At 40.5% G+C, this 57,309-nt stretch overlaps 1 long non-coding RNA gene across 1 annotated transcript; it reads left to right on the top strand.

Moving 5' to 3' along the window:
* Nucleotides 1–11,965: 11,965 nt before the first annotated feature.
* On the top strand, nt 11,966–52,947 carry LOC114057645. The gene is made up of 3 exons (XR_003571262.1): nt 11,966–12,037; nt 34,345–34,443; nt 52,898–52,947. It is a non-coding gene; the product is annotated as an uncharacterized LOC114057645 (long non-coding RNA).
* Nucleotides 52,948–57,309: the final 4,362 nt, after the last annotated feature.

The following is a 57,309-nucleotide window of genomic DNA, read 5'->3' as shown; positions in this document are numbered from 1 at the left end:
CATTTTTGATGAATACAAGCTCTGTAAAAGAAGAAGAGGATTAGGAAGGCACCTGTCATTATATGTTGCGTCTTGAACAAATCATACTGTTTTTCTGGTTTCCTGCAAGAGAATCTGCTCTTATCTAAAAAGAGAGATATAAAAATATCTAAAAATATTTTTCATAAAATTAAAGTCACAGGAGTGGGAGAAACATGATTTTGTAGGCATGCTTGCACTTCTTAACCTTGTGATTTTAATGTTCCTTGCTCCCAAAGCTCTGACTTCTATCCAGAAGGTGCTCCTTTTCTTTCCCATCTCTTGTCATATTTGCCTTTAAGTTCCAATCTAGGTTCTATAAGTTAGGGATCATGCCATTCATATTCTTACTGTCACAATAATAATCTTCCTTGGGCATATTTGCCCATCTGAAGGGATTCAAGATTACTGAGGAGCAGAAAGGTAAGGCTCTGGAACAACCCTCTGACAATTATGGGAGCAAAATACCTGCATAGTTATCAGGCTTGATTAGCATGTGTGAAATTGCAAAAAAACTATTAAATGTCTGCCTGCAGGCAAAATGGACTTGATGGCACATGAGATCCCCTTGTCCTGCTTTTTTTTCACACAGAGGTGGCTATTCTCTGGTTATACCTCCCAATATGTTGGAAGGAGGATAAAACTTAATCTTTTCAGTGCTGCTGGTTAAGTCTGACTTCCTCCTCTCCCACCCTCCCCATTAAGGGTATGTCGTTAAGAGGGGGATGAACAAAAACCATTTGCCCATGTTGAGCACTCTGACTGTGGTGGGAAACAGCACTTATACAATCTTTGTACTCTCACTGATTTCAGATTGAGATGAGCTTCACATTTAAGCTCACTAAAATATGTTGATAGATTACTGTCTTACACGATCCAACCCTAGCAGCAATGAATTTAATATCAAGCTTTCCTCAATCTCACTGCTTGTAAGAAAAGTGACAGTCATGGCCTCTGTGAGTTCACAGAGAAAGTTAAATTGGTTGTCCCTGCTCTTCGTACTGCTGTTTTGGGCCATAGGAAATGGCAGTGATTTGAAAAGTAGTCACACGGTGAAGCTGAAAAAAATTGAGCAGTTCTGAAGTATGCACTTTGCATAACATTAACATCCCTCAGTCAAAAGATAATCCCAAATACCTATAAAAGACGGAGAAAACCAGTAAAATCAATGCAGTAAAAATAGAAAAAGAGCGGTCCTCTTGTGAGCAGAAAAAATCCTGAAGGACAAAAATGGGTTTTTATCTGCAGAATGTAATGTTAGTTTAATAGCACTAATTTGAGGTTCATATGGAATTAAGTATATACAGACACGGAACAGAGTTCAAAAGAGCAACAAGAAAGACTTTCTGGCTGCTGCTGTACACTCAAGACTTCTGCAAGTGATTAAAAAATGAAAAATTTCATAAATGAAATCTAAGACGAAATCCAAATATATATCACTCTTCAATGTCTAAATGGAGAAGACAGGCAGCCTTCTTTCTTTGCCCAGTGATGAAATACTTGAACTGAATGCTGATTTTGGTGTTTAAATTGATGAAATTAAGTGATGCCGTTAAAGTGTGATAAGAGAAACACTGGGCTACATTCATTCTGCTGTACAGCTCTTCTGAAGTCAGTAGGGCTTACAGTGGACAAAGGGAAATCTCTTAAATCCTTCCTTTCCTCCCCTGCCCTACAGGCTGTGTTCCTGCATGTTATGCCGTATCCAGGCCCACAAGGATGGATCAGTTTTGGCAAAGGGCTTGATGGAGGCAGGGTGTCATTGCTGCGGTGGCACTACAGTTGTGTAAGAAGACAGTGATTTAGGCCACTAAAGCAGTTTAGTTATGGAGGTTTTGTATGTTTTTGCTTGTAGTAGTAAGACACCTCATTGTAATTTAAATGGCCTAATATAACAATATCTCAGAAAAATTAGTGTAGTATATTGTAGCAAGATACCTGTCACCATTTACTGGAACAGATGTTCAATATTGTGCTGGTGAAACTAGCAGTTAGTTTTATCCTCATGGTTTACAGGGACATTTTAACAAATATATTGCACTGCTTGTCATGCATGACAGAAAATCTATAGCATAAGAAACTTTGCTGGAGAAAGCCTCTGTTTTGTAAGCAGGATTGGATCAGAATGACCATAATTAAAATTACCCATTAGAGAAGTCTTCTCCTCTTTGGCTTTCGCCAAGGCTGGACTGGTGGGGTCAGCTGTTTGTGCACCAACTGCAAAGGCTGAGAAGTGCTGGGTGGTGCCATTTGCTTTGACAGGAACTTCATCCTGACTTCTGTCTGCTGCTAATGTTGTCAGCCAGTGGAAGCTGTACAGCTGAGTCAAGATAAACACAGACTTTGTAAAATCTGCCACTTTGTAGCGTAGAGGTAGCATAGATATATTTATTCCTATAACACCTTTGGGGAATGCACTATGGAGATGAATTCATGTTTTTCCTCTGCAAACACACCTGCCATAGAAAAGTTCTGCTTCATTACTTCCCTTCCTCGTCCACCTGGCTCTGCTTCTTGTGGCATTGGTGTCAGAAACACTGCGGGGCCTGTGTGATAGGAACAGAACAGAGCATGTTACTGATGTGTTTGACTGAGCGTGGCAAAAAAGGGTGGTTGATACTGCTAGTCACTGGGTGATGGGGGAGTGTGGTTTCCAAAGCACTTCCTGTTTCAAGCTTTCTTCTGCTTCTGTAAATGCTGGCAGAATCTACGAGTTTGTGAATATAAACAAACATTGTGAAATCACCTTCTTGACTTGATAAATCACGTAGTACTTGTAGGGTTCCATCAGTTTTTCTTTACCTGGCACCTGGGGGGTGAGGGAGAGTGGTGTTAAACTGTGTTTACGTTCTATCCTATTTTTTCCTTCCTTTAACAATCATGTATTCAAAAAAAATGCCCAAAACATCTCTGTGCATTAGCACATTTTTTGGACAGTTGTACTGACAAGTGAGGACAGAGAAAGTCAGCTCTGAACACCACCTGTTAGACATATGCTGTCCTCTGCAAGTCAGTGAACTGTGAAGGACAGTTGAGGTATTGCACCAGAAAACCAATGCTGGATGTCTGGACCTAGCCTTGGCAGCATGCTGATGATGTGCCCTGAGACCTTCACAGCTAGGAGCTTGCTATCCAAAATGACCCTTCTAGCTTTGTCTGGTGTTGCTGACCAAGAGAGATCTTCACCCACAGAGCAGTAACCCCAGTGCCAAGTGTGGTGATCTCCATCAGTGACGTTCACAGAGGTTCACAGGCTCCTGCCCTTAGGGTTCCACCCGTGGTTCTGCCTCTTTAGATCTGAACTGAGACTAGCAAACTCTGGTCCAAATCTTGACCTCAGTCAGCCTTTGGTAAAAGATGGAAAATTTGTCACCTCTGCTCAGATGAAAAGCAGAGCAGTGTCCTGCCCTCGCAGGTGCCTGAACCACACCTCATGGATACAAAGAAGTCCTGTGGCAACCCAATTTCATTTTCTCTCAAACCAGAACGCAGACAGATGGTGCTGATGTTTATTGGTGACCCCTGGGTATGCCTCTTCTGTGGGTAGTCACTAAAGCCTTGCTCAAGCTTACAGGTGTTCTACCTGCCTTGCATTTGGGCAGAGACCGAAAATGGAATATATGGCTGTTGTCAAGTAAATATACTCTACTGTCTGAAGTGTGAGTGATCGCATCAGGATCTGTAGAGGAGAGAAGGCTGCATACCCGGTATAGTGGGATGACATGGTCTTAAAAAATTTCAAACTCCCCTCCTTATGCTGGACTGCCTGCCCCTCTTCAGTATTATCTTGCAAAGCTTTTTATATTATCTGTTTTCTAGCTGTGTTACATACCTAAATTTGCCTTTCTTTTCTATTTGGACTTACAAAAGAGAAAAATGGCTTTTGGTGAAAAATATTCATGCAGCTTGATGTGTTAGTTGCTTTTACATTGCTCACTAGATGGCAGTAAGATGCTTGTTATATTAATTAAAAAAATTGAAGTAATATATTCTCCAAGTGTCTGAAATTTCCTAAAATCTGAGGATATGGCATTTTCTTCTCTAAAATACAAGGTCCACAGGTGTAGGAAATGTAAGTAGAAATCTATATTCTATCCTCATAAACAACCCCTGTTCATGTGAACACATTACAACAATCAAGCTTACGTAATTTTTCAGTAAAATGTTTACTCTATTGTGCCTTTCAGAGTGAATATGCTGGGGATACTACAGTAGTCTCTTAAAAAGGAGGAAAAAAATAAGGAAAAACAACCATAAAATTCATGGTGAAAGAAGTGGAAATTTGTAGCAAAAATAAGTTTTAACCTGATCATTAAGGAGTACTGAAATCAATATTGGATTTTTGTTTTTGCTTCCTGTTATAGTGGTTACACACAGTTTTCTGGGAGTTTAAGTAGCAGTCCAGAAAGTTATCAGCTCTAATTTAACTGAGTGGAGTGCACAGGCCTTTTTTCTTCTCTGCTGCTTCAGAAATCTTCATGCTCCATTTAGAATTGCTGCAAATAAATGAAGACTTTACCTTTTTTTATAGTAACATCCTCACCCATTCCAATTCAGTCTTGCAAATATTTTAGAGATTCAATTATTTCGGCTTGTCTGATTGGTCTAATGCAAGGACATAGAGGCTTTCTTGCAAAGCAAAATTTCTTATTCATTGGAAGTGAAATAGATCCAATATATTTGTGTTCCCCAGACCGTAGGTATATGTCTTAAGTTTCCTTCAGTTAACTCCAATAGTCTAATTTAGCATATAAGTTGAGTATTAAACTGTTCATTAATTTAGGTCAATACTAAAATAACCCCTGTTTAAGTCAAAGCTCTTTCTGTGCTTTGGTCTGTAAACTTTCCAAGTGGCCTTGAGAAGCCATACCTCTGTGCAAGAGTCAATATTTGTTTTACCACAACTAAACTTGAAATGGAGTGCTGTTGTTTTCTCACAATTAAAGGAAAGAAAAAAAGCCCGTGGTATATAGCTAGGAGTTTTACTTATTACTGCATGCTAACTTTTTCCTAAGAAAGGCATAATTCTTAGAAGTTCGAAGAAGTTTGCAAGTTTACAAATTCCTAAGTGAAACCATAGGATTTCAAGATACTATGTGTGTTAAAGGTAGCACACTTGAAGTATACTGCCTATGTGCAAAGCGTGTATATATATACCCTACAATCTCATTCACCATTGCAAAAAAGGGATGCAAATATTAAGATATTGATATTTGATATAGTTTGGTGCAGCTGTTTTTCTTGTATCTACTGCTGTTGAAGCCTAAAATAGAGCACAGTGTGCAACTTACTTAAATCACAATTCAAGAGTGAAAATCAGAGTACTGGGACTGTTTTCTTCAGTATGGAGTCTAAAGTGATGAGAAAGGGAAGGGGTTGTTTCACACCATTGTGTAATCTGAAAATAAAATAGCATTTATACATGAGCACAGTTCCCATTGATGCTGAGGGCTGCTCCTCATATAAGTTTGAGTCATGACCCAACGCCTGTCCCCAGACATGGGAGTGGGTATTTCCAAAATACTCCAGAAATGTAGTTGTCTTGTCAAAATTTGTGTCAGCTCTCTTGCTCACTGTGTGGGAGATGCTGCCAAATAATTCCCCCTATCTTAAAAAAGATTTTAAAACTTTCCAAGATTTTGAAGATGGTAAGTATTGCTGAGATATATAAAATAATGTGTTGACCTTCTGCACAGCTAGCTGTTACAAGGAATTATTCCTCAGGCCTACGCTTTGAAATAGTTGCTGTGAAAAGTTGGCTGAAGTTGCCAGTTAAGAAAGCTGATAACACAGAATAGTTCATGGGGCAGAGTTCCTCTCTTAGTCCTGGGTGTTGATTTCTGAGATAAGATTTCTGCCAGATGGTATTTTTGATGGAAGTGAAACAAGCATCATTAAAAAAACCCCAAACAAACAGAAAAGTCAGATTCTGTATCTCCTGATCATCCTGTAGGAAAGCAGACTTCAAAGTTGTTTGCTGCCATTTTCCAGAGGGCTGACATGATGGTTTTTGTCCTGGTAAGTCTGCAGCCACATTACTAAAGACTGAAACCTCTTAGTATTTAACAAGAAATAATTCATTTTAAAGATACCTCATTAAAAATACTTGACATAATCTCTGTAGTCATTTCATTTTTATTACCCATATTTATTTTATTTTTATTACACTTCAGGTCAGTTTTCTCACTAGAAAACCATGGATACAGCAAGAAACTGTTGTGGCAAGTTGGCATTGATACTGAAAGGCTTAGCTGTGCTTTGTGCTCAGCTCCTCCCCAGGCAGTGGCACACCTTGAGAATCACCTGCTTGCTGTGCCTGATGCCTGAACGTAGTTGAATAGGTCACCATAGGTAACTGCTGTTTATATTGACCAAATTTTTTGTTAAGGGTCAGCAGTTAATTATGAACCGCTTCGTGCTTCAGTGCATTCACGTTCCCATCTCAGTGCTCCTGGGCACTTTTGATAACTGCAGGAGAGCTACTGCTGGCTTGTTATTGTGGGAGGGAGGGAAAAGACTGTCATCAGTATGTGCTTCCTCAGCAAGGGGTTTCTTTGAAATATTGCAAATGAAGAGCAAGCAGAAGGCTCCAGGTGATAGAACATACAGCCTGGTTAGTAAACGCACCAAATCCCTCTGCCCCCACTCAAAGCAAGCATTGAGTTTTACCTGTCTGTAGTTACAAAGGCTGGCTGTTTTTTGGAAGCTGTAAAGATTTTGCTTTTAGCCTGAACATTTCTGGTGTGAAGCCTGCTGTTGGTGACAGCAGTGCTCCCACAGTGGAGGAGCCTGAGCTTTGCTGAGCAGCAGTGATTGCTTCTCAGCAGACCAGTCAAAATATCTCCCTTTCCTCGCTCTCACTGCCAGGTAATGGTCCCAAGCCTGGAAGAAAGAAATGGTGAGCTCTATGCCTTGAGCTTTTGTGCAGTGTTGCTAAACTTGGATGCTAAAAGGTTGGAAGACGGGAAGAAGTAATGGTAAGAGACTTGGAGATCTTTGGACCTGTCAGATTCCTTTAGTGCATGTAGGGTTCCCATGTCTGGGTTTCCATGGGAAACTTTTGTTTGTTTTAAATGACAGATGAATTTCCCTGTAACTGGGAAACATTTGAAGAGGAGACTTTGGGGAAACAAGCAAATACTATGATCTTCCTGAGGAACTGTGCCCAGCCTTTGGGTGGCTGAATGCAGAAGAGCATGGAGGACCCTTTTGCCATGGGCCAGATTTGGTCTTGGTTCTCACACAAGGTGTGTGTAAGGGCAAAGTTCACAGTGTCCATGCAGCCACTCAGCCTCTGCTGTGCCTGCCATGAGCTGGCTGAGGGAGAGGCCAGCAGCTCCTTCCACCCTCCCTTCCCCAGCTGGCACCTGGGAGATGGAGCAGAGTAGTTGGAGAAAAAGCGATTACAGATGTCACGAGGAGGAGTCTGGTGTTAATCTGCTTCCACTCTGCCCAGTGGACCCTTCTGCTCTGGTTAAATACCTCAAAACAGCTGGACCAGGCTTGTGTTTGGAGGAACATCATCTCTGAAACGTTGACTCAGGCACCTGAGGAAAATAGCATGGAGTAAAGACTTGGGGAAGCTGAACTGAGTCTGGGCATCAGCAGTGCATCGAGAGACACGAATATTGCTAAAATATCATATGAAATGAATGCTAATAGAAAAAATGAAACATTTAATGAAGCATGCAGAGCTGTAAACATTGCTATGGTTATTAGGTTGGAATTAGTTGGAAACCATTCATTCAGACTGTTTCTATGCAGTGATTGTTCTAATGTGATTGGGTTTGGGATCTAACGCTTCTGGGTTTTCCTTTCTTTTTGAGTGCTAAGTACTGAAATATTCCTTATACATGTCCTTCTGGCTTCTGGAGTGCTGTGTAGGGAGATGTTTTTGTATACTAAATTTTGCAGTAAATTATAGCAGTTACTGCCTAGTGGTACTTATTGTAACCCCAGTGACATAAATGGTCCTGCTCAAAAGACATTTCATATGAAATGAAAAATTTTAGGGTATTTCACAACAGGAAAGTAGTGCCATCTTACCTGTTTCACCTTTAAAAAGACTGAGAAGGTCAAGGCAAGCATTTTCACAATGTTCTCTGAGCTCACATGGCCTCTGCATGTACACACATAGACACATAAGTATGTCAGTGAAAAAAATTAAATTAATTATTTTTCTTCCACAAAGAGGTTTTACCTCTTCAGTTGAGAATACTCCATTAATATTCACATTCTTCATAATATCTGTTTTCAGAGACAGGAACATTTTTAATCCCCTGTCTCGCTTCACATGAGTGAACACAGATCTACCTGTTACCTAGAGCCTGGTATCTGGAATTATAATGGCCTATTTTTGGGCATCACTGTGTGGTCTGTTTTCCAATTTCTTGTTTGGAAGTCTTTATCTTTGTTATGTTATCTGATGCCTTCTGGAAACAATTTTCCCTTTACACCACTTCATAAACTTCAGCACACACTAGACAGGAGGTTCTGGGCCATTTCTCACATTTTGTAATGAATTTTCTGATTGAATTCTTTTACAGATAGCACCTCATACATGCAAAGCAGTGCCCAAGATCCTGGTGGATATTTTACTGATCGTATATGTACAGCTCTAAGAACTTGTGACACATTCTGAAAAGCTAGATTGCCACTGAAATGTGCATATTCATGTTTCTTTGAGGCATTGAATGAAGAAATCTGAAAGGGAATAAGAATGAGAAACGAATAAGCCCATTAACATGAAAATAGGTAAAATTAGAAAGAACCAAGTGTGCTTGTATAGTTAAATTTTAGCTGGAATAACTACAATAATTTGAAACAACTACCAGATCTCTTGACAAATAGCTGGATGTTATCAGAAGAACTCTGTCACTGGCATTAATTTAATTGATGTCTCAGGCTTTAGATGAGTAGCCATAACACTAAGATGATTAATCTGTGATCATGACAGGAAGCACCAGCGTAGTTGTGTGGGTTACAAATTTTCCTCACTGAGCAGCCCACATGAATTTTAAATTAGAGTTTTGTTAAACCTTCTTAAAAGACAGTTCTATCATGTAAAGTTCATCAGGGACGGTTGAAGGTGGGGGAGAAAGGCAGGGGCCTCACCCCTGTGAGAGCAGATCCCTTCCTCCCCTGTGACCTCCAGAAGGGCCTGAGTTCACAAGGAAGGTGCAATGTGACTGCAGGAGGGGTCTGGCTACTGAGAGGAAGATTATTCTGTGGGGCACCAAATGAGTGGAAGCAATCCAGAGAACCAAGCAGCTTCAGGAAAAAAATAGGAGCGTTAGAGGAGAAAGCGTTATGATGGGGAGGGAGACTGCTGCTGTAAGCAGCGCGAGCGACTGCTTGTTGAAGCCTCTAAATGGGCAATCCCTGGGAGAAAAAGCAGTGCTTGGCATCATTCAGAAGGGCAAGTGGGGTCTTGTTTGTGTGGTAAGGGCTGGAGGGACTTTGGTCGTTGCAACCACAGCGTACTCAGATTCAGCCAACTTCCAGCAGCCGACCAGGAACTCCTGCACCTCTTCCCCCCCAGATCTACTGTGCCACAAAAAGGGAAAATAGCAATTTGGTGCCAGTATTTAAAAAGGACTTTGGAAACGTGTCAATGTGGCTTTTGTCAAGAGAAATCGTGTCTGAGAGAAATCCTCTGCTGTTTGTCTGAAGCGCTGACATGTGTGAGGATTAGGGTGATTTGGTTGGTATGGAGTGCTCAGATTTTCCTAAAGCTTTTGATAAGCTCCTCAGTCAGAAGATCCTAAAGAAGCAAAACAGTAGCAGGATGAAAGGAAAGATTCCTGCTGGAACTGATGTGAGGAGTAGAAATAAACAGTCAGGTATTTCAGTGGGAGATAACAATTCAAATCCCACAGGGATCTGCACTGAGTTCTGTGATGTCTGGCATATTCATAAGTGGTCTGGAAAATATCCTAAATAGTGCTGGATATTTCTTTAACTGAGTTACTTGAGGTAGGAAAAATAAAAATCTGCTTTTAAATACGTGGCGGAATCTCATGATATCGAGTGACGTGCTTGCAGCAAAATAGCAGCCTGCATTTGGTGCCAATAACCACAAGATAATGCACATGGGAAAAAACAAACCTGACTGTACGATGCAGGAGATGGGCTTTAAACTACCTATAATGACTCAGGGAAGAGAGCTCAGATTAGCTGTCAGTAATTCTAAGAAATGTTGGCTGAGGGCAGAGCAACGCTCGAAAGCAAATGGATTGTCAGAAATTGCTAGGGAATACACAGAAAACAAAATAATTATTTTGCTGGGCATTCACCTCTTGATTACTGTGTGCTGTTCTGGTCTCCATGTCTAAGAAAAGGTATAGCGGAGCTTGAAAGGGACAGAGAAACCTGACAGGTGTTTTCACAAACAGAACGGCTTCTGAATTGAGATTGATTAAATAGACTCTTTAGACGGGAAAAGAGAAGGTGGAAAAGCCTGCGATAGCAGTGTTTAAAATCATGAGTGGCATGGAGAAAATAAGTAGCAAATGATTATTTACGTTTCTCCCAGAACAAGAACAAGGGACATCAGGTGGAATTACTGGGTAGTGGCTTAAGCAAACAACAGCAAACAACTTGGTCTTTGTGGTGTGCGATTGAACTGGAACCAGTCTTGCGCTATCTGCTGGATGTCAAGAGGTTAGATGGGCTCAAAACCAGTCAGATGAATCAATGGCAAAGGAAAATCTATCAGGGACTATCAGGAAGCAAGATGACATTCCCGCCTGAGGAGCTGCCTGCGTGGCAGGCTGCTGGATGCAGGGAGGGGAGAGTGGAGAACATGACTGCATGGTTACCCCTTTTCAAAATTGTTTCCTTTGGTATCAGCTGCTGGCTTCTGTCAGTGGTGGGATACTGGACAAACTGGACCTTTGATCTGATCCAATGTAGTTCTTCTGCATCATGTTTTTATGAGGAGTCAGTCTGGGAGAAAGGCACATAAAATAGCTCAGAGACACACAGGGTCCCAAGGCTTGATCACTGCTTAAATAATTTAGCCTGGATGTCCACTCAGAGTCTGGAAAGAGAATGTATCCAGAAGGTTGCATTGATCCAGCCACCTGAGGAAGTGAGAGCCCTGAGGACTACATTAATGAATCAAAGAGACACCCATGCTTTTGGGTACTGTTTCGTTCCTTGTGAGATGAGTAAGTAAAATGAATATCAGTGCTACACTGGGCTTTCCTGTAATTCAGTCATTTGCAGTTCTCTGAAGAGTACCTTTTGCATTGTTCAGTTTATTGTTCTGCCTTCTGAGCTTGTGTACAACATGGATGCACAGGAGCGAGCCAACATATTGTCACTGGTTAGAGAATGCCACTTTAAAAAAAAGACAAAATTACTCTAAAGCTAGAAGTGCAGCCATGAGAACTGTATTTCGATACAAGGAGAATGTTGAGCTGGAGTTAATTTGAATGTCTGTTTCTTCAGGGAGGGTAAATTTAATCAGGTGCTCAAAATCAAATTAAGGGGAAATCAGTTTGGAAAAACACAAGAATTACAACACAGCTAATGACCTGAGGTAATACTGGCGCAAAATATGCTTTCACATTGTAAAATGAAAAATTGCTTCTCCAAGAGGGAGCTGCTTGTAGATCGTGATTGACCAGGGTAGTTCAGAGCCTGGTGTTTCCTTGAGAGAACAATTGCAATGTGCCGCCCTTCCACCGTTTACTTCCCCTCTATTATAGTAATACCAACAGTTATTATACTGTGATCAAGCCTGTCAGTGTTTCTATCACAGTATTATTTTCTAACTTGGATGTTAAGCTGGAAATATTTTCCCGGCCCAGCCTGAAAAAGCCTCTGCAGATGGTGGCCCATGAGTGATCCAGAAGTGTCATTTCTTCTGCAGAAACACAGGCTCTCCTGCAGCATCAGTTTCTCAGAAACATCTCTACATCTGGGACAAAAGCAAGTTAATCCTGCATTTGGCTGCAACCTTGCTGCAGAGAGGATTTGGATTTTAATGTACACATTTTTCTGATTAACATAGGTGAGTAGAGGAGCTTTTTTCAGTTTGGTTGAAAGGGGCAAGGGCTTTCCCCTGATGACTTCCTTCCTGTATAAAGGGAAGATATTGAAGGAGCTGTGGCTTAAAGGTACTGCTGCTGTTCTCATTCCTGAAGGTGATCCCTTCTGGCATAAATTTGTCTCTCTTGTTGATGGAGAATTTGGAAATGGTGGCCAGAAGCTGCAGCCATGATTCAGTGAGAAGGGGAAAAGTGCTGCTCTGATATTACCTGGAATTGCATTTAACTTAAACCAGCATGGTGCCTTGCTTGTCTGTGACCTTTACCCATCAGGAGTTATTAGCTAATTGAATTCAGAAGGTAACTCCCTAACTGTTTTCAAACTAAATTAACTTGCTTCAAGGGACCAACTTGTGTTTGTATTTCCACAGAGATAATGAATTTAGGCTTCAACTGAAACCTTGCCAGATAATGAGGAAAAAATAAATCAATGACCTCACTCTTATCTGGTCTTAACAGGCAGGCTTTCCTTTGCTAAAAGTGACCCTGAAATGGTCTGGATTGATTCAGACAAATACCAGCCCTGAGCCCTGCTAAGCAGTGCTGTCCCGAGGAACGCTTTGCTCCACGAGGAGATCTAATCTGTACATCAGCAAAGCTGCAAGTGTTTGAATCGCAGTGTTTCTTAGAGTCAAAATGAATGCTTCTGAGAAATTCAAATAAGCAGTAAGATAAAGAGTTAAGGAGGAATTTAGCTTCAATACTAATTAGAAGAAAAAACCCCCACATTCTCACGCTTGTGCCTGGGACTGAACAGTCTTCATAGGCATATACTTCTCTGATTCTCCATAGACATATGCTTCTCTGATTATTTAATTAGCTGGAATTGTTAAATAAGAAATGCTTTACAGACGTTAAAGAGAGATTGTTGCCTGCTGAGAACTGGTGTATCTGTATTGGTGGAGATTTTTCCTTTGGTGCCTTGATTAATGGAAGAAGTAGACAGCTCAGAAATGTGCCCCTCTAAAAGTACCTCCTTACTCTCTATATGGATCTTTCAAATGAAGGCTTAAATCTTCAGGCAATAAATGTGATTAATAATAGTTTTACAGAATATACGAGGCAATTTATTCACGTAGGAAGAAGTAAGAGGCAGAGGGTTTTAACTACTGGTAAAGAAACTGTAAAACCTACTCTTAGAGCCCAAATAAGAAAATTGAAATTTTATAGTAGCAATAGCAGTAGTACTAGTAATGACCATTCTGGTCTATTAAGAGATGTGATGTTTTAGAGAGGGATGGTAGCTTTTATTAAGTTTGTTGATACAGGTTGTATTACTGTTGAACTTCATAGAAAAAAGTGCCCCTAGGCAAAATTCATGTCTTTCTGCTAAAAGGTAGGTAGATACTGATATTTTACTAAAGAGCTGTTTTTCAGAGCTTTCAGGTGATTGACTGATAAAACCGGAACTGCTTCAAGAAGTGGTCACCTGTGTCCATGACTAGCCAGTTTGCTGTCAGTACAAAATTTGGAATGATAGTTGATGCACCAGATGGTTGTGCTGCCGTTCAGAGGGACCTCAGTGGGTTGGAGACATGAGCTGACAGGAACCTCATGAAATTCATCAAAGGGAAGGGCCAAGTCCTGCCCCTGGGGAAGAATAACCACAGACACCAGTACATGCTGGCTGAAAAGCAGTTTTGCAGTAAAGGACCTGGGGATCATGGTGGACACCAAGTTGAACATGATCCAGCAATGAGTCCTTGAGGCAAAGACGGTGAATGTTGCCCTAGGCATCAATAAGCAAAGTATTGCCAGCAGGTGGAGGGAGGTGATCCTTCCCCTCTACTCAGCACCGTTAGGACACACCTGGAGTGCTGTGTCCAGCTCTGGGCTCCCTAGTACAAGAGAGACATGGGCATACTGGAGAGAGTGCAGTGAAGGGCCATGAAGGTGATTAAGGGGCTGGAACGACTGAGACTGACAGGCTGAGAGAGCTGGGTATGCTCAGCCTGGAGAAGAGAAGGCTCATGGTGGACCTCATCAGTGTGTCTAAATACCTAATGCGGGGCATAAAAAAGATGGAGCCAGACTCTTTGAATTGATGCCCAGTGACAGGATGAGATGCATAAACTGAAGTACAGGAAATTCTATTAAAACAGAAGACTTATTTTTTTTCCCTGTACTGTGAGGTGATCCAGTACTAGCAAAAGTTTCTCAGTTTGGTTGTAGAGCCTCCATCCTTAGACCTATTCAAAACACAACTGGAGACAGCCCTGAGCAACTGTCTGTTGTGACCCTCTCTGAGCACAGGGCAGGACTGGATGATATGCCTTCCAATCTCAACCAATCTATGATCTTGTGAACCCAGAATACATTTTTATTCCATGGCTAGGACCTTCTCTTGGGAACTGATGCAGAGAATAGGGCCCAGGACTCCTGTAGGGATAGCTGAAAAGAGTTTCTCTCTTATGATTCAAACTGGGCTCCTTGAGATCCTTCACTTTTTGTCCTGCTGAAGAACCAACGTCCCATGCAGCTTTTAGACAACTTTCCTCCTGGGGATTGATTATGGTTTCAGATTTATCAACCTACCACCCCTGCAAACTGTGAAAAATTGGCCTTTGGCCATAAGAGAGTTCCACTCAGAGCAATCTTCATTTGTGACTGGCTTGTGCCATACAAACTGTGCTGACTCAGCAGTTTTGGTGCCGTGCTCTGGAGCACCAGCACTGTGGCCGAAAGGATAAACAAACCTATTAGGGAGGTGGTTTTATCTGAGCATAAAGGTAATTTTTTCTAACAACATAATGGAATAAAGCAAAATGGACAGAACACTCCCATAAAATAAATCGGATGTGGAATTTAAACATTGTGACTCTAAGAGAGAAGTTGAAATTGCTCTATGTAATTCAATTTATTTTTCAAGTATTTGTAGTGGAAATTTTTCTTCTGAATGGCCACATTTTAGAAAAATCTTGTGATTAAATAAATTAAAATATCCTCTGCCTTATTTAAATATTTTAATCTTTTTATATGTTGTTTCTGGGATTATTAAGATTAAAAGAATGTAAGATTAAAAAAGTAGATATTTGAAAATCTGCTTTGAATCATTGTCTTCAAGCAGTTACCATAGCTCCTTAGTGACAATCTGAAAACTATTATATAGTCAGAGTTCTATAGGAGTGAGAACTGAGGCTTGAACTTTAGGGAAATTGTAGGATATTTTCTGCCAAGAAAAGAAAAGGATTGAGTCCTTGCACCTGGTGGAGATCCTTTCAGAGATCACACAGAAGGCAACATGTTAACATATATAAAAAACTTTCCATCAATCATGTATAAAACTCCAAACCCCCATATTAACACTGAAGAAGTTGGCTGCTATTTGATTCTAAATTTGATTAAATAGATACTTTTATGAAAGAGTCAAACCAGATCTATTCAGCTGGATACATCTCCACACAGAAGCACAATATTTATCTAATATGTGAAGCACAACTCTGCTTATAAAGCTTTCATCCTAGTTTTAAATTATTTTGTGGTAAACAAACACTTCCTTCCCTTTCCTGTCAACTGTTGCCCTGCCTGTTTTATATGGTCCACTCGACAGCCAGAACTCCATCAATTTCTTCAATAGTCATCAGTTATCAACAATTACAGATGGCAATTCCCCAGTCTCAGGGCAGTTAAAAATACATGATAACTTCACGTGTTAATTGAGGAGTGTTTCCTTCCTGCATGAAGCTTCTGTGGGCTCGCAGATGTGCACACTTAGACCCCAAGCACAAACACATCTGCTCCCCTTCTCATTTCAGGTCCTGAAACTAAAATAGATTGGATTACCCCAAATGGTGAGACTGAATGTCAAAAGATATATATGAAGAAGGAAAGTTTGTGTTTCTTTGTTTTTGAGCTTTCTGTCTGGGTCCTCTGCAGACCTCTAAGGTATGAGTTCTCAGTCAAGCTTTCCCCACACTCAGGATATTCATAACCACTTGCTTTCTCTCTCTTGTGTGCAATCTGGTTTCTAAAGAGGTGGGAGTTTGTTCATCAGCCTTTCCTCACAAGCAGCACTAATGAGGTCTTTCTCTTCCACCCACATCCTATTTTCAGGAAATGTGTAGGATCTTAATGGCTTTAGGACTTCTTGCTTGTCTTATTAGATCAAAATTGTCCAATGGGCTCACAAAAGGTTCAGAAAGAGATGCAAACAAAAGATAAATAGGCATGGATGCAGACACCAAGAGCATTTTTCTTTAAGAAATGTTAGCATTCTAGTGTTCACTTGTAAAATGAGAACCAGAGCTGACTAAAGGAACATCTGGAAAGAAACAGTGCTTTTCTGCTCACGTGGTTCTTCAGACCTGGGGACCTTATAGGCTGAAGGAGTCTGGCTGTTGGTGTCAAGATCTCTCCCATGTTTGATCAGCCCAGGCAAGTCTGAATATCCCTGTCCCTGGTGACCCTCAGCAGGGCTTCATAGGTTTCCTCTCACATGTGCAACCTTTGCTGACTCTCCCTTGCTCTGCATTTCCTGGTGGTCTTGGTTTTAATGTCTGCCAGGGTATCCACTCTGAGCTAGGGGAGGACATCATAATGTGTTGGTGTGAAAAACTGTTCTACTAATTTAGTACTTTAACAAATTATTCAGTTTTGCTTTTCACAGCGTCTTGCTTGCAGTGATCCTTCTTTCTCCGCCTTCCCACTCTCAAGTGTCAAAAGCCTGGATAGATGAAACCACCTGTGAAAGATCTGGTGTCCAAATAGTTGGTGAAAAAGACTTTCAAAACTGGTGCTGGAATCAAGCCTCTTCCCTTGGAGGCTTTAAACGGTGCCATCCATTTTTCTTCTTCTTCCAGCTACTGAGTTTCCAAGTGGTCTGTGCCAGCAACCACTCCCTGCCTGCAGTCACACCCCAGCACTGGAATCACTAACTGCTTGCCTAGGTGGGTTCTGGATACTCTTTCAGTCACAGAGGTGTCATATTTCTTGTGCTTGATGAGTTCTTTCCAGGTATTCTCAACACCCTAACCTAAAATTCTTGCCAGCAAACCTCATCTCCCTCTTGTCATTACCCCAGAGCCTTGCCCAGCTGCTCTAGGAGGAAAAGGTCCAGGACACCTCCCAGCCACCAGCCAATATGTCAGCCCCAAAGTCAGAGCAGTCTTGTGTCCCAGCAAGGGTTCTCCTTTTATACAGCCACATGCATAAAATAACAATAGCTTGAATTTTCTCATAGAATATAGAGGGATGTGTGTTGTGGAAAGAGATGAGCTCATGCAGGTTACTGCGGTGTAGGAAGTCTCAGATCTTATGCTCCTAGGTTTCATTTTGCTTAAAAATAATCAAATTGAAATGAAACAGTAGTACTTGAATTATTTTCTCTCTCCTCTTGTGGGGGAAATTAAAGAAGTGTATTTTAAATTCCAATCCAGAAAGGATGCCTCTTTTCAGAATTACCTAAAGATGCAATTTTAGATCCATTTGGTCCCAAAGTCAAGACTTCTCATCTGGCAATTGCTACCTGCTCCTTACGCTATGTAAAGCAGGGTCTGCTTGAAGGCAGCAGGTGGTTACAGATGCTGTAATATTCAACTTTCATTGATACTGCTAAAGAAAAGCAGACATAATCTTACAGGTGTTTAGACTTTAAGGGGTTTAGTTTACAATCAAAAAGACATCACAGCAGCTACCTACAACTTACTGAAGATGGAAAACGCCAATTTAATGTGGAGTTGGTACTCATAATTATGAGTACCATCTTCAAATTCTGCTTTAATAACGTTGTCCATATTTGCAATACTGTAAATGTGAAAATGAATTTCTGTCTGAAAGAGTGCCAGTGTGAAGCAGCATATAATTTTGTTTTTGTTTGTGCTGTACTCTGCATAATTACTGTAATTATGCACATTAGGCTGTTCTGTGTAATGGCACCAGAAGGTAGATAATTTTGACAATAACTGGCTGTAGCAGCTTATATACATTTTGTACCATCCACAGAAGTACTTTGAAGATCACTTAATACTGCTGATTTGCCCATAATAGGTCAGAAATTATTGCTGCTGCTTCCCAAGTGTCTATTTGGAAGAGATGCCTTCCATAAAAATAAGGTGCTACTAAAAAAATCAGGACTTTGTTTCTGAGGAGACAGAGTGAAAAAAAGGACTCACATTTTCAAAGAGAGTAAAATCTTTAATTAGCTGATAGGGCCACCACAAGCATGATGCAACAAGGAGCTGCAGCAGAGTTCAGATTATACTCTGCACAAGAAACTGCAGAAGTCATAGAATCATGGAATCACTTGGGTTGGAAGGGACCTGCTCAATGCCATTTACTTCTTTTTAAGAGAATAAATTTAGGTCAAGATACTTATTAAAGAACTGACATGAAAACTTAATTTTATAATGAATCTAACCAGGAGGGAGAATGCAGGTAGAAAAAATGGAGTCAGGCAGGAGGTAGGCATGGAATGAGATGCTACCTGGGTAAACTCAGAAGTTGAAAAGAAAGGTGATATTTAGGAGATAGATCCTTCAAATGTTCAAGAAAAATGCCTTTTTCATTGTATGAGATAGTTGTTAGTAATGGTATTATGTTAACTGGAGCCCTCAGCCACTTTGTGGGAGTATTTTGTGTGCAGAAATGGGGACTGTGGTTCTGAGACCAGCTCTCCTGCAGATCTGGCTCCATCTGCCCACTCAATTGCAATGGTTGAGTTTTCTCAGCATGGAAAAACCTGACATGGAGGGTCCTGGGGAGCCAGCCCTGTCCCTCTATTTGAGGTGGGGATTTCTGGGTGGTGTGACCTGGGGGAGGCCGGTGTGTGGATCTCTACGCTGGTGCCATGCTGTCTGTGAGCGATCTGCGGGCAACAGCCTTTTTCACTGTTGTGTCGCTGTCCCTCACTGTGATGGATATTGCACAAGGCTTTTTTTTTTCTGCCAGAAGAAACATGGGTGGATAGGTAGTGACTCATTTGTCGGAAAAGTTTGGAAACTAGTCACTGAAAGCAGAAGTGGAGATGTCTGGGGAGATGAAGAGGGCACAGGGTATAAAGCTGTCGTGATTTGCTTCTCTGTGTGTTACGCTCTGCATACTCGTCAAATTAGGACTCAGCTCCGTGGGAAGGGATGCCTGAGTGACACTGCTGGTTAGATGCATTAAAAGTGTCCTCATCCCTGGTGAAGCAGGATTGCTGCTGCTAGATAAGAGCAGATTCTCTGAGAGGATCCCCTCCTGCTTTATGTTTCCTCAGGCTGAATGAATTCACTCTGAAGTACAAGCCGCATGAAAAATTTCAGTGTCATTTTTAGCTCTGCTTCAACAGGCATAGTTTGGCAGCACTGATTAAAGATACACAGCGTGTGTGGGGTACACTGTTATTTATCATGTATTGATCTGGTGATCATAACCTGTGCTTTCCTGAGATGTAACGCTCGTGACTCCCTTCTTGTTTGGTAAAACTGAGCTGCCACTTGCAATTCACTTGAAATGCAGCAGCACACCTTAGCTTGGATTTGAGCTGGCACATTCATCCTGCACTGTTTTCTTTTTTTTCCCCATGTGAACATGTCCATCTCTGAAAGGGACTGGCTTTGGCCATATGCAATATCATCTCCTTGATCTCTGTTTGATGGGACTCTGCACTCACATGCCATGTGAGAGTCTGGGTTTTGCCATCATGCTAGAAGTCAGAAAGTAATAATAATTTTGCTATGGTGGCTCTGGCAAAAAGCCATTTATTCCCCTCTGAAACTTGACTAAATTAATTTCCACTCTTAAAAGCAGTCACAGATAACTATATTTTTCCCTGAGTGGTTTGAAATGATGATTGTTGCTTTATTGACTGATATGTTTTTCAGTAAAACCACTCTTATTCTGTTGATGGCTCTGTAGAGTATTTAAGTTAGTAAAATGCTGTTTTGTCTTTGTTGGTCAACTCAAATGTATTTGTGCTCTTCAGATAAAATTGTTATTGCTTTGGTTAGTATCTGAAAGAAAAAATGGTTACAGAAGTAGCAGAGCATTGTTTATCAGCACATTATCTCAGGGAAGAGCCCTATCATAATTTAAAGCTCAAGTCCAACTCTCTCCTTAATAAGTAGAGTGAGAAAACCCAGTCAAATGACAGAACATCTGTGAGAAACATAAAATTAGTCTGAAAACTCAGAATTAAGTCAGATGGTAAGATTTAACTGTAGACTAGTCAGCTGAGACCTACAGTTTGGTACTGGGATGGAAGCTTTGGTTCTCCATGGTCTTCTGGAGGCACTGACATGGCTGGGGTCAGTTTTGTTCAGATGTGCCCAAGGTCCTTCAGCCACTGCCCACCTTATTTCCCCAGGAAGTTTGCTAGATGAAGAGCTTCTCTGCTGCTCCTTTTGATGGCACAGTTTGTAAACTTGGCTAACTGCTGCTCTGCTAGTAACACACTCGTTCTGAGAGTATCTTGGACCTGGTTTTTAATCTGTATTACTCATATAGAAGGGTATGGCAAAGAGGAGGCCCCACAGGTGAAAGTGTAGCCTCACTCTATGCTTCACTTCTCTGGGTGACATAAGTAGCTCTCCTGCAAGGTCAAGCAATCCAAGTGTAGTTGAAGAGTTTAGACAGTTTCACTCTGTTTTTCAGGAGACCGCAAGTGAAAGTCTGTCTAGTTTTGATGCATGAGACTTTAGCAGTACTGCTTGCCTAAACTAAATTCTCCAGCATAAAATCAATCAGATATTCAAACTTGTACAGTGGAAAGTCTAAATGTCATTCATTTACTTGCAGGGACATGACAGTCTTCATTGATTTCTTAAAAACAGTGAGTTATTTGCACTCCTTGGAATATCAAAAAGAGAGGGGAAAAAGGGGACCAAGGAAAACTGATGTTGCCTCATTCTCTTTCTGAATTCTGAATATCAAATTTTGGCCAGTAATGCTATTCAACATAAGCAAAGAAATACCATTAGGGTCCACTTAAGCAGTTATGCTTCCTTTTGTCCACCTGCAGATACTCAAGTGAGAGAGGAAAATCAGAGAAAGCACACAGTGATACTGCCCAGAACATTCTCACAAATGCTGGGATTTTGTGGCTTGGAGTATCTCTCACTGCAAGTCTACTGAAATCTGTGAGCAGGTTTGGTACCCTCAAGCCAAAAGTTTCTCTGGACTTGCTGCAGAAAGAGCTCTAATTGTTGAACTTGATGATCTTAGAGGGCTTTTCCAACCTAAATGATTCTATGACTCTAAGATGAGATGAAGGCTTGAGCCTCTCATGTGTTTCAGGCGATTGCAGAGACTTCTCCTACCCATGGGAGGGAAGGTCACCCCCAGCTATGTGAGAAATGCTGATCTGGGCCTGGTTGGAAGAGCAATTGTAGCTGTGAGATAGAGAGGCCAGAGGTCCAACGTCACAAGCCACAGTGCAGATGAGTGGCTGGTCTGGTCACCGTCTCTCTGAAGTGCATGGTCTGCACTGGCACTGATCTGACCCAGCTCAGTGTGGCATCACAGGTGCAAATCCTTACTGCATCTATTCCAGCATGCAGTGGGCCTCCTCTCCCTGTTTCATGCCCAGTTGATTATTATCGAAACTATAACAATTGTTGTAGAATCACCTGTAAAAATAAATGAGTGCCAGTTTTAAAAACTAATACTTCCTTCATGTTAATAAAGTTAAATGATTATAGCTAAGTTGTCCTTTCCATAAGAAGTACTGGACAGACTTGCAGAAGTTTTAAAAAAGATTTGTAACTCTCAAACCAAGTTAGGAGTTTTTGAGTATAAGCCAAATAGTGCTCAATAGGTAAGGACTTGATTACTGGCAATGCTTAAATTGATTTACTTCAAGTAAATAATAATATATGAAATCAATCATATGCTGAGTAGATCATGGATAAATATGTTTCTTAGTTAAATTTTCCAGTGTGTTCCCAAAGTTGGATATTTTAATTTTTGATAGAAAAGCAGTTTGGTTCATTTTTGAATGAGCCACTCAATTTTTTGCTTACTGCATCTTTGCTTGGAGTGGATGGTAATCAGCTGATAATTGGACAAAGCACCATGAATTGTTTTATTGTCAGTCTTATGGATTATAACTCTGGCTTAATGAAGAAAATCAATGTTCCCACATTATTAATATGTGAGAACAATTGGCCCTAAAACGCAATGCATTCTTCTAACTAATGTGATTTTTCTTGTATGTTGTGTCTATGTATAGCAGTAATGTATTGTGAGTTGCTTAATTATTCTTTACCTTACTTCTTTTGTCTTTAGCTATTACATCAGCATGTTGTGGATGACATCTAAATGACTTTAAACGTAAAATCAGTGATTGGATTCTGCTACTTGTTTGTGATCATAATGGTAGAAACTGAAAGCTAAGAAGTTACTACCTTTTTCCCTCTTTTTTCCTTTAATTAGTTATTTTCATTCTGCAATGTTTATTAAAACCCAAGTTAATATTAGGCTGACAGAAATCTCCAGATAGATGTAGTACAACTCTGCCATGTATACATGACTATATCAAGCACTTACTGTACCAGTTCCCTTACCACACAGCTATAATTAATTAAAACATTTAATATTTCCATAAAATATTTTCAGACCATATGCTTTAGTGCTGTGCGTCTTCACGTGGTTTGAAGGCTTTACCTATGTTTTTGTGTAAACAGCTGGTGCAGCTCTAGATAGAGATCTGTCATGGAAACCTACCCTGGGCTATATTGTCAATAAATCTCCACATGAAGAATGAGTGGCCCATAGCAATCGTCCACTCCACTTGTCCAATTCCAACAACTTTGGAACAATGTTGTTGCAATGACAACATCCCTCGGAAGATTTCTTAGAGTTGTTTACCACCAGAATAGGCAACAGTATTATCGCTGTGAGTCATTAATAATGTATTTTTATGCACACGCACACACACATATAAATATAATCACACACATTTGTATAAAAAATTTAAAATGTCATATGCAATTATGCACAAGGGGTATCTTTCTATGTCTATGCACACCATTATAAACAGGACTTCCTCACTTCTATTTAATGAATGTCCAAGTTACAAACTGAATGTTCTTTCAGAAAAGGCACTCGGAGATGATGGCCTTCAAATGGGAAGGCGTGTAACTCTGCTCACACTGAGACACAGGACATTTTAAGTGAATAGGCCTTTGGAGGCATAAATCTTGTTCCATGATGTTTTAAGCTTTTTTCATTTTAAGAGAAATCATTGCTTCCTAGCTTCTGCCAGATAAAAATTGAAATTATATTTAGGAACAATATAAAAGAGTACATACAGTAAAGGAATTTTTTACTTTCTAGGCCTTTTTTGATTTAGGTGGTTACATTCAAGGTTGAAAATGGCAACATGTACTGATGTAAATGATTTACCAGTCCCCTAACAGATTGTATTGAGAAAAAACCAACAAATCCAAGAAGAAAAAGCAAGAAGGGAGCAGATGCAAACGTTTATAGACTTATGAGTAAATACAGGTACAGATAGCTCCTGTTGTGCTCTTAGGAGAATTCATATTACAAAAGTTCAGGCAGTAAGGAAATATAGATGCTTTTGAACACTGTAAATGAACTCCCTCTTCTGAGGCCCTGTTGAAAGGGAATTAAGCCTAAAGTAAGAGTACCATATTATCCTTAAAATAACTTCATGAAGTAATGTCATTTACATTGCAGAGAACAAAAGTTGTAGGGAGGGACCTACAGATTTAGTGAGGTCCATTTCATCATGTACGGTGGAGATAAGAGCAACTTGACTTCCTGTTTTTAAAGCAGCACAGATGGTCAGACAAAGGAACAGAGAAAGAAATAAAAAGTCTAGACGTTTTTAATGGACATTACTTCATTCTTGCTTCTCATTTAATTCTAAAATTTCTAGAGTAAATGCGTGAGATGGCCTACCACTGACAGGGCAAGGCCAGAGAGCCTCAGTGCCAGCGCCATTCACACTGGTGATAATTTTGATCCTTCTGACTGCTTCTTGAGGCACATGATCCTTTATGGATCCTTTATGCTTTTTTTTTACTATGCACCTGGAGTTCACTGTAACTTGCTGGAGAACTTCATGGCTTGTGCTTAATGTAAGGGAGCAGTGCTCCTCCATGGCACCTGTGGTAGCTGGGGACTGGACTCGAAGAGATCCACAGTTAGATTATGTCTCTCCTGAAGTTACTAACTACATTATCTTGCCTTGTGCCATCTAAATTCCTCAGTGGCTTTTCTGTCCACTACCTAGAAATGGATCTTAAACTGTGTGAACAGCACCAGAACTGTTTTTAAGGATGAGACCCAGGCCCAGGAGGGAGTAGGACCCAGGACAGCAGTAGGCAAAGGCTTGCCTCAACTGCTGTGTGTGTCAGCTGCTAAGGTTTGGCTCTGCTGAAAGGTTTGATACTCTCCTGGTCCTGTTCTGTTGTCGCTCCAGATGGAAGGGGAGTGGCTTTCCCTGAAAACCTGATCCTTTCTTTGGTCCATCACTGCAGCCTTGAGGCAGGACTCAAATGCCGTGGAGAGTGCTTGTATGTCTCCTCTTTGTGCGTTTTATGTGACGTATTGTCAGGTGAAGAGAAGTCTGAAGTCTTGGCCTGATCAGAGGCATGAGTTACAAATGTCCCATAAGGAGTCAAACCTCCCACTCCAAGACATGCATGAGATGAATGGAAATCAAAGCAAAATCTCAGCTCTCAGACTGTGTCTTCCTCAGGCTCGAAAAGTAGGGCAACATTTTTGACTTTGATAACTTTTTTCTGTGAAGATGATGGGATGAAATGCACTGAAATTATGGATGAGCTGGGGCTAGAGACAGTCTTTGCTGTAGCACGAGGCAGTGCCAGTACAATCATCACTGGTGCCAGCATAGGCTCCGAGCTGACAAATGCTGACTTCTAAGGAGAACTCTGACGACTGCAGAGAGAATTGAAGTTACACACAATCATAAATATTTAATTCCTATTGTTGCATGATGAGAATTACAGGCCTGTCTACAAAACACTATAAAACATAGCAGCATAAAACATACCAGCAAATGCAAATATGCTTGAAATATTAGAGGGAAAACAGAAGCATAAAATTAACTCTTAAGCTTATTTATAACTATAGACCTCAGGATGCTCTTGTGCGTTGTGGTGATATTTTGTAATTATACCAGCAGTTAAAAATGACCAATTCTCTCCTGGCATAAAATATGTTGTGATTTAATTAAAGCAGAAAGCTAATTTAAGTGAAATTGAGGAAGACCAAATCAATTATGAAGAATGCTATTATTAGATTTGAAAACCTAGCAAAATTAGTCAAGTACTATACCACCACATTTTCTCCTTTTTAATGTAACAAGAGAGGTTAGTTCATCATTACCTCCAATGGTTCAAGGAGGGTAATTCACAAATTTTAAGAAGTTAACATTTTCAATCAATTAAGGTGTAATGAAATAATCACTTGAACTTCAATAGTATTTTGGCAGAAATAGGTGCTTTTCATTGAAAACAGAGGTAGTACAACCAAAACCTATGCCTTTGGTTTTGAAGTGCTATGCCAAATCCTGTCATTTGTTCTCCCCATGCCCCCATTCTGCCCTGTAAGCCAGGTTTCCCAGAAACAATGATTTTCATGAGTGAGGGGGAATGCTATCTTCAGGCCTGGTAGGACATACAGCTGGACCACAGAGCTTGGCCTACATCAGGGGCAAGGCGAATCAATGAAATGGCAGTTACAAAGTTCCTGCTTTGACAGTGTTTTTGATGAAAATATGTTCATATTTTTTAATTTTTTTTTTTTTTGAGATTTTGCTTTTCTATAGTAAAAGTCAGAAATAGTAACCTTTTCAACTCTTTCTATTTTTAATAAAATTTCCTGACCCTCACAAGCTGTGTATCTGGACTGGTGGCTACTTTTCAAAAACATCAGTATGTTAAGTCTTTGTTAAAGATTGATCAAGTAGCTAGTGAAAGTGCTAGAGGTCCAATTATTATTCCTGAACGTTACCATGTGCCAGTCTTCCCACATTTCCAGAGAAGAACATTGTGTCTTCTCAATACACATCCTTTCTTATGCTCTTCCGTGCCCACTCAGTGGCTTGCTTACAGAAAGCTAATGAATGCTCAGCTGAAATAAGGCCATTATCGACTTTTCAAGGTGAGGAAAACTCCCCAGGGGATAGTTTAAGAGGCTGGAGCTGCTTACAGAAGTTGTACCAGTGTGTCTTCAAAGAAGCCCTACAGCCAGGGAGGTAAGGTCTGGTCAGAGGAGCAGGATCAATCTGCTGCGATTTGGGGACTGATATTTCTGCCTGTTCTTAAGAGGGATGGAGAAGTGACCATAAATCATGAGAGAACAATGCAAGTGGAGCTGTAGGCTGTATCCTCTCAGGTCATGGCCACAGGCTACTCTGGAAGATGTCTAGTGTAGTGGCATAGCTTTACTGCTTAGCCCTCTGATGGTATCATCAGGCACATGCAAAATCCTGAGTTGAAATGGTTCAAAAGGTTTTCAGTGCAGAAGTGTGATTGCTTAGCTTGCTCTCAGACTGAAAGTTGTCTGTTGAAGCTGTTTGGGGTGTGGGTGCAGTGATTTGTACCTCCTTGCAGTGCTGTCTCAAACTATCTCAGTTGAAATAATCCAAGTCACTGCACTTTGTACTAAACTGAACTGAGGAGATGTGCAAAACCATTCACTACATCTCAGATAACCTCTAACTGAGCAGTAGTTACATTGCTTACAGTTGTGTAATATAGGTGGAGTATTTATAAGCATCTAACAGCAAAAAAGTTACTCTTGGCATTATTATTTATACCAGGTATAGGAATAAAACAAATGACATTAGCTAAAGTGACTTTCCAACAGAAATATATCTAAACTGTCAAGTCTAAAAATATCATATGATCTCATTTCTTCTCAACCTTGTTTCCTCCCTCTCTCCCTTCCTTACTCCCTCCTTCCCCATATATACACAGGTAATGATTATACTGGCAAATATTCCAAAAGAGGACCTTGCCTGAGATGAGGTGACAGTAAAACCTCACTGGAGGGAAAGAAAACTCTAGTAGGTATTCCCAGTAGGCAGCTTAACTCAAATGTCTATATGCTTTCACTTTTTGCAGTAAATCTGTGTCAGTCTGACAGAACACTTCAATTCTGAATGTTCTTGCTTCTGATGGATGGTCTTACCTACCAACACCATTCACCAGCTTCCCCATTCAAGAGTGAGTTTCTTTTATAATAATAACAACAAAAAATATCCTAGAAGTTTCTAAGATGCTGTGTAATTATTAGCAATATGAATTCATAAGTTAATTTAAAGAAAAACTGTCCTTGGAAGCTGGTAGAACTTCAATGGCCAGTTAATAGTTCAAGTTTAAGAGGGTAAAGTTCTCAGTATCTTTTATCAGAAAAATCTTATCAGTATACAGACAAACTGCTTTGCAGCACTCAGGAAAAAATCCAGCCACACCGAAATGAATCTTACAATGCTTTAAAAATGAATTTTAGAAATAGTAGTGGCAATAATAGATCTTCTCACTAGAAACAAAAACCTTGCTCATAACTTTATGTATCTCGCTGAGAAGTTACTTTTTCTAGCCTTGCATGAAATCAGCTAACGGAGTGCTGTCAAGGCTCTGATTTCACTTCAGCAATGTTTTATATTAATATTTAAAAAAATTTACTATGAACTGTCTTAACCTAAACTAAAAGAAAGTGCTCTTGATTTAAATATTACTGTCTACAGATGATTGTGCAGTAGTGTGATGTTGGCTATGAAGTTGATTTAATTGGTACAGCCAGTCCTTCAGGCCCCTCATTACAGGAGACAGTGATATGCATTTTTTTTACACAGCACCCTCTACTTCCATTCCCCAAGACTCATTTGCTGCATTTATTTGGCAGGAGGAACAAGTTTCTCAGTTCAACTCCTGCTCTCCAGCCACTAATCCTTCTAGATTTGTCTGCAATTTTTACCGCAAAACACCATCATAGTACCCGAGCCAAACAAGCTGATTTGTCACAGGAGACAGCTTGGCCCTTGCAGTATCTGGCTTCAGGTGGGGTTGCTCGTGCAGCTGAGAAGCAGCTTTAGCATGATGGAGGGCAGCACATTATGTTGTGATCCCTGTCCATACCTGGACTGAGCTGCTATGGTACTTTGGTATGCGAGTGCTTTGTAAAAATGTCCCACTACAAGTAGGCGTATGAACACATAATGAAGCCTTAGCTGGTATTTAGTCTCTTTTATCTACTATAAAAAAAGCCTTCAGTGTGCAGCATACTTCTAAAGTCCTGAGATTCCTGTCAAATATTAATTTGCCAGCAGGTTCTGAGTCTACACTCCAGGTAAAAACTTGTATGTTTGACATAATAGTTTTAACTGGTGCTTGTTTCAAATCACTCAGAAATGATGGATTTTTCTCTGTCTTCAGTTTATTTTCCCACATGAAAAACAGTGAAGCTCTGGCCAGTGCTAAAGACAGGGGATGTTTTTATGTGATTCTAGAAGTCCCCACCCAAGCTCTCCAAGGTTGCCTCCTGGGAGAGTCCTTGTAGTGGCAATGACAAAATTGTATTACATATTAGTCTTAAAAATGAGGGGAATATATCCACTCTCTGCTCAGAGCTGGCTCTGCTTCAGGCTCTGCCAGGGTAAGAGCTATGGAAGGTTCTTTTGAACCTGTGTGAAATCATTAGTAACAGAATTTGTAAGGGTGAAAATTAACTATTCTGATTTTTTTATGGTTGGTCCATTTGTCAATGCCAAGAGTTGTTCAGGCTGTGGCTGGTTCATGGTCTTCCTGCCAGGATACTGCTCTGTGCTGGTGCCAGTTGACCTGAACTGGTATCAGTCCAGTTGCTGGTTTGTGCATCCAGCTTGGGACACAGTATTGCACTCTTGCTTTTCCTTCACCCTGAAGTACACGGGAAGGCACCATTTTCTGCTTGTGTTCTGCTGGATCCTTCATCTCCCTGGGAATGTGTGTCTGGGTTTCAGGTCCTTACAAGCTGGAATCTACCTGGAGCTGAGGAAGGGAGTTGTGTTCTAGTTTGTAGAAGAGGTGTCAGATCTTCTAGTCTTCATGTCTTTTACCCTTTTGCTTCTTTGTACTCTCTTCCTGCTCTCTCCTGACAGCCTTAGCTGATCCTGTTTTTCTGTACAAATGCACGGTTGTCATCCTTTAGTTCCTTCACCTACATCCTGCCAGCCCATTACTATTTACAAAACTTAGAGGTGAAAGTCCACAGTAAAATACCAAAGTAACTTGGTTAAAGTTTCCTCCCTTAAAGGCATTTTCTTCTCCTTTATTTTGAAATTTTATATTTCAAATGTTTTTCAGAGAGGAAACTTAACCTAAGCTACTTAATGGCCATGCAGCCCTAAGTGTTTTCAATACTAACTGAATGGTTTCAGGATTGCTCTTTTTCTGGGAGAGGATCCAGTACTCAATTCCTAATTTGAGGGCTGATATCTAAATTAGGAATGCTGGCCTCTCTCAATTTGCTGATATTAATATTTTCAGAGAGTTTGCTGACAGCACCCAGTTTTTACCCAGCAACCAGACATGTATATTTATTCAAGGCACTCCCTTTTGGGGCTTATTCTGCTTCTGCCTTTTACTACTGTTTCTCTGACGTTTTTTCTATTGCTTTTCACTACTTGTTTCTCTTCTGTTTTCCATCTACATCTCTCTAAATTTTCCCTTCTCAAAGGGTTCCACTGACCACTTGTACCCTTTTCTCCCACTGTGTACAACTTCCAAATTGCTGACCTGACTCTACAGTGTTATAACTAAACCTGGTTTTGCTAAAAACCAAATGAGCAAAATGAAATGCACATTAGCTCACCACTTCAGGCTGCCTGTGGACTGCAGTTAACAGCTCCAAATCCATTAGTGCTCAGCCAGCAGTAAAACACTTTTCACCATATCCCTGAGAGTGAGAAATGCATATTAAAAACTATGTGGCTGAGGCTCCTCCAAGCCTTGTAAATACATAGAGTTGTCACATATCTCATGCTCATAATTTGTCATGGATGTAAACTACCAGTTTTTTCTTACATAACTTTATTTCGAAGTCTTTGTTGGGAAAGAGGATGGAAAGAATGGGAAAAACACCAAGTGAAGGACGATTTATGCCTTTTCAGCTAACCCAGGTGGAATTTATCAGCTATTAAGCTGTCTACTTACTTTTATCAGCTGCACTGCCATAGCTAAATACCTCCTTAAGTCAGGGCAGTGACAGTTGTTGTGTGATGTCTGCTGTGTTTTGGGGTGCCCTGGGGACCCAGCTGAACAATCTCAGTGCTTACAAAGGATCTGCCGTTGCTCGAGGTGGAACACGCAGAGCTCATATAGAAACCAGGAGGCAAACTGTAATATAAGCTCACCTGGGGGTTACACTTGACCTAACGTTTCATCCAGTTCTGTGTAATGAAATCGAGAGAGTGGTGCTTGATAACATTAATTAGGCACTGTGTATTAAAACTGATATCGCTAAGCAGCAAATACAGTTGCTACAGAGAGGATTAAAGGAACAGGCACAGTTCAGGATTGAAATGATCATCTCATTATTTCCAATTCCAGTTATGCCCGATGCATGAACTGAGTGTTCAGCAGCACCTGGTGTGTCTGTTACTCACTGAGCTCCCAGCAGCAATAGTTTTTACTCATTTGAGAGTCAAATTAGGAGATCCTAAACCCTTTGGTGAAGCTACCTGTGCAGGGACAGGGAAAGAACCCAGGGACAGAAGGAAAGCCCCAAAGTGTCAAATAATTTCCATGATATCTGTGTCAGATTGAACCCTACAATTTCTAGCTTAGCATAAAAAAATCACAAAACCAAACCTGAAACTTCTGTGAACAGGTACTAACCAAAACACAATGACAGCAAAATAATATTTTTCTTAATAAAGATTCATTTGAAAAATACTGGAAAATTCTGCATCTTCCTGGAAGCTGTACTAGTGCAAAATTGGTAAGCAAGTCTTTAGTGTTTTACGTTTCTTCCGGGGTTTTATGCAGTTCAACTTTGAAAACCCACGTGCACATGAACCAGTTTTAAGAGTTTTATGTTTTGCACTACAGGTTTTATACAAGTATCTTCTGAATGAACGTACACTTGTACTTTGTGTAATATTCTCCAAAGGTGATGCAGAGGATCCAGGATAGAAAGAATAAAATATTTTATTGTGTGAATAATTAAAAAAGTGATGGTCCAAGCATTATATAAATGTTGATCTTAAAGGTCTGCACATGATTAAGTAAGATTTAAATGTTCTGCAGAAGAGCAGTGTTTTATTGATTCATAATTTAAAATTATTATTTTTTTTTTTTTTTTTAGCCCAGGATCAGTGTTAACTAATGAAAACACAATTGCTATAGGCATGATTCATCCTTACAGAAAGGATATGGATAAGGGAATGGATATTTTGATTCTTGCAGAACTGAGTAGATGCATGTGCTTCATATTATCCATCTACTGTGTCACTCTGACTTTCACGTAGAGTGTGCTGTATGTTTTGCTGGAGCACCACCTAATTCCCAGGAAAGGACGAATCACAGGATCACACAGAATGGGTAAGGCTGGAAGGGAGCACTGGAGGTCATCTTGTCCAACCTTCCTACTCAGGCAGGATCCCCTAAAGCACATCACTCAGGGTTGGGTTTACATGACTCTTGGGTTATCTCAAGACTCCACAGCCTCTTAGGGCAGCCTGTTCTAGTGCTCAGAATGAACTGGAAGCTTCACTTTCCAGACCTCTGGATTCTTTAGAGCTTTTGTGATTGCAGAAGTGAAAATGTTTGTTACAGAGGTTTTTGCTTTCTGTTTTTTATCTTTTTAGTATCCCCAAGTCAGCCAGTGTGCTGGATACAACATGGATACAAACTTCATGCCGTACAACATTGAGTTGGAAGCTGGGGCTTGCAAAGCCGATGTTTGCCCTCCACTCTCCAAGCGGCTGAGGTGGCACTCAGCTGGCTGTGCACTCCTGCAGGCACTGGAGCGGCGTGGTGGCCTCGTGGTGTGCGTGTCACACTCAGGATGGCATCTTCCAGTTGCCCTGATTAGCGCAGATTGCTTAGCCTAAATCATGTTGTTAAAGACCCTGGGAGGTCGGATGAAGAACAGTCCAGGAGAGAGGAATATGCCCAAGGGATCTTCTTTGCTATGTTTTGCTTACTTAGTACAAAGGAGAGTACAACAAGGGAGCCCATGGGAGCAACATTCATCTTGTCTGGGTTTGCTGTTTGAGACCAGATTAACCAAAAAGAGTTACTGCAAGAGCAGCCCCTTGTTTGTGGAAACAGGGTGTCTACTGACACCCTTCACTATTCCAGTTTGCACATTAGAGAACTGAATGGGGGTGGAGAATGTCTAGAGGCAGTGTCTGCCTAATGCTTTTTTTAAATTCAGTCATGCCCCTGGTCCCCAGAGTGTGCTGTGACAGTGGGTGGCACAACCCATTTATCCATTTTTAATGTTGAAATTCAGTTTAAAGAGAGAACAGGTTGAAATCCTATGCCTCCCTATGCCAATGAAAACACTCTCAGTAAGTTCAAATAGCCCAATAGTTCAATAGTTTATTATCCCCCTCATGCTCCAAAATTTAAAAATAAATGATCCCTTTTCTTTTTTCAAATTGTATCTCGCAGTATCATTTCCATTTTCTGTAGCTGAGAAATGGATGATGGATGTGATGGAATTACTGGGTTGACTAACAAGAGCATATGAAGTAGTCATAATGAAACTTGTATTAATTGCTTGTGTATACTTGTTTTGTCTAATATTTTTTTACTTATGATCCTGTCTAAGCATAATCTGTGTACTTCACTGTTCTTATTCTCCCTTACCTCCATGGAGAACCTCTCTCCTTAGCCCATTAAAATGAGTGCTCAGTCACAGATGCAATTGGACATGCTCTGTGAGGGCTGTTGCTCATACAGTGAGCAAAGGGAATGGGAGAAAACAACCTGCAAACCAGAAGTGTGTTGAAGACAGAATCACCAATTCACATATATTACCTGTATTTGAGAAAAATGTCTGTTCTGGGGAATAAAGGTAACCAAGCTGAAGACGTTTCTGTGCTGTGTTATTTCAACCCATATTCAGAAGATGAACCTATAGCTCATTTTGAAGACCCATTTCCTACGCTGATTCAGGTTCAACCCACTTATCCAAATGCTGGGCAAACTGCAAGTGTGTGGACACAGGGGGTGCTGATACCTGAGGCTGGACCCAGAGATAGATACGAGTGGTTGTGAACACACAGAATTGCAGATTTCCTATGTGTAATATTTTTGCAAAGGTACAAAATTATGAGATATGGAAATAAATGGAATTAATAATTCTAATGAGAAAAGTGATAAAGATTACTGATTTTATTGTGTTCTTATATGAGAGGCTGAAGGCTTTGATTCCACTATTTTTTCCACACATCTTTTAGAGAACAGGCTGCTGCTTTGCACACACATGTAGCATACTAATAAGGTATTATTTTCCAGCTCTCAGATCTCTTTTGCATTCAAATATATCTATTAGCACTTTTACAACACAGCTTATACATATCCCAAGCCTATGTGATTAGCTATTTCTACTGTACCATTTGGTGGGTGGCATTGCAAATTACTGAATAACGCAGGGAAACGGAGTTTTTCTGCTGTGGGACTTAACACTGTGTATAGAAAATGCAGAGAGGAAAAAAATAGAGAGATTTAAAGTCATTTGGATCTACATTATTTGAGCTGGCAGGATTCCAGGGTTTGTCATTTTAAGGCTGTATGAGTATGGGTCAGGATGGGGACTGGTGAAGGGAAGCCTTGATAAGGATTTTGAAGGCTGTAGAAGTCAGTACCAGTATGAGTCTGGTAGAGGAAATGTGTATGGCTGAGAACTGTTGTCCAAAGGAGGATGCAAAGTGAGAGCTGGCTCAGGGCAGTTGGCAGGGTGAGCATTACTTTTTTCTGACTCTGGGCTATGGTTTTTGGCTGTTCCTTCTATGGCAAGATGATGGTAGAAGCTGAAGACAGACCTCGCATAAGGGACTGAGGTAGGAAGAACAGGAGAAAGATGGAAAAAAAAGAGCTTGTTTTGATGCCTCTGTGAAATGTGTCAGAGGTGAGGCCCCCCATGCTAGACTCCTGCTTGCATGCCCCAGTATAAATACCCCCACCTTTGGGGGCACTCGCCTGTCTGGCTTTTGAGGGCTTTTGATGTGGGTGAAAAAGGCAGTGAACTCACTCTGCTGCTCCTGGTAATTGCTGTTTCTCCACAAACTTTGTGGAAGTCTGTGGCTGTCCTCACTTGGCTTCTTTAATACCTGAATGGTCTTGTTATGTTTTGTTTCCAGGCAACTCTGAAGGCTGCACTCCACTCCCAGGGGTACATCAAGGGTCTTTCTGTTGAAGACAGTAAAGGCTGAATCAGGTCTGCAGGCTGTGTCAATCTGGTGTGTTTCTTTCCTATTATATACAATTTTTTTCCTAGCAGATAAAAATGAAGTGTTGGCTTTCTGAAAAATGCAGTCGTGATGTGATGATGCAGCTCTGGCAGTAGACCCGGGGTATGGCAATATTGAATATCAGCTGCTGCATTGCTCTCAGAATCCTGGTGACTGCTGCTAGTGTTATCTAGAGTAGGTAGCTTAAAACTGAGCTGTCTTGGTATCTTCCTGTTCAGAAATTTTGGCATTGTGGTTGATCAGTCTGCCAGGCAGTGCTCCCTGTTACATGACGGGGTATGGGCCTGCACCACTTACTGCAAGAGTATAAAACTGGATTGTTTCCTTACCTCTCTTTGAATTTAGCACCAGTCTACACTTGTGAATGCTGAAGGACAGGATGGGGATCCCCGGGCGAGAGGCTTTCTGCCCCTAGCTCCGAGGGGGAGTGCTCCCTCCCTGCGCCCCGCATTTACCTCTCGCGGTTGCTCATGACGCCCCAACATACACTGTCATCTGGAGTGGTGACCTGCTTTGCTTCTCGTTTCTGAGGGCTGACTTCCACAAGCATCTTTCTGACCCTGATCTCCAAGTGTTGCTTTTTGTTACAATCCAGATAGGGCAGGGCCCATGTACTCTTCCATGCTTTCTTCCAAAGGACTCTCCAGAAACTTCAAAGCAGTGCTGACTGTAGTTTATAGCTACCTGCATGGGACAGACATTGTAACCCCCCCTTTTTTTTTTGTGCCTTTGGTGCTAATCAAGCCTCTTGTCTGGGACCTTCTGTAGAGTAGTGTTGTCTTTTCTGCTGTAACATGCTGACTAGCTGTCATCATGAGCCATTGCCATAACATTTATAATAGTGATGCTTAATGGATTTGACAATCAACTGGAGTTGCAGCACGAACAACTCTTGCAAGTTAGATAAGCCTGAGAGGCTAATTGTTATCCTTAACTCCATTAGCTGAGTTTAACTTGGATGCTCTTTAGTCACCTTCTGGTATGAGACTCTGAAGCCAGTATCAACATTTGAAAATAAATCCAGTTCTTGACTTGTCAGATTATAAGAATAGCCCCATTATGCTCAACCAAAGGACCATGGAGCTCAGTATCCTGTTTCTGACAGTAGCTGATAATTTAGGAAAGGGTGTAACAGTAGGGAAAGTATTGTGTGATATTTTCCCAATGTGTTCTCCCACCCCTCAGCAGTTTAAGGCTTAAAGATTTTCTGATCTTTGTCTTTAATAACTCTTTGTGGCCTTATCTTCTGTTGATTTGTCAAATTCTACTTATGCTTTCAGCATCTGCAGCATTTTTGGCAATGAGTTCGGCAATTTAATGACTTGCTCTGTCAAAAAGTCCTCACTTTTGTTTGCTTTAAAGCCCTGGCTGATGATTTCATGTGATAACCTCCCCTAGTTCTTGTATTTTGAGAAACAAAATTCCTTATTCATCTCCTTCATACCACTCGTGATTTTATAGAGCTCTAATGAGAACCTAAACTGAATGAGTTTCAGTGTATGAATTAAGGCTCTGCGTTATGGCTTATGCTTTCTGGCTGTTTATATTCCATTTGCTTTTGCTTTATGTTTATTTCATCTTTATTTCACAAATTTAATCACTTTGAGAAGATTATTTTGTCTAATTAAGGTAGAATTAATCCAGGGACAGTGATAATTTGAGAGCCAGGATTTCAAGGCAGTTTATTTAATCTATGTGTCTTCAAATCCTTTGGATTCAATTTGCCCAGCTTTCATACTGATGGATGCTGCATTAAATTATTTAAATAGATGAATTAAATTTGGAGCAAACAGAGGCTAATGCATTTCACCCTCAAATAACACTTCTCTGTAGCCAAGCAGCTTTTCTAGAAGAACTGAGGAGACAGTCGTGAGCTGGAAGCACTGTATGCAAAACAGAGGGCAAGGGCCACATGAAAACCCCTTCGATTTATCCTCTATAACTAATTTGTCAATTCCTTGTGGTCAGATTAGCAGAATGGAGTCAAGAAAGAAACCTCACAGAGATTGACAGTGTGAGATGAAATAATAAGCAGCTGTTGCTTAAGAGAAAGCTCGGACCAGAAATGTAATTAGCAGCATGCTGGCCAAGCTGTTTGCATGCTCAGAGCCTGCACAATGCTGTCTCAGGGGCAGTAGTAATTTTTAGTCTGTCTTTGGGGAGATGAAAAATCCACCAACTTCCTTCTCACTAAAAATCAGGACGACCAGAAAGGGATAGAAGAGATGGAAAATAGCAGAAAATGCTCTGTAGCTCTCAGGGACACTAGATGGGGATATTTGCTCACTTTGTGGCTCTTGGTACCCCACACGGCTTTGGCGAGGTGGTGATTTAACAGAGACACAAGGAGGGCTGGTGACATCCCAAGGAAGGGATTGATCACAGGAGATAACTTAGGACTTGTGGGCTTTGGGCAGTCCCGGAGAAGAGCACAGTCACAAGAACAAGGGATTCACATGTCAGTGATACCCGGGGCAGATTTCAAAGGTGGCCGAGGGATACATGACAGATCTCACATGTTCTGGCTCTGGGATGCTGTTGGCAGTGTTGGTTAATGTTGCTATGACTGTTTTGTGCATAGTCAGGTAGCAAAAAGGGTTATAAATATATAAATATATATCAATATATATATAAATAAAAAAGCCTTGAATTCTCTTGTTAGACTGAGTGAAAAATGAGAAAAAAAGGTATGTTGTTGTTTCTGGTCTTCAAAATCAATAAAGGATAGACCATGTCTAGTTAACACTTGTTGGACAGATGTAATAGAAACAACTTAATTGGATCAAAGGTTTACATCTAGTGAATTACAAAGGTCTTTTTAATTTTTTGTTTGTTTGTTTGTTTGTTTGCTTGTGGCCTTACGCACTGGTGGGCAGAGGCTCTGGATAATGACTATCTGTCAATATCTCTTGATAACAGAATTTGTTTCACCCTTGGAAATACTACTGAGTGGATGGTGAAACCAAGAGATAGAGAGGAAGTTGCTGAGTCAAACCAGGTTCGCTCATGTTTTAATTTGAACCAGTCTGACATCAAACGCTCCCAGTGTGCTCTTTCACCATCACTGATTGCCATACTGTGCCCTCAAAAGAAGCTGTTAAGCCATAGATACTAGATGATCTTTAAAGTCCCTTCCAGCCCAAAATGTTCTATGATTCCACCTCAGTTTGTTTGTGATAAAACTGAGGTCTTCTCCAAATTCCCATTCTTGAAATTGTAAAAAGTTTAGGCTTTGGTGTAGAAAAAAGGTATAGCTGATTTTCAAAAGCAACAAATATCCTTTTCATTCCCCACATAGATTCATAACTTCATTCTATTTCTCTTAAAGCTTGCCTAGTGCAGGTTTTGTACACTGCCTAGAAGGTCAGTACAGAAACACCGTTTGTGTAAAATTAACAGCTGATGGAAAACCTTTGGCTGAGCTGGTGAAGACTTCTACATTTTCCTTTTCTCAGGATCAGGAGGCTGCCTGAGCTAGATTATTTTCTTAGTTTAGTTTCTGACTGTCTTATTTTGTGCTCTTTTGCTTTGACAGTAGATGTTTAGATGAAAAAAAAGAGGTGGAGGAGGTTTGTGAGTGGCTCGTTTGATGAGGATTTGTGATGTGAAATATTAATAGGTATCTACACATGAAGAGGTAACAAAACTGCTATTCTTGAAATAGGATCTCTACCCTTTTTGTGTAAGTGCTTATATTTCTGAAAGGGATGAATTTCTTAAGCTTATTTGGCTTGGATTTTTTTTTCAAGTGGAAGCAGAATTTTCTCTTAACAAACTCCAGTCTCCAATCCCTGACTTTGGGTTTGCCTACATTTGGAAATATACCAAAATAGCCATTCCAGAATAAGCTCCCAGGAGGATATTTTAGAACTAGATTAAATTAAATTGGAAATAGGAACTCTTATTTTGGAATAAGAGTGTCCGCTTTGGGATTTATATTGAAATAAACCATCTCGGAATAATTGTAGCTATTTTGGAATATTTCCAAAAGAAGACAAGAGCTGAGCAATGTTCTGAAATAATTATATTAAAATCTCATGGATGTGATGGATAATGGAGAAAAATATCAATACTGAGTTAGAACAAATTGGAGTGAATGTTTCTGATGGTGTCATACATTTGTTCAGTGGGCTTTTCTCAGTTTAAGCAAAAGGTTCAATTCTTCAGGCTATGTATATAATGTTTTATTAATATTGTAATGACAACACTACTGTGCTAGGAACTATCTTACAGACATGGTCCCACCTCTGTACAACTTACAGTCTAGAAATAATCCATTTTACTTTTTAATGCTATAGATGTCTACAAGTCTGTGTTGCAGACTTGTGGGTTCTCAACTCTTTATAACACTTGTTTATAGCACTTATTTATAGCATTCCTTGTTCAGGCAAAACGGCTACTTATGTTTTTGTTTTTTGTTTTTTGTTTTTTTTTCTTGAAGGAGAGCAGAAGAGTATAGTTACAAGAAGACAGAAATTAAAAAAACCGACACATTTGTTCTGTATTTGTAGTTGTTGTGTCACCCCTCTCTTCGTAGTTTACTGCAGATAGCACATGAGTCACTACTTGCAAGGCAAAAGCAATGTGCTTCATTACAACCTGTGATAAGGAACTAGTGTGGATGTGAAATGGATATGTCACCCCCATTGGTATGCACATAATATAAATGGAGAGATAGTTTAAAGTAACACTTTCTCATTCAATAAGGAATGCTCATGGCTGAGAAAGCTTTGCTGTCTTTCTGGGTAAGTTTTTTTTCTTCTCCCTTTAGGCACTTTCATTTGTGCCTTGACTCCCAATGAGTGGAGGTCGCAGGGGCTTTCTCTGCAGCAAGAAAAGGTCACGCTCTGTATTTACCCGCATTCTAATCTTCCATGCACTTTCAACACTATTTTGGTTCCATACTGGGGATCTAAAAAAAGACGTGGAAACTCAGTGGCACAATTTCAAGGTTATCCCACAGGCCAGCAAATCCATAATGTGATTTTTTCCCCCCTTTATGGTACATCATTATAAAAGAAGTTGATATAATATGAAAGGGAAAGGCAGTTTCTTCTTATCAAATTATCATATCTAGCATCAAGCCCTCGCTTGAAGGTAATTTTAGCTAATCCTTTGTAGCAATAAATATCTATTACATTTATCACATTGAATTTGTTTCCCCTTCATTTCATCCAATTACCTTTTCTATGACTGGAAAATATATCAGAGCTGTCTCCCCACTTTTTTAATGGATGTTAACTCACTATTCTCGAGAAGAGAATATTCTCTTCTCGAGAAGAGAATAGTCTTCTTTTGTCAAGATGTGCTTTAATTAAAATGTTCACATAACTTGGTCAGGATTATCCTTCAGTATCCAGATAATTGTTAGGTTTGCATTTAAAAGTGGAATATAGCAGTCCCAAGAACTGGGCTAGGACTGAAATTCTGTGGGTGTAGAAACTTCTATGCAGGTTGCTACAATGCCACAGTTTAGGATTTTATAGTCAGAAGTCTGTCAGCATTACTATTATAAATATCTTTATCTAGTGTTTTGCTGCTTGGCTACTAAAATTCCCATAGGAAACACAGGTATAAATGGCCTCAATCAGGTAACCTTTTTTAAAATTAAAAAGACATATGATTTCATAGTGTAAAAATGCTGCTCACTCGACAGGTCAGTGCCACTCAATAGCTCTACGTGTCAGTGACACTGTATCAGCATCTTAAAGAGAACAGGTTTTCCCACTGTTTTCCTACAGAGCCTGAGCCATATGTTCCCCACACGATGGCATCTCAGGGATTCCTCTTCTGAAGGCAATGCTTTTGTGTGCACGGTGCAGGGATGGTGCTGCTGTCTTACCAGTTGCATCTCATGCTTCTTTCAGCTCCTTATCCCCATGTGCAAACTGTGGTAAGATGTGAGGGTTGCTTATATGTGTTGTTCATATCCAATAAAGGCTTTTTTAGCTGGAGTGATGTGGAGCCAGGAGATGGATTAAGACAGAACAAACCGAGTGATTCAGAAACCTGTGATTGGTAGAGGGTTGTCATTAAATGGGGGAGTTTTAATTGAACTCTGCAGCCTTGGCTGCTTTCCTCCAAACTGCTCACCAATCCTGACAGTAACAAATAAGGCAAAAATCTTCATGATTAGATATCTTGCAGATATCATGGTGACTTCCCCATGCTAGAGATGAACTATGGGCTGCTGGGTGAGCTATCCAAATTGCATGACTGTACAAATTGCTTTGCCAGGTATACACAAATCTGTTGTGAAAGGACATTGGAATAAGGAAAGAAAACATTGGGGGGCTATTTCAGCCAAGGCACCTTGAAAAAAACATCTGCAACATCTTACTCAAGTACCCAAAAACTAGCTCTTCCTTAAGAGAGGGAAAAGAGTAGAAGCCCAAAGGCTTAACTATAGGAGGGTTGGCAGCTCTCAGGGTGAAATATCTCTTTTCCTTAGGGCCAGCCGGAGGAAACAAGAAAATACATAGGAAAAAGGCCTAATTTCTTTGATCTTCTTTACTGCCTCCTTCTCAGTGTATGTCCTCTAAAGGAGGTGATACAGGAGACCAATTACTGAGGTTAATGTTCTGAAATTCTTCCTCACTCAAGGTTATTTTTTGTGGTTGAGGAGATGTTAATATCTGCAATCACTCACATACTCACAGGGGAAGATGCTGACCTTTTGAAGACTATGGGGCTTAGGCCCCTGAATTCAACAGTCATATGTTACCTGAAATCCTCTCTTTTTATTTCAACCATCACAGGAATCTCCAAGGGAGTGATTGCAACAAAACAGTTGCAACATGAATGCAAGAAAATGTAAATCTGCCTTAAAAAGGGATGCATTTCCCTATCTGTTCTGATGTCTATTAAAAAACTTTCAGGGTTTAGCACATACTGGCAGCGTCTTTCAGCTGGGAGGACTCCAGGTGGTTACTGCTCTGCCCTGGGTTCTTTTAGAGCACTGCACTGTGGAGGAGCTCTGCTGCTCTGGGATGATGTGCTGCTGGAAAAGAGGCAAAACTGCTCCAGGCAGGCTCACAATGCAACAGCCTAAAGGAAGATCTGGCACGTACCTGAAATGTCTATTCCCTTCTGGGCCTCCTGATGCTTCATCAATCATGTCACCTGTGTATCATGATTGTCAGCACAGAGAAAAAACATTTGGAGTTTTCTGGTTTCCTTTTACACTGGCAGAGTGGTTTGTTACTGGGAAAAAAACCCCACAAACAAAAAAACCCTTCTTGGATTTCTTGACTCAGGAACATTCACCTGGAAGGGGGCCCACAGAAACAAGCCCACTATAGCAAAAGTCTGTGAAGCTCTGCAGTTGATATTGACAATTTTTACAGGAAGATAATTATGGAAATGTTAATCTACATTTTTGTGATTGCATCAGTTAGACAAAAAGGTGAAACACATTCAGGATAACCTGTTTGTCTTTCATGCAGACACCCAGAGTGGTGCTCTGGGTGCTGAGTGACAGTCTTCTCCAGAGCTGTGAAAGCTCCTGACTCCAGGAGTGTCAGTGGAACTCCTATTGCCCTGTTTACCAAAGATTGCCCCTCGTACAAGAAACAAAGCCTGCATTCTTGATAGGAAAGGCAGCCAAACCCAAACAAGACAGACTCCCAGATCTTGAAGGGATGTTTAACACACCAAGAAGCAGCAGGATAAGGGCACAAGCAGCCTTTCTTTCCCTCCTCACAGGCTGTATTTGAACATTCAGAAGCACCAGTAAAGTGCTTAAAGTGGTCAAGAGCCAGCTGGGGAAACTGAGCCTGATCTCTGTCTTCTTACCTCTTGCCTTACCTCTGGAGCATCACACCAGTGCAGTCTGAAGTGTCTGAGTCAAAAGTGAAGCTACTTTAGCATCAGCATCCTTCACCTTAAACCTTCACATAAGAATCTACTTTTCTTCTGCTGGGAGGCCTATGCCACACACTAATGTTAAAATACTTGACCATTTTTTCTGCTACACAGGTAAACAAATGTCAGTTGAAATATATGGGAAACACTACTTTAATGTTTTCAAAGTTTTCACAAACATAATATTAGATAAGCCACTGCTTGGACTGAGGCCAAATGTAGCACATTAATTATTTTGAAACATTTCAAATATCAGAAATGTGTAAAATGAAGATTGAATTCAAAGCTTTTTTCCACTCTTTTGCCCACCCTCAAAGCCTTGATCAAGGGAATAAATTTAGCTTCAAATGGAAACTTTAGTAGAATTCAATTTTAAATTCATCAGTCACTAATGTTATTATATCTTTTTTGTGGTAAAGCTCAAATGCCTGGTGCTCTCTCTGTGATTCCCTGGCTGTAGGCAGCATTGACCATGTACTTTTCCAGAGATTAGAGATACAGGCACTTTCATAATACTGATTTGGTGGTGCACCTTCTTTGTTTCTTTATTCCTTGAGGGCAAAAAACAGATTATCTTGTTCTGAGGATATCTGAGAGTGGCTATTCCACGTCTGGCAGTCACTACAATCTAATTCTGCTGGACTTAACTACCATAATTTATGCCGTGTAGATGGTTTCCAAAAATAGAAGTAGGTATGATCCTTGCCCTACAAAGCTCACACAAAAGACAGAGAATTAAGAAGACTGGCAGATAGGGGAGGAAAAGTAAAAGCAGCACTGGCTACAGCAAATACACAGAGAGAGATAAATTAGACTCAAATTAGTCCTTTGGTGTGATAGTGAGACTGAATAAGCAAGTTTATTAAAGGGAAAAAAATATAATTCAACTAAAAGATAGAGATGCATGAATAGCTCTCAGAATAACATGCAGAACAGCAGCATCCTAATGGAATAAATGCCACACCACAATTGAAAAAGCCTCTTCTGCAGTTCAAATCACTTATTTCTGGTGTCACCCAGACTGTGTGATCCAGCAAGTAACTTAGGCACCACATCTCTTTCCTGTAGCTGACTTTCAAATGCATCATTATTTCATTTTCTTGTCATATCCCAAATTATTTTTAGAGACTGGGCTCTCCTCAAGTGATGAAGAAGCTGTGGGCTCATAACCTGATATTCAGACCCCTCAGCAGGGCTTGGATTGCACCTCACCCTCCAGGCCTGCTGCTCTTGTTGCTTGGGGATTTCCTGACAGTAGGTAGCCCTTTTGTAAGGCAGGGATAGGGATGCTGCAAACCCCAGACCTGCTGCTTCTCTCAAGGCTTTCCATGTCGCTTAGTATCTGCTGCTGCAGCTTCATGTGTGCTCCTGCATATTTGTCTTCACCCTGTGATGTGTGGCCCTGCTGCTGTTCCTCTCTGGCAGATGACTGAAAAACTTGCTTGAGGTTTGCAGAGGAAAACTGCATGGAGCAGGCTTGAGCCTGGCTCTTCTGGGGTCTCATATGGAGGGAGACCATCACAGCTGAAGTAGCTGTGAGGGTGTCACAGGTGTGAAGGTACTCCAGTGGTCACCCACCAGTCTCATCCCTTTAAACTCTGGGTGCCATGCCCTAGGCTTTGCTGATTGCTCTGTGTTTTGCATTTCTACATCCTGAGTGTTTTCTGCTACTTAGGGGATTTCAGGCTTTGCTCATTGTGCTGCTTCCAGTGAATCTTTCGAGATGTGCCCTTGGTGGTGGTACAGCCACTTCCCATGTTCATGTGTAGCACTTTTTACCTCCTGCTGACACCAGGGACTCCTGGTGTCAGCAGGAGGGATTCTTGCTGCCTTCCTTGGCCTTTGGAGCAGGCTGCTTTGGGGGAAAAGTCTATATCATAAGGAGGCCTCCATGGACAGGGAAAAGATATCAATAAAGTAATTGATTAATTAGTTAATTAGGAAAAGACACTATTAAAATAATTTATTGCTCCAATTCTGAAATCCCCCTGCATCCTGTACCCTAATTCATCACTTGCCTGCAAGTTTGTCAGTGATTGACTCATCACAAAAAGCCATGTAGTTTTCTCCTTTCCTTTGCGTGCAGGAATTTCTGGATAATCTGGGGACAGGAAAAGGGACAGTGCTGATTTTGCTGTTACATCAAATCACTTGATTTATTTAGCGCTGCCTTTTGTGCGTCGATTTCAGGAACGGTCTCCAGGCCTCCATATTAAAAAGCTGCTCCCCATGCTGTCTTTGTTCTTTGTTGCTTCATGGCTTTCAAGTCAGCGAAACATCTGGTCCAAAGGTACAAGCTGCTATTCCACAGCGAGCATACCAATGACGGCCAGATGGAAATGTGCCACCTTGTCGCGTTCCCCGCGTCCCCCCCGCATGCGTAGGTAACGCCACGTGAATTGCAGCTACAGCGTGATTTGTGCCCTGTGGCAGTGGGGTGAGAGCTGCGGTGTTTGAGAAGCGAGCTGAGGGCACAGCATCCCGTGGGCAGCTACCTCGAGGAGCGATGGGAATTAAGGCATTCAGCAAACGCGTGCTTTCCCTCGCCGTTGACTTAGCGCGTGCGTGGGTGTATGTGCTGTAGGTGTCTCAGACTTGTTAATAAAGCTAAGGATATGAATAATACTTAATTGCTATTGCATGATGCTTCTGCCACTGTAGTTCATTTGTAGCAGTGGCTGGGTGAGAGGGGGGATGCTATGGATGCATAAAAGCTTCATCCTCCTGCCATCTTTACTTTTGGCTTCCATTTCACTGGGAATCAAACAAATTACAGCCCTTTAACTGGAGGATGTTTTGACCAAAGTATTTATTTAGAAAGACAAAGATATCCATATGATTGACACAAAAAAAGAATTAAAATTTAAAATGTTTGCTTATGGGGCATGTTCCAGTGATGGCAGTGCTGCTCAATGTCAGTTTAAGGTTATGTCTTTCTTAATATGGTACGTGTTTTTGTACAGCTTTTTTTGTGTGAGAAGAATGTTCTTTTATTTATCATTTAGATAAATAGATAAATATTTAGATAAATTAAAAAACCAGAGAATATTTACATTTGCAGTTTCTTGTTGAAGTTTGCCACAATAGAAGTCCATAAAACACTTCTCTGGTGAAAAGAAAAAAGTGACCAAAAATAGCTTTCGAGGAAAAGTAAACAGTGAGGAGAAAGGACACTAACTAAGACCTCACCAAAAAACAAAGCACCACGGACATGTGTCTGGCTACAAGTACAAAGCACAAACACAAAGCATTCTGATTAGCCAACTAATCTGCTTACTAGGTTTATTAATCATGACAAGAAATTTAATAGAGAACAAAATCAAGGTATTTGTAAAACGCTAAAGGTGAAACTGCTTGCTGTTTACAGCCAGTGATTTTCATGTTGGTTTCATAAGCATTGCCTGTCTCTGTCCAAAGCAGAATCAAAAAAAAAGAAAAAAAAATAAATAAGAAATGGTGCATTGTGATCACAATCCTAGGCTGTTTATATGTATGCTTCAAATTAAGGGTTTGGTGTCATGGAAACAGCTTCTTCATTTGGAAAGCTCTGCGGCAGTGTGAGAAAGAAAGGACTGGAGAGGGGGAGAGGAAGAGGGAGTACAGGAGCGCCGCTTTGCAGCCTTCCCAACATCAGCGGCTCCCTCCTTTCCCCCAGAGACAACAGAGAGAATAGGAGTGCAGGGCTCCCGTGCTGCTTGCCTTACATTGTTCTGGAATAATGCAAATCATTCCCTCTTTGCTGGCTGTCATCTGCAAGAGTGCACGTGGCTTATTTTGTAGTTAATGCAAAGCGTAGTTCTAAATAGTTTTTAAAGGAATTTCCTGTACTGAAGGAATGTGTATGTATTTATATGGATGTGTCATGTATTTTTGTATACGGACTTTACCTAAACCCAGTATTTATCCATAAAGCAAATGAGGTAGAATCTCTATTAATACTGTTTGTTCAGTTCTGCTTTTGTACATACATGCATAATATAGTTTTGTATAATTTTAGTGCTAAAAAGACTTTTCCTGTTGCTCCACACCAAAGGAAAGCAGTCATTTGTGTAAAGAGCTTCTAACATACATACCAGAAGAGAAATCTCTCCAATGAACACAGCATTACAATAGTTGGTTGGGAATTAACACCACCACTTACATTGTCCTGGCTTCGATGCCAATTTATGCTCATTTTGTGGGCACAGTTCAGATTACTCAGTAATTGATTACATTAAGCAGTAGCAGGAGAGCTTTAGAGAGACTAAATGAAGGGCATGTACTATATTTCCACTGTGTTGCTGTCATGCACATCATGAAGAAGGAGAAACAGACCAATTCTATACAATGGATTTATTTTTAAAGCATAGTAAATCTGGATCTAAGAACCTGAGGTGGGATCATGTGAAGCCAGTGGAGTTAGCCAGTTACCTGCTCCTTCACAAAGCTAGGGTTGGCATCATGGAAATGTCTGGTCCTGAGGGAGTGTGAATCCTTCTCTCCTTTCACAGTGAGGCCAAATGTGTCCTTTCCTTGGGCTGCTCGATGAAAGTGCTGCTCTGCTCTCCACCTACCTCTCTGATCTAGCCAGATGTAAAAATTTTGGTGATGTAGCCAGGGCATTTTGTGATGGTGGCTAGATTCTGGGAGACCTGTTAGACAAGTGGTTTAACATCAAAACCAGAACTGAGCTATTTCCCCAGCCTAGGAAGAAAGAGCCACCCACACCAAAGCAGGGGTTGATGTTGGGACCACAGTATCTTTGGAAAGGGAAGAGTGGCTGAGGAGCTGCTTGCTGCCTACTCAAGTGGCAGCCCCAGAGGGAATGGGGGTGGCTGCAGGGCTGTCCATACCTACCTGGTATGGACATGGTTTATAACCAGCTTGCTCTGTGCTTGTTCCCCTCCCTGTGCTCACCCCTGGACAGTGGCTGGCCAGGCTGGACGTGTCTGCTTGTGGTTTGCCTTCCTGGCAGGAAAGAGTTTCTGTACCCACTTCCTGATCTCACTCCACCAGCCTGGGCATGTGGAAGGGGAGGAAAGAAGTCTCAGGAAAAAAAAGCAAATGTATTTGTCTGATCATCACTTTAGCTTAATGCTGTCATTTACATTCCCTATACCTGAAAGAAATGATGTTTCTGTAAGCATCAGGACTGACAAAAGGGTAGTCCCATTTTTTTGTGTGTGGTTTTCTTTTCTTTTTAATAATACCCAGTTTAAAAGAGAGGTTAAATGAAGCACTTACCCTCTCAACCAATCTGGGAGAGAAAGGCTGCAATTCTGCCTGCCCTCATTACAGTTCCTGCACCAACACAGGTGTCTCCCTGCTAATGCTGCAGAAAGGATGAATTCATGGGAGCATGAATTATGGTGCAGCAAAATCAACGTGCAACTTTAGCACTGAAGTTTCACAAAGAAGAGTTTGATGTTGCTGTGAGAGGTGCTCAGCACTGCAGAGGTAGCATCTATTGAGAAGACACTACCTAACAAAAAGCAGCTCATTCTTGTCTGCCATGCAGAAATACGTGTGTTAAAGAAACTGGAGGTGGAATGGTAATCTTGAGAAAAGTTCTAAATTCTCAGATTAAAAAAAAAAAAAAAAGACCCTTTAAAAAGACCCTTTAAAATTATAGAAATTTTACTGTGCTAGAATAGCTTAAGAGGTAAGGTAGAAAAGCTTGAAATTTCTTTATTCAAAACCAGGCAACGGAGTGTAGTTTAGTTGAATAGTTCTGCTTCAGACTTTCATTCTCTTTATTATCAAAGCAACATGAAAGGCGTAGATGCTTGGGCGAAAGAGAAATGACTGTGCAACCTTTCTTCTCCTTGAGTTGTGCCTTTGTGCATGACTTATCACAGTGTTTTCAAAGGTATTGAGGAACAGGATGAAGAAGTGTGCAATTATATTAGTGGTTTTGTTCAGATCAGGAATGCATTTTGAAACAGCTCCTCCAGTTGTCTGGACTAACGTCATTTGTTTTGCATTACTGAGTGGTCTCAGGGCTCATGAACTCAGCTCCTGCTGGATGAAATGGAGACCAGCACTCCCACTGCTAATCCAGCTCATCAGATCAGACCAGAGCATGCCTGAAGTAAATCCCCCCTCTCTGCCCTCCCTGTTTTCTTAAATAATGTGGCATTAGGTCCTCAGCACTAACTGTTTGTCTCCACATGTTTCTTCTAATGGCAGTGTAGACACAGCCTTAAGCTATGGAAATGGCTTCAGTTGCCACACAGTGCTCCCTGTCTGTATCTTTGGAAGATCTGTGGCTTCCTCTCATTCAGAGGAGTGATAGTAGATGCCTGGTCAGCTTTTTTTTTTTTTTTTTCAGGAGAAAACAGCTGTTTAAATAGCAATTATTACTGGTAAGTGTGCATGGTACTATTGCTGTCTTTCTCCTGAATATGCAATGCACAATATTCCCCTGAGAGGCAGGGTCATTAAGGAGCTACCTAGATACATATGCTTTTGCAAGTCTTTCATCTAATTCAGAGGTGGGAATGCAAATTTTGAAACTTAGGGACATCCTGTGGCTTTGTAACACTCTCCAGGAGAGATGTGCTCATTGAGATGAATAGCTCTCACTCATTCGTATTCCTCGTTTACTCATGTAACATTTATAATATGGGTAATGTTCCTCCTTTTAAAATAGCTCAGTGTGAGTTACAGGAAGAACTTAAAACTGTACTTCATTGTACTTAACTGTTTCAGATGAGGCTTGCAGATCTGTGCAAGGGGCAGAGCAATGCTGCTCCATTGCAGTGGGAACCCAGGGAATATTGAGCTGCAGGCAGACGGGACCACTGGATTTCCTCAGCATGCGCAGAGGGATAACAGAGGAGGTGGGGACTCAGGCCTACTGGGTCTCCTGTTCCTGATCTCCCCAGATGCTTTGATTTGCTCTGACAGGCAATTAAAACCCTGAGGTTCTGCATCCCTTCTGTTCTATTCCTTTCTTGGCTCCTGGGAGCCAGCAGAAGCTGGCTCTGGTGATGCAGGGAGACCATGGCACCACTAGTGCTGTGGGCTTTTTGCTCCTACTTCGCAGGAATCTGGCTCCACATTATTTTTGACACGTAGGGATACATGGTTTGCAAACTCATAGCATGTGACAGGGTGGTTGCTAAAGAACATAACATTTTCCATGCAAGAGGGGAAAAACAGCTGATGTATCTAAAAGGACACCACTCTTGTGCCATACAGTGGGATGGCTGGACTTTTCCAACCTCAATGACTATATAAACTATATAAACACTATTCTGTGTTTAAAACAAAGGATTCAGGTGCTGCCCTGTTTCTCTCTCAAGCTCTGCGCTACCATCATTCATCTCACCGAAGATGTGCATTTTTACATCAATAACAACAATAACATCAATAACATCAATAACAACAATAAATATCCTAGCAGATGTTATGCAGTCCCTAAGTTCCTTATTTGTTGGGATGTGAAATCTGTTTCAGGGTAGTCTTTTCTGTATTATGATTCTTTAAAAAATTTTTCTCAAAGTGAATTTTTTTTGTCTGTCTGATTTTGGAGGTAGATCATGCTGCTTCATGGTATCAAAGCCTTTGAAGAGATTTCTTAGTTAATCTTTTTAGATATAAAATTTTTAATAAGTACTTTTCACACTTTAATAAGTACTTTTAGTAAGTACTTTTTTGAGACTCCTGCTTGTTTCAATAGCTACAGCACAAAGACTTGAAGAAGATATATCTGAATTAGCAACAGTCATTAATAGTTTTTTAAACTATAGAACAAAAGCTTTCTTAAATTACAGCGTGATGTCAGGAGTGAAAATGCTTGGTACTGGTGACAGAAACAGCAAGAGAGGAGGGAGAAAGGAAAAATAAAGCACCAGTGGTAAAATCAAGGAAGTTTTTTACAGAACTTCTGCTCAATCCTTACAGTAGAATTTTAAATTCATCTCCAGGACTATAAATATTGTGCACCTAAAAATGATTTACAAAAAAATCTCCACCTTGTTCTTCTCAAGACAAAAAAGAATGACTTGACCAGCTTCATTGCCAGGCCTGTATACACTGGGAAGTAAATATAGGGAAAGTAAATAAAAAAAAAAGGAAACAAGACTTTGAGCAATTGACCAGAGCCAGGAAAGAGAGAGGAGGAGCACGGGATGGGACTGGCATGCTGCTGATGCTTGGGAAGAAGGCTTTTGTTTTCATCTGCATGCCACGTTGTTAAGATACACATGGGCAATACTTCTGACATGACTGGATGTGGTGGTTTGACATACTGCACTGGCCTCTATCTCCGCAAAAATACAGGAACGTTTTCTATTCTGAAATAAAGAAATAACAGCCATCTTTCTTTCCATCTACTGGAATAGGAGTTAGATTGGACCCTAAATATTTTAAATAGCTTTGTGCTGAATTTCAGTGCGAGCTGAAAAATGGTCAAAATTAAAACTTTTAACTCGGAAACAGAAAGGAAGGTGTAGGTGAGGGCATAAATGACAGCTGGGGAAAAAAGACTGGTCAACAAGTTATTATTCTCATCTTCCCTTTCAGTTTTTATTATACATCCCCTGATACCTAGGAGGGATCAATTTACTGTTGAGGATTGTAGGGATCACCTCAAAACAAAGAACAATAACTGAAGTGCAGAAACTCTCTAGCATATGAATTCAAGATCTTGCTGTAGCCACAGTGTTTATTTTTCTGTAAGTGGATTGGACGATGGCAATGCTATCAGGTGCAGAATCTCAAGATCTGTAAACTACAGTAAATAGAGAAGGATGATACAGACAGTTGTAGATGCTTAGATAATCTGCATTTTACCAACTTGGGTAAAATATATTCAAGAAAGATATTTCAGCAAAAGAAACCCATCAAAATGCAATGTGATGCAACAAAACACATGGTTCAAAGAACATAACGGAATATTTTAAAAGATGAACTGCTTTCTAGACTAAAGAAGCACTGATTAACCTGCCCATGCAGGGAAATTACTAGACCTGATCGGAGTTAGTAAGGCTAGCTCACATTTTTTCCCCAAAATAATTGAAGCATGTCTGGAAAGTGCTAAGAATTTGCTGATTTAAGAAAATTAAATGTTTTTCCCTAATTCCAATTTTATTTGCTCCAATTCAAATGCAAAAAGCAACTTAAGTCAATGTATGCCTTCGGAAAGGAAGGAAAGAGTTCAGAATAGTTATGTAGGAAAACCTCGGATTTAGCTTGATTGTAAAAAACTTTTTGAGAGAAACGTGTACATTTATCAGATTAAATTGAAAAGATGAGAAAATAATGAAAGAATTTTACTGTGACATAGTGGGTTTTTCTATAAATTTGTTTTTCTATAAATTTTTTTTATTTTTTTTTAAATTTATTTTTTTTAATCTATGTTTTAATTTTGGGGGTGCTTTGTCAGACTGTGTGTGTGCACACAAATGACAGGGAGAAGAAACTTCAAGTGCCTACAATTGGCAAGCTTAATTTAGGTTTTTTAAAACAATCAGTGCTGGTGGTGATGGTAGTAGTTCTCTTTCTGTGTACTCTTTCTAACATGACTCATTTGTTTGTGATTAAAATTTTAAAAAGCCACTTCAGGCATCCTATGAGGATTTTTCTGCAAATCCCTGTATTTGTGTCAATGGGTTCATATGCAATTTTAGCTCGAAAAATGCCTTTGTAAATCTGCCTTCTGGCATCCAGGATGTTAATAAAAGACGAGGTCATGGCCAAAATTTGCCTCTTCTATCATTGCTGCTGTAAATGGGAGATGAGCTTGTACTTTCAGAGCAGAATGTGTCCTTTAATTGGTGTTGGCTCATCCTGCATGATCATGAAATATTATAGTAACACATGGGGTTTTTATTGTAATTCCTTTGCAATAGACATTCTTGCTTTTTTTTTTTTTCTCCTTCCCTGTAGATTGTTGTTTATCAACTCTGCCCAAAGTAGAATACCATTTACTCTGTAATGATAATTCTTTCTCCAGCCTGATGAGTGGACACATCAAGACTTGTTAGTTCATGTTGATCTCAGCTATTTGGAAACAGTGGAAACATTTCTGCTAAACCCAGCTTCTCCATCCGTGTTTTTCTTTGGCTTTATTCACAGGGCAATCTGAGATTTTTTTCTATGCATTACAAAGGTTTTCATTAAACCTTTTCCTCATCTTGTGATCCAAATCTGAAAGTTCTCAGCCAAACCAACCATTTATGTTCAGGACCTTGCTCTTCTCTTTCAAAGGATGAGGAAATCTGAAAAGGTGTCTTTAGTTGGCTGCTTTTTTTCCCCCACAGGTGTCTTGTGGTACTCCACAGAGGGTTTTTTGGGTATGTATTTCAGACTACTAGAAGATTGAAAGGGGACTCGTGTGGTGGAGGAGAAATTGATACTTTAGGAAGGCTGAAGGCAGGGCTGGGAAGTCAAGGGGGATAAGCAGATGTTTTGATAGACACTGCTGTCTGCTTCTCATCTATGGTTATGTGGGCCATCTTCTACATAATTTCACATCTGGTTCTGTTTTTGCAGTCTGAGGTAAAAAGGCTGTTCTACACAGGAAGTGTTTAGAATTGATTCCTCCATCTTTTTATTTTTTTTCACTGTACAATGGTGGTGTATGTTAATTTAGGAAGAAGACTGTGCTAGCATGACTATGCTGAATTTTCTCAGGGGCAAACTGCTGCATATACCTGAAGCCACACTGCAAATCAATGTGGAAATCAAAGTCAGGACAAGGCAATTTGCTTTATGAGCAGGGTGATTCACCAGAAGCAAATGAAAGATCCAGGAGAATCAGTCTAATGTCAGCAGAAGATTAGTAACACATGAGGACTTTTCATAAAAATCCAGTTCTGACTAAATGTTTTTGTTGTAAACAACTGCTGCTGAAATGATACATGAGAAGAAACACCCTACTTCATTACAATGCTTGGAGTCTTTCTCTTTTCACAATATAAATGCACCAATTTTCTTTGGCTTTTATAGCTCTGGCAGATAAAGTGTAGAGGGTAGCTTGAAGGATCACCTAGTTTAACCTTTATTAGCACATGAATGCATGAAACAGTATTAAGTAGAAAATAGAAATGCCTCAAGATCGTATCAAGTGCTCGGTTTGTATTTACAGGTTGGGCTGTAATTTGTGAAGATACTGGATGACAGGTCTTTGTCTCCTTGGCTGTTAAAAAGAAGAGGTTGGAATTCTAGAGGTAATAAAGCAAAGAAGAACTTCTATTTCATTGCTTTGATTTTTTTTTTACTTCTTTTTTTTTCTCCTTAAATATATTTAACACTTTCTCTCTCACCTGGAATAAAAAATTGTAAATTCTAAGTGTGTCATTTGACTTTCATGACATTTTATTCAGTGTCAGAATGTCAGAATGTGACAACGCTCATTTGTTTCTACCCATTGACATGATAAATATGGAAGTATGAAGTATAAATCTTTTTCTGGAGACGCTGCTGAATTAAAATCCTATTAGAATTTTCCTTAAAATGGAAAGTTGTAAGTAACTTGAACACTGTGAAAACAATCAGAGAATACCCAGATTTCTTGTATCTTGTATACTGGGCTTTTGAAATGAACCTGTTGTGTTGAATAAGTATTCTTTATACTGAGATTTGGCTGGTGTGAGTAGGTTCTCTAGTGAGGACGTTCACATACACAAATTCTAGTTATTTTGTAAAATTCACTGTTAAGCCTTTTCTCTCTAAGAACCTGAAAAGACAGATGTAAAAGAGTAGAAAGGCCTCCCCTCTCAGCCAAAGCACATCAGTTTGCAACTCTCGCACAATCCAGAGGTGCTGAGTAGAATATTCCTCCACTAAACACCAGAAACTCGTTTTCCATGGGATATAAGGAGGCATTTTCCCTTTCAGTTCAAATTCCATTTGCTGCAAATAGTTTAGCTTTCTGCACTTCCTAATTGTGCATGAACAAAAATGAAAGGATGGCCTATAAATAAACTTTGCCAGAAGCTACAAGCAGAATGGCCAAATGTAGCTTTGCAGAGGCAATAGGTGTCGAAGAGTTTGTGTGCAAACCAGGTTCTAATCCATATTCTTCCTCAATATAGTATCCACATTCCCCTGATCCACTGCAGTCTCTATATTCTTCATCCCTGCTTTTCTTCCTCACGTTGCAGGCTTCAGGGCTGTGGGCAGTGAGCTGTGAAGCTTCCTGCTGTTGCTGTTTCCACTGCAAAGTGCAGGAACTCTCTGTGTTGGAGTAGGGAGGTAGATGGGGGCTCTCAGTGTGGGAAGGGGTAAAAGGGGCACACACAACAGAACTGGACATCAGGGCCAGAGAAAAGGGGTTGGATCACCCACAGCAGCCAGTGCTTAGCCAGTGCTATGGTCACCTCTGGGGCTTCACATTCAGCATGCCGAGCTCTCAAAATTGCTCAGATGAAAAATGCTCTAGTGGGAACTTGACCTTTTCCTTCCTGGTCACCAGAAGTCTGGGAAAAACAATAAACTTCTATCAAAATTGTCATTTTCTTGAGAAAAGGTCACAATTGTTTAAAAAAAAGAGGATTTTTTTTGTTTGTTTTTTTATTGGTTGGTTTTCTTGTTAAGTTATTTCAGGAGGGGAGTGCAAAAAACCATCTTTTTCAAGGCATGGACAGTCTACTATAAATTGAAGGGATATGGAAGTGGGCTGGGCACTCCGTAGGAGTTGTAAGTTTTGATTAAAATACAGATTTCTTTGTTTCTATTAGACCAGTTATTAGCCAGTTCAGGATTTCCACCTTGTCTTCAACAAACTGTTAGTGAATGCCCCCTCCCGGCTCCCCCAGTTTTTTTTATATTATAGAAAAAAGCCTAGCAGAGGTTATTTCTATGTCCTTGGCTCTGCAGGGTGGGGGCCTCAGAGAGGGTCCTGTGTGAACAGGTTCCATCATACTTCTCTCTTGACCTGGTTAAGAAGGCTTTTCACATAGCACTGAAGAATGGGAGAAACTGTCAGAAATTTTGTTTAATGGTTGATTGCTGAAAGTCTGAATTTTGAGAGTAAAATAAACCCAGAGCCACTGAGAAGCCACAAAATGTTCATTTTTTGCATGTTTTCACTTTCCCTGTTTTAACCTTGTCAATGTAGAAGATCTTAAATAAAGCACAGAACTCAAAACATGGGCTTTTTGGGAGTAATTTTTAATCACTTAGCACTTAGAGCCTAAATTACTCTTTTTGTTGGAAAACCTCACAAATGTCAGGTTTTAAAAAGAGTATGTGGTAAACGTTTGAGGGTGATACCACATGTTTTGCATGTTAAACAAAACAATAAAATACAATGCAGTTTAACTAGGGCATAGCAACAGGTCTTCCAAAATTAACTGTGCTAGTTGCAAATGAATCTCACTGATTTCTTTCAAACTAGGCAGGAGCAGAGAAGTATTTTAATCAAGGTCCAGAGAGAAAAATAACACTTAGATGAATTATAAATATACGAGAAAAATGTAGGGTGATAGGGGGGTTTATTCAAAGTTTTCTTTTAATTTTTTCAGAATTTTTCTTCCCTCAAGTTGTCTATTAACAACGAGGTGGCTCGTGAGATGAGCATTCAATGATCTGACAGGTCTTTTCCAACCCAAAGGATTCTGTGATTCTATGAGCATTTAGTCTTGTCAGAGGGATCTTCACCATCACGAATGCCATTTCAGGAGTGCCAAACAGCTGCAGAGCAGTGTCATTATTGAAACATTTGTAAAAACATCCTGGTTTTATGAGTGAATATAGTCAATCCTGCAGATGAAAAATGAATTGGAGGGTGACTAAGCAAAGTCAAAGTCAGATGGATCTTTTCAGTGCAGAACCATCTTATATTGCTCATGACTCTTATTTAGATAAACTCTTCTGTACTTATGGACTAATGTTGTGTGGTAACAGGGCTGCAATAACAACAAGTGCTTCCATGGGGATGAGCAGCACAGGCAGCCCAAAGCATTTAATGGCATCAGTGTTTCCCGTAAATTAAGTGTGCTGCATAATATTTTATTGACAGAAAATAGCTAATTCGTCTCAAGGCATCTGGCTCTTGATTTTATTAACCTGCAGGATGCCTAAACAAAGAAGCACATATATAACATTATGTCAAAAGGATAATTATTTCTGGAAGGGTATTGCTTACATATGAGACACTCTAATGTTTCATATAACAAGCAGTGGAATAATTGTCAAGGCTGTACCTAATCAGAAAGTAACTATCTCAGAAGGGGATAAAAGCCAGTAATTTTTCACTGGCTTCTTGAGAAAAATTATGCATACATATCTACATATCCATATATACACATGTGTGTTTATGTGTATATGTAATTTTATATATATATGTACACTTCACCCTCTCTTTAGCTATTTTCATGCATTTAATAATAGCATTTCTTATTCTGCCAAAGTCCACCCAAGCAGTTAACAGACATTAATTGAGATCCATGGTCTCACACCTGCCACTTTGATGAGAGGTGGCAGAGTGGAAATGGAAGAAAAGCAAAGGGCCTGACAGCCAGAGAGGCCCGTGGTGAACACTGTGCCGAGGGTCTGCGTGTGATGCCTTCCCAGTGCTGCTGGCTCTGGGAGCTTTACTGCCAGAGTTGCAGCTTCAGCAGAGTTTTTCTTGGAGATCCCCTATCTGAACTCATGTCACTATATTATATGATGAGGAGGTTTTCATAGTCAAAGAGACCAGCCTGGACAAGGACACTCCAGAGACCCAGAAATCAGAATGTAAAAGAATATGAATACTTTCTAATTAAAATATCCTGAAGGATATTTCCTAGATTTCACAGAATCATAGAAAGGCTTGGGCTGGAAAGGACGTTTGAGATAACCTAATCCCAATCCCCAGTGACTTCTGCAAGTGCAGGGCTGTCGGGATGTTTCCCTGAGCCAAACGGGCAGCCCTGAATCTCAGGAGCACCAGCAGCTCCAGTCACCTGCTCTTGACCCTCTGCTGTGGTCAGAGCTGGGAGAGGTTGCCTGCACCAAAACCTCACGTGCCCAGCCAGGATCCATGGGACACCCTCTCAAAGCCACAGCTCATACTGG

The sequence above is a fragment of the Empidonax traillii genome, unplaced genomic scaffold (assembly GCF_003031625.1).
Source record: "Empidonax traillii isolate 1590-97213 ecotype Southwest subspecies unplaced genomic scaffold, ASM303162v1 scaffold140:size1466565, whole genome shotgun sequence".
Lineage (NCBI taxonomy): Eukaryota > Metazoa > Chordata > Aves > Passeriformes > Tyrannidae > Empidonax > Empidonax traillii.
This window is presented reverse-complemented; position numbering and strand designations above follow the sequence as displayed.